The following is a 71,856-nucleotide window of genomic DNA, read 5'->3' as shown; positions in this document are numbered from 1 at the left end:
CAGCTTTATCAACCCCAGGTTTCCCACCCAAAGGTATGGGTAACCTGAGTGTCACTAGTGTCAGAACATCAGTGCATTTGTTTTAGCGAGGTTCCAGCCAGCCTCCGTGCAATCATGGGGTCAGAACTTGGAGGAAGGGACATTTTTAAGTAGGTGGAACAATAGGAGCTATAAAAAAATTTTTTTCTAAAATCTACTTCATTTTGAGTTACAGTTTACCAGAATCACAACCAAGATTTGTGATAGCAAAGGCTTCTTTTCTTTGGGAATCCTTCAACTCCTGCTCTAGATCACCATCTGCTTCCTACCACTGAGGATTAGTTTTGTCTGTAGAAAATCAGGTCTTGTGTCTGGCTTCTTTCAACTGAAGAGCAACAGTGAGTCGTGACCTGCTAGTTGGTGGGTGATGCTCATCTAAACCTGATGGTGAAAGATGGACCTTTCTGGATCCACTCCCTGACACCCTGGACAGGGCCTCCTGGGAACTAGGGGGTGGAGTGGAGCTGTCAGGTTGACCTTAAAAAGACCACACAGGTCAGCCACTCTCTTTTTTGACTTCCACTTTCACCCTGGAGTGCTGGTAGCAATGACAGCATCTTGCCATGTGCTGACCAATCAATTTCTTCTCTCTTTTCTCTCTCTTCTTCCCCCAGTGTAAATCTACTTTGGGGTCTTGTCTTGTGTTCTTAAATACGTGGGTGAGGACTCACAAACCAGGTCATCCCCTTCCCCCCTGGTTTGACCTGACACAATAGGTGTAGGATTCCTCCAAGTGGTTACGTACACTGTTGCTTCCTTTCAGTTGCTGCTGTCTTTGTATTGGACCACTTTGGCATGTTTATCCATTCTTCTGTGCATGGACTTGTGAGTGTCTTGAGCTTGAGACTATTATAACAGCTCTGCACTTTTATTTACAAGTATCTATATGGAAGAAATCTGTATTTTAATAAGTTTTCCACCTGAGTTTTGGGCACATGAATCACTGATTTGTATTCTCTTGTATCATTCTGGTTTTTGTGTGTAGACCAAAAGAACTATATTGCCATGGTTGTGTTTTTGATCTAATATTAAATGCCATTTATTTGGGGTAAATGTGTGTCTCATCATTTATTGAGTATTCTGTGCTAAGAGTTGGGAATATAAAGATTAATTGTACACTTGGGGATTCTGCCCTTTGGGAGGACTTCGTGATTGATTCATTCAGCCTCCGAGTGCTCTGCATATTGTATGGTAGGGACTGTTAGGTGCCAGTGATGGGAGAACACTTTTTCTTAGAACTTGGTTGTGCTTCCAAGAAGCAGAAAAGATCCTGATATTTAATTCCAGGAGCAGCTCAGTCCTTAAATCCTCAGTTTGGACATTACCACCCTACTTCCAAATCAGGTAGCCGTGGTAAGCCACAGTGAGAGAGTTAACACTGATTCCTGTACAGGGGAGAAATGATCACTGGCTGAGTAGCTAAAAAAATAACTACCAATTAAAAGCAGTTATTCTACATTTGTGCATAATTACTGGTGGCTGGAGTGCTGGTGGTTTAGTCATTAGGGAATAGAAGGACGTTTGTGAAAGAACCAAATATATTACTTTAGTACTTGCTCATAGTGTAATTTACCAGGTGACTGCTTTTCCACTGTCAGGCTTATGTTGACTTTGAGGTTGACTGAAATCTTTTTATTTTTTAAGTCCGTGATGGTTTCCTGCTCACTCTAAGGTAGTGATTTTAACTGACTGCAGGGCAGGTTTAGCACAACCAGACATTCAGGCTGCCTGGGCCTATTCGTGGAGTGGGGAGGAGGCAGCAGTATTATTAAAGTTCCTAGATGGGTCCCACGTGGAGTCAGAGTTGAGGACCACTTCTTTGGGGTAGCCTTAATTATTGGTACACTTTTTTGTCCCAGTTGCCCCCTTTATCTGCTAAGTGGAATTTACAGAACTCTCTTCTGACTACAAAAGTTATTCTCTCTTTTTTTTTAAGGTTTATTTATTTATGCATATAAGAACTGGGGTACAGACCAGAGGGTCAGGAGGTAAGAGGATTCACCAGAGACAGAGTGGGGAACAGAACAGGCAGATCAACTGAAATACACTGCTGAGGGGAGCGAGTAGCTGGTGAGTCAGGAGAGGTGTGCTGCGCTATGTGGGATGTGCCCTGGCCGGCCAGGGATCGAACTCATGCTGCAGTGGCTGTAAATAGCTTCATAGGTTGTGATTCCAAGAAGCACACATGCCTTGCGCCACCAGGGAGGCCGTACAAAAGTTATTTCATAGGGCCTCCCCGGTGGCGCAGCGGTTGAGCGCTGGGTTGCGAAGCTGCCCGCAGCCTCTGCAGTGCCGGTTCGATCCCCAGCTGTTCCCTGGCCGCCGGAGGAGGGTCCCATATGGCGCGCAGACCTCTCCTGCTGCCTGCTCTGCTCCCCGCTCTGGTTCTGGTGAATTCTCTCACCCTCCCGTGTTTCTGACTGTACCCAATGCTTGTATAAATAAATAAAAAATAAATCTTAAAAAAAAAGTTATTTTATAGCTTTCAACATGAGAACTTCATCCTGCACTGTCTTCTAACTGTGGAGCAATGTCCTGACCTCTCAATGGAAAGAGCTGAGCAGTGTTAAGGGGGACCCGTTCCTGGATTTGACTTTAATAGTAGGGAAGAACCAGGTGTGGATGTGGACACTCCAGGCTCTTGGGGGAGAAAGGGGGGATATCTTTCATTGTTAAGTAAGCATATTTAGAAAATATATAGGAATAAAAAGAAAATAAGCCAACATTTTGGCAGTATATGCATGTGTCCACACATATACAATATGTTACTAATGTATACTGTTTTTTTCCATTGTTTAAGTTGCCTTTGTTTCAACTAAGTGTCTTGTAAAACATTGGTACCTTCTATTTTTACTGCTGTAGGAACATTTATCATGAGATTTACCCTCTTAAGTCTTTTAAGTGTACAAGCCAGTATTGTTAACTGAAGGCGTGATTTTGCACAGAACTCCAGAATGTTGCATAACAAACTTTATGTCGGTTGAATAGTGACTCCCCACTTCCTCTTCCCCCTGCTCCCTGGCAACTACCATTCTATTTTAGGTACCTCGTTTTCTGGGATCATGTGGCATTTGTCCTTCTGTGATTGGTCTTATTTCACACAGCGTAACGTGCAGTGGTGCCCCTTATCCAGGGGAAACATTCCAAGTCCCCTGTTGGCAGCCTGAAACTGTGGCTAATACTGAGCACTCTATGTGCTATGTGTTTCCCAATGCACATATGCCTGTGATGTTTAACTTGTAAATTAGGCACAGTGAGAGATTTACAACAATAACCAGTAATAAAGTGGAGCACTTACAGCAATGTACGTTAGTAAAAGGCTTGTGAATGTGATTTTTCATTCAAAATACATTCCCGAGACCATCAATGACAGAGACACTTTCTAAGAAATTTGTTAGTAGGTGATTCCTCCCTATGTGAACCTCAAAGTATAATTTCACAGACGCAGATGGGATCTCCTGCTGACCACACACCAAGACTGTATGGCATGGCCTGCTGGGACCACAGCCCAAACATGAGGCCTGTCAGCTGAAATGTCATAAGCCATGAGGGATTGTATCTGATTGTACAAAATACTTTCAGACCCTGGTTGACTGCTAGTAACTGAAACCAGAAAGTGAAACCGTGGCTAAGGCGGGGACTGTCGTACACACTTTTTTCACCAGTTCCTTACATAGTAGAGGGTGAACATGTCTTCCTTTCAAACACTTCCCTCACCTGTCAGTTGAATCATAGCAGTGACATCCTCACCTTGGTTTGTCCCTGACATCAGTGACTGCCGTATCACAGATGTGTTTGCTCTTGGCCGTTAATTTCCTTACCTACTTTGGTGAGTGCATTAAAAATGACTGTAATACTATATCAGGCACTTTTTAAAAAAGATTTATTTATGCATGCATAAAGAACTGGGGTACAGGCCAGATATGTGGAAGGGTGAGAGGATTCACCAGAGACAGAGCGGGGAACAGAACAGGCAGATCTACTGAAAGACACTGCTGAGGGGAGCAGTGGGTGAGACAAGGAGAGGTCTGCTGTGCCATGTGGGAATCTCCCCAGCTGGCGGGGATCGAACCCGCGCTGCATAGTCTGTGGACAGCTTCACAACGCTGCACTCAATCACCTGCGCCACCAAGGAGGCCCTATATCAAACATTTTTTTAAAAGACACTTGGAACACAAATTTTGGGGAGCCCTTACTATATGTGCCAAGTTCAGCACTAGGAGCTCTACTTTTGTAGAGTTAGTATTGAAACAAAAAGCCAGCACGGTCTCTTGCTCTGCAGCTGTCTGGCTAGATAGGCAGATGTTATCTTGCTGTGTTAGGGCCACCTTGGTGGTTCCAGCTGCTCCCATGAAGTGTGTTTGCAATAGTGCTGGTGGGAGTTAGCCCTGTGGAAAGGTGAGGGGAAGGGTGCCTGTGTTTGAAGATCTAAAGGAGGACCTGGCACCTTCAAGAACTGAAAACCGTAACAGCACAGTAAGGACCAGCTTCACGGTGACTGTGCAGCCTCATTAAGGAATTTGGTCTTGTTCTCAGGAGAATTAGGACACATTCCACTTGCCTGATAGCCATAGCCTGCTGGCTGCAGGATGGACAAGTGGCAGAACCACCAAGATGGAATAAGAAATGGGCTGAGAGGCTGTTGTGCTTTTGATGAGCTGATGCGGGCTTGAGTTGCAGGGAGATAGAGGCGGGCAGACTTGGGAGGTCCTGGTCTGAGCGGAATGGGCTTCAGCCCTGGAGAAAGGGGCTCCCTCAAAATCACAAGGAGGGTAAAACCCAGCCAGTGAGATGGGGCCAGTGCTGACAGCTGGGCTGTGTTCACTCTGCTCAGGGAGTTCGGCTGTAAACTGAGCTTTCAAAGGACAGTTTTATGTCTTTCTTGTATAAACAGATGTTGGGGCAGGTGAAAAATACAGATTAAAGCCCGAATCCTGCTCTACTGCTTAAAGCTGCTTATCCTTTGGCAAGTTACTTCTGTGAAGCTCAGTTTTCACTTTTGTGGTGCTAATGTACAAATCAAGTAATATGCTTACGGGGAGAAGAACTGCCTTTGATAGGGTGAGCAGAGAGATGCATCTCGTACACGTAGGCACTTCCCTGGGAAGTGTTACTACTGTCTTGTGTTGTCGTCACCACTTTCATTTCCCCTTGTCATGTGGTCAGGGGCAAGAAAAGAGAGTGGTCTTACTTCTTTGCAGGGGTAGGAAGAAAGGTGATAGGGGGACTGGGTAGGCAAGTTTGCTCCAGTGTCAGATTCCCTGGGAGGGGTTTGCCTTTAGGTTTTTTTTTTTTTTTTTAAAATTTGTTTATTTATTTATTTATTATTATTATTATTTTTTTTTATAGAGGCATTTTTTTTTTATTTATTTGTTTTTTGTTTATACATGCACTGGGTACAGTCAGAAGCGCGGGAGGGTGAGAGAATTCACCAGAGCCAGAGCGGGGAGCAGAGCAGGCAGAAGGACCGAAGTACACTGCTGAGGGGAGCAGCGGGCGGCAGGAGAGGTCTGCGCGCCATGTGGGACCCTCCTCTGGTGGCCGGGGAGCAGCCGGGGATCGAACCGGCGCTGCAGAGGCTGTGGGCAGCTTCGCAACCCAGCGCTCAACCGCTGTGCCACCAGGGAGGCCCCAATTTGTTTATTTTTATACAAGACCTGGGGTACAGGACAGAGGAATGGGAGGGTGAGAGGACTCACTAGAGACAGAGCAGGGAGCAGAACAGGCAGACAACAGAAATACACTGCTGGGCCTCCCCGGTGGCGCAGCGGTTGAGTGCTGGGTTGCGAAGCTGCCCGCAGCCTCTGCAGCGCCGCTTCAATCCCCAGCTGCTCCCCGGCCACCAAAGGAGGGTCGCACATGGCGCGCAGACCTCTCCTGCCGCCCACTGCTCCCCTCAGCAGTGTACTTCGGTCCTTCTGCCTGCTCTGCTCCCCGCTCTGGCTCTGGTGAATTCTCTCACCCTCCCGTGCTTCTGACTGTACCCAGTGCTTGTATAAACAAAAAACAAACAAACAAACAAATAAATAAAACATGCCTCTATTAAAAAAAGAAATACACTGCTGAGGGGAGCAGCGGGTGAGGCAGGAGAGGTCTGCGGCACCATGTGGGTATCTCCCCTGGTCTGCCAGGATCAAACCTGCACTGCCAAGGCTGCGGACAGCTTCACAACACGGCGCTCAACCTTCTGTGCCACCGGGGAGGCCCGGGTTTGCCTTCAGTTTTAACATAAATTCTGACACAGACCCTAAACCCCACTCTGCCTTCCCTGGACCCTGTTTTTGCTGTCTTTTACCTCCTAACCTTGACATTCCCCACTCTGAAGTTCAGACCACATGGACGAAACTCTGATTGCAGGTTGGTGCCTGGTTTCTGGCCTTGAGGCTGTCTTATCTCGGTGGAGTACTTGGCTATGGAATGCTCTATCATTTTCAGGCTTCCGAGGACATGTTCCTGTGTTCAGCATTCACTGTTTTCTCCCATCCTCCTGCCCTCTACTTGTCTGAACTGACAAAGGCTCTGCCATGCTCTGTCTGGAAGTCTTTGTGGGGCATCATGCCTAGCACTTTTTTGGGGCCCATTCTGTCTTGTGCTCACTTGGGTCTGTCTGTTCAGAATGCAAAGGCTGCTGCTCTGTAAGGCTGCCAGAGAGCTGGTGGGTCCCTCCAGTCTAGCTTGTGAATCAGATAAATGTTTAGGGTACAGATAAATGGGGTATAGAGCACGTAACAGAAAGTGGTCTCCCAAGGGGGGGTATTGTCCCCTTTGTTACTGGTGATGGGGGCTGTGGGAGGTCCTGGCTGCTGCAGTGGACCCTATAGGTCTGAAATACCAAGATGAAGTTAATCCAGGAGAGGAAATGTACAGAAATCCTCCCTTTCCTGCAGTCACACTTGCCGCACTTTCAGTTACCTGTGGCCCAACATGGTCTGAAAACACTATGTACAGTAAGAGATTTTAAGAGAGAACATTTGTATAATTTTTATTACAATATATTGTTAGAATTCTATTTGTTGTTCTCTATATGTAATTTATAGATTAAACTTTATTATAGGTATGTATGTGTAGGAAAAAAATCTTTAGGGTTTGGTACTGTTTGCAGTTTCAGGCATCCACTGGGGGTCTTAGGACATATGCCCTGTGGTTGAGGCTGTATTACAATATTCTACATTAAAAAGGCCTATCAATTTTTTATTTTTTTTATTTTTATTTTTTTGGTGGGACCCTCACCGGTGGCCGGGGATTGAACTGGCACTACAGAGGCTGTGGGCAGCCTCGCAAACCCAGTGCTCAACCGCTGCGGCCCCAGGGGAGGCCCAAAAGGCCTATCATTTCTCCTGAGAGTTAATATGGATGATGAATGCAAATGTGGGAGCTCTGCAGACATGCTGATGGTAACGGGGCTGGGTAGAGAGCACAGATACCTCTCAAAGGGACTGTATGGCTCAGTCTTGTAAATCTCTAGCGATGTTTCACTCTTTGTCATATCCTGTTGGGGGGGGGGGAACGGAAGCTCCTGCTGGTTGAGGCAAAAGTCTGTCACGACTTTAAGGTAGATTGTGTTTTTACATATGTCCATTGTCATGCAGTAATACAGATCTTCAGATTTGGGAAGCTGATGACAGACCATGACTGTATAGAAGATTGATGGATTTGATTACATAAAAATGAAAATTCTAAAAGATCATAAAATTCACGAGCAAACAAAATGTGGAGTGAGTTATTTACATCAAATTTAACAAAGAATTAAGAATACTATCCTTTAAAAAATAACATTTGAAAGCATTATAGAAATTAGGCAAAGGGGTGGGATAAGAAGACAAAACCATGAAAGAGTCTGTTATTGCAGACAGACATGAAAAACACATGAATCAACACATCATAAAATCTCTGAAATGATCCGCTGGCACAGATTTATATGAGGACTGTCAGACAGATGAGATGGACAAATTCATTGTTGGTTGGACTGCCAATTGGGGCGAGTCTTCCTGGAAGAGAATTTTGTGTAATGTCTCTAGAGCCTTAGAAACCTCCTAACCCTTTAATTTCTTCAGAGCCGCCACCTCAAGGGATTGATTGTGCAAGGGGTCTGTTCCATGCCACAATTATTTATAATTTTTAAAAAAGAGTTATTTTTATATATGCATACAAGAACTAGGGTGTAGGACAAAGGTATATGTGGGTGAGAGGATTCACAAGAGACAGAGTGGGGAGCAGATCAGGCAGATGTACTGAAATACACTGCTGAGGGGAGCAGCAGGTGACACAGGAGATGTCTGCTATGCCATGTGGGTTAGCTTCCTGGCCCGGGATCAAACTCATGAAGCAGTGGCTGGCAATAGCTTGATAGCCCTGAGACTTTAACTTCTGTGCCACCAGGGAGACCCTATTTATAATTGTTATGCTTATGTTCCCCAAAATGACCATCAGCAGAGTTGTGATGTCTACAGTGGGACTTCATTTCACTACTAAACAGCATGGTTCTGAAGAATCAGGAGATGTGTTACATGATGGCATAACTAATGGTGGGTGTCAAAGAGTGTGTACCACTTGAGATTCTTTGGAGTAGAATTTCAGGGTCTGACTGCTTTCCTCTCAGAATGCTAGAAATGTTTCTGCCGCACCCCCCACCCCCACCCCACCCCCAGCAGTAGATGAGAGGTGGTGTAGGGGTTAAGTCTCAGTGCTATCAAGCTATCACCAGCCACTGCTGGATGAGTTTGATCCCCAGCCAGGGAGCTAACCCACATGATGTAGCAGACCTCTCCTGACACACCCATTACCCTCCTCAGCAGTGTATTTCAGTAGATCCTCCTGTTCTGCTCCCCACTCTATCTCTGGTGAATCCTCTGGCCTACACCCCAGTTATTGTATGCATAAATAAATAAAATCTTAAAAAAAATTCGGTCATTTTACCAGGTTGTGTCAGTGGTGTCTTTTTTCATTATCCCTCCCCCAGCACTTGTTTGAATTTTGTCTTTGGTATAAGGATATTTTTGTCGTTTTCCTTTAACTTGCTGCTACCCATCTGTCCCACCATTGACTACGGAAACCCTCTTATACAGATAGTGGTTCTTCTTGCTCTGACAGCCATTTGTGAAATTACTCCAATTATTTACAAGTTTGGCTCCTAGTCATATGCCTACCAAGAGATTTATTTTGGCAGCCGTGTTTAATTTCCAGGAATGACTTTTAGTTCTTTATAGTTAGTACTTTTGCTTGCATCCCACTGAGGATTTGAATTATAATTACTTAAAAGGTATTCTTCTGATTCTTTCATTGCTTTTGCGTCATTGGGTGTTACCTTCACTCTGACTGCCTGGTTTTGTCTGCCTCTTGCTCATTCTTTCCTTCTGATGTCCACTGCCAACCCCTCTTGTGAGGACTGAATGCCAACTGTTGTTGGCATTAGGCTCAAGGAGGGTGTCTCAACAGTGATTTTTAAAGATGGGACCTTTTTAGTCACAGGCACCTGAATAGCCATCCACGTGTGGCCACATAGCAGATGACCAAACTCTCCTGCCTCTGCCAGCTTTGCTAGGAATTCATTTTTTCATATTGTTGTAAAACACTGTAGGTAAAAATGCAGGGAAATGGTTAATTATAAGTAATTTACATGCACCATCCAAGGCCTTGAGAGCCTTTAGGGTTTCTCTGAGCAATATCCACAGTGTTCTCTCTAAATAATAGTCATCACTTCTGTGCATTGAAACTGTTAGCAAAGCAGGTCCTCCTATCACCTCCAAAAGATAAGAAAAAATACAATGACCCACTTGTTCCTGTTCTTGAAAAGGGAAAATTACTCAAGTCACTGAAGTGCAGTTAGTCCCAGAGACTTGCTCCCTTCCTGGGCCTCACTCTGCCTACTGGTAGGCATGTCCCTGCTTCCCACATGGGCACTCACATCCCTTGGGGCCACGAGCTTGTGCTTGGAAGCCACTTGGTGCTTTGAGAAGTAGGAAATATCTTTAGACCAAGGTTTCTCAGCCTTGGGACTATTGACATTTTGGGTCAGATAATCCTTTATTGTGGAATTGCCCTGTGCCTTGTAGGATGCTTAGCAGCACACCTGGCCTCTGCTTTAGGTACTGGCAGCTCTCCCCAGTTGTGGTGACTGAAGAGGTCTCCAGACAATGCCAGATGTCCCCCAAAAGGAGTATCTCTCCTGGTTGAAAGCACTGTTTTAAACAAACATGGATATGAATTTTTTATGTGTTCCTATATTTTTATTTGCTTTATTTTTAATTTATTATTTTTTTAATTTTTAAACAATATTTGCTTTCCCCCACCCCCTCAGATTGAGTCCCCATAAATTGTCCTTCCCCAAGGCACCCGTGCACAAACATGGATATGATTTGAACAACAATGTAAAATGTACATAAACATTAAAGCCAAAAAAGTAACATCAAAAAATTTTGATGTGTCCGCTTAACTGTTCATGGGGGCAACTTAATGTTCTGACAATTTTTATTTTTTTTTTCTTGCCCTATAAATTTTGTAGAATTCATTTCTCCTGTTTGTTTACATTTGTTTTCCCCTGGCTCATCCAAAGTATTTGCTGAATGGAAAGTGTCCCTAAAAGAATTTCTTTAGCAGGAGTTTTCCTCCTGTGTTTCTAAACTTCTGGTAAATGTGTTGTCACATTTTCAGGACGGCTTGGCTGGTTATTCTTCCTTGGTGGAAAATTAATTGCTGCTAAGATCTGACCTCATTCTCCTCTCTGTGCCAGTGACTGTTCTCTGTCCCTTCTCACCCCTACCTGCTGTGGTATTCTTTTCTTGGTCATAAATATCTAGGCATACCTGGGCATGTTACGCTGTACACGTGCCAGGCTTTGTAGAGATCCTTTGTACCCTCTCAGGCTTTGAAAACAGACTCTCCAATGCTTGTTAATCTCTGGGTGAAACTTTTACTGTCCAAGTCATGCTTCTATTGTTTGAAATTAAGTTTTTAATTCTCTTTTGCATCACCCAAATACAGCAGCAGAGAATTGTTTCAAAAGCTTCTAATTTATGCTTTTAATTTATGGTTAGATATTGTCTTAGCTTGAAGCATTGCACTTGTTAAATGACAGCAGTTTCTCTGAGCGTATAGGATCCATCTTGAGTCTACTAGTATTGATCTTTAGCCACAAGTGGCTAAATTTTAATTAAAACCAGACAATGGTGTACATTTAGTTGCTCCCTTGTACCAGCCACATTTCAAGTGCTCAGTATCTCTGCAGTGCTTGACACTTGGATTGGACAAGGCAGATGTGCAGGACAATTCCACCATCGCTGAAAGTTCTATTGGCTAGTGCTGGGCTATAAGATTTACACCAGAGTGCATGGCAAGGAAATCCCTAGTATTCTTTATCCCAGTATTCTGACATTTTTGATGGTTCCCTTCTCCGGGGGGTGATTCAAATTCAATGAGGAAATGAATCATGATGGGGACTTGAAAGCATAAGTAATGTATTGTAATGTAGTGAGTATAACTCATACTCATAGTATCCCTTAAAGAAGCACCATGATTATGTGCTTGTGCTGTTGGCATCCTTGATGTAACCTGGCTGCTTGCTCTCTCTCTCTCTCTCTCTCTCTCTCTCTCTCTCTCTCTCTCTCTCTCTCTCTCTCCATGTAAGGAGATTTATATATTTAGATTTAGATCTGTAGTTGCTGTTAAAAAATTAAAAGTGCTCCTGAGGGATAGTACATTCAGAATAGGTGAGAAGGAAATCTTAGGAAATGAAAGCAATGAGACATTAAACACTCAGAGGTGGTTTTAATACGGTCACAGCCATTAAGTTGTTTGCTCATGTTCTTCTGTTTCCCATGTGTGCATCCTGGGTTCTTTCCGAAACTTGAGACTGTTAGACAGCAGATATTCTGTCTTCTTGCCATCATAATTTTCCAAGGGCTGAACAGTCACAACCACATCACTAAAAATTCAGGTACCCTCCTAACAATAAAGAAATAAGTGTTTTAGATGGTAGGTAGGTTTTTTATGGTAGGTAGAGCATCTGGATGGGGCCAAAGTTTTATATTCTTTGTTCTGATTCAATTATGAGTCATTATAGAGAAGCCTGAATGCTATAGACTGAATGTTTGTGCCCACCTCCATTTATGCTTTGTCTTTTTCTAGGTGCTAAGAGATGGCACTCGAGGGGTTCACCTCTGTCTGAGAATCCAGCGCTCCGGGCACTGGAAGAGCCATCCCTGATCCTGGGCTCCTCGCTTGAATAAGCCTTCCCTTCCAGCCACTCCGTGCACCTCCACCCACTCACTTTCTCTTAATGATGGGCATTGGTAAGAACACGACATCCAAATCCATGGAGGCTGGAAGTTCAACCGAAGGCAAATATGAAGACGAGGCGAAGCACCCCACCTTCTTTACTCTCCCGGTAATAGCATTGTTTGTTTTCTTTCCTCTTCACTCACTCTCACCTAGTTTCCTAGTTTCTTTCTTAATGAATCAACAGAGGATCAGCTTTAATACTCCTGTTTTCAGTGACGGTTAAGGCTTTTCATGTGAGACAGGCTTTGAGAACGCTGTTGGCTGACTCTGGTTTTGGCCCTGCTCCCTGCCTGTAGTTACCTGATGGGAATAACTCCAGGAGAGAAGCCTTGCTAGGTACCAGGGATGTTTTAAAGCTGGTCTAGTGCTTAGTGTCTTGGGAGGATGTTGAAGGCTTAATTTTATCTCTAGAGATGTGGTCTTATGAAATAACCTGTAACCCAGCTGCAGACTCACATTGCAAGGTCAGAGGTTGGATAAATGACTTACTGTTTGGAACCCAAAGGTTCATTCTTTGTATTATGACGGCAGCATCCAAGATAGAGGTAGTTTTACCTGGCAAGTATTAATTAGTCAGATAAGACTGATTACAAATATCCTTATATTCAAGGCTAGGATTTTTCCAGTTGTAGGGTTTGACTTAGGGTATTAAGTCTTCCAAGTGTTGGTTTAAAAAAGAAAGAAACTCTTTAGGGAGAAGTCCCCTCAAGGTCTTTTCTTCTTAATATTGGAAATGAGGTTAATTGCAAGAATGCTGTGCTAGAATTCTTTAAAACACAATCCTGGAATTTGCCTCACTGCGGCATCACTCGGTAAGAAAGAGGTGCACAGTATTTTAAGTATAGTTCTTTACCTGGCTTGCATTCACATTTTGATTTTTTTACCCTGTTCATTCACAGAGAGGTGCTCCACTGGTTTACAACTGGCATTATAGTTTTCTTCATGTAGAGTAAAATATCAAAATGGACCTTCCTCTTCTAGAGGAAGAGGTGGGTTTTTCAAGTTTAAATTAGATCATTTTTGAAAAGTGATCAGGAGTCTCCCTGATGGCGCAGGGGTTAAGTCTCAGGACTACGAACCTGCCGGCAGCCACTGCAGCATGAGTTTGATCCCCTGCCAGGGAGCTGACCCACATGGCGCAGCAGACCTCTCCTGTCTCACTCGCCACTCCCCTCAGCAGTGTATTTCAGTAGATCTGCCTGTTCTGCCTCCACTCTGTCTCTGGTGAATCCTCTTACCCCCTGCACCTCTGGTCTACACCCCAGTTATTGTATGCATAAGTAAATAAATCCTTAAAAAAAAAGTAATTAGGAAAGTTTTATACCTTGGATTTATCCCTGGGAGGAACAGGGAGCTGATACACCACCCACCTGTCTTGTCAATGTGGCCTAGAGCTTTACTTTAGCATTAAAATTGTGATATTTTACAGTTAGCAGGTAAATTAACAGGCATGCTTATCAGTTTTTGGACTCACTATTTCTGCATTCCTCTTCTTCCCTTGTAGTCACTTTCTTTTATTAAATGCACCGAGGATCCTTGAATGGTTTCTGCCTTTGTATTTTGCTCTCAACCTTCAGTGAATATCTGTGCATTACACACTAGAGCCTCCCAGCCGTCTGTTTCCTTTTATCTGCTTTGTCAGGATTTGGGTATCTTTTTCTAGTGCTACCTTCTAGATGGACTCCCCAGTGTTATTTTCTGATTTACTAATCCTTGTCACTTGTTTATGTTGAATTTTTACTCACTATACTTTACATATAAATTTTATTTCTTATATTTAACATTTCTGTTTGGCTCATTACTGCCCATTTTTTGTTGTTATACAAATATTTGGGGGGGAGATTCTTGCTCTCTCTCTATTCAGTTTGTTTTTCATTATTTCTGACACATGTTGATTTTTAAATGTTTGGTATAAATAATTAAAGACCCTTATGTACTTTTTTTCCTAATTTGTTTTTCCAGTTGTTTAACTGGAGTGAAGTTCTCTTCTGATTGTTTCTTTGGAGATTTTTGTCTTTCTCCCTACAACCTCCTCTATTTCTGTGGGTTGGCATTTTCCTTTTCCAGATCAGTTCACGGCCAAGTCTGAGGGGGAAGCCTTATTCACTGCCCCAGCGTTACAGACCGTAACGTGAGGGGACTTGTCTCCCACACCCCCGGCTTTGAGCTTGGAACTTGGTTTGCTCCCCACTTTGAGTGAGGAACCTCCTAGTACATTTCCCCACTGGAACTGTTGGCAGCCAGAACCTCAGATCCCAATGTCAGTCCAGTCTTGTATATGGAAATCCTTGGCTGGCTTCAGTCTTGCCTGCTTTGTAATTTTTTCCTCTATCATTATTTTTTAAGAGCGGGGTTGGGAAGGAGGGTTCCTCAAAGCATTGATTTCCAGATTCATTTATCGACATGGAAACTGGAAATGTGGGCATTATCTGTAGTTGAATATAATTATAGTATGACTATAAAGTTGATTTAATGCTAGAGCATATACTTTGGGTAGTTAGGGAATTTCTTACACCAGTGTCAGGCTGCAAAAGTATTGAAAAGAAGGAAGAAAAAGAAGAGTAATCGAGGTGGAGTCATGGGCTTGGGCTGCTGGGAGGGGAGATGCTGATGGAGAGGCCCACACAGGGGCTTTAGTATGGCCTGGAGCAAGAATATGGACAGGAGTGTGTTAACACAAGCTCCCCCAGAGCTCATGAAATGGATGGGGAAACAAAAGAAGCCCATCTAAGGATGTTTATAAAGAAATAGTTCATGTGATGAAATTTGGGGTTGTAGAAAGTTTTGTTAGAAAACATCTTGAAATGTAGTAATAATAGGAGCACTCTACTGCCTGTATTTAGTCACTAGAGGAATTGTTTCCCTAAGATAGGAGACCTTTTTGATTGATTTGCTTGTTGGCAGACAGGGGCAAGGTGATCAGGGGTCTCTGTCCATCACCCAACTAATATTATTTTGGTCACTGCCCCTCTGTTCTTAGGACATCTGCCTGTGTCTTCTTCCTCCTCATTGATCTTGGGAGATCTGTTTACTAATTTAATAGAATGACAGCCCTAGAGCTGAAAGTGACTTTAGAACTCTCCTTTCTGATGGTTCTGTGGGGAGGAGAGTTGGGGGCATTTGCCCAAAGTATCCAGCTGTGTCACAGATGTATCACACGACGCCCTTGGGTGCAAAGCTTACTGCTAGGCAATAAGATAACACTGATGACAGGTGGAGTACATAACCTTCTGGCTCTGGCACATATGCTTGGGGATGGTCTTCCAAAGGGGATTGGAGTGGTGGGGATTAGGCCACTGTTGCAGCTGCTCTAGTGGGAACGAGTTAAAAATGGGTCTTGGCCTCTTGTTCCTCTGGCTGCTTGTCAAGTGTGAGCATCTTGCTGAGTTGGAGATTCAGCTTTTTCTTTTTCTTGTTTTGATTACCTTATAACATGGCTTCTCAGTGCATTGAGAAAATGATATTTTGGATTGGAGGGTAGATTCTCCTAGGAGATCAGATAGCTTTAAATATAGATACTTCCGGCTGACTTTAAAACATGTCTCCGTGAAAAATATGATTCCAGGGGAGAAAGAGGAGTGGGCAGAGGCTAGGGGAGTTGAGCTGGGGAGAGGACCATTGGCCAAGCTGGGTCCTGCAGGCATTGGTAGCTGAAATGGGACTTGAGGCTAAAGGAGGCAACATTAGGACATGTTGAAATGGTGTCAAGGAACAGTGCCCAGGAAGGGGTCAGCCTGAGCCAAGTCAGGGGCAGGAGGGTAAAGAAAGATAGGGCTTCAGAATGGATGTTGAGAGCCTAGATTTTGGTCTATCAATAAAAAGCTCTTCAAGGGTTTTGACCAGGGGAATAACCCCATAGGCTGCGCTTAAGGAATATTGAAGCACTATCTGAGAGTACTATAGAGCATGAACTGGAGTGTAGGGCACAATTAGAAGAGGAGAAAAAGAGTGTTAGTCAGCTTGGGCTGCTGTAACAAAACACCGAAGACCGGGGGTCTAAGCCGCAAGCATTTCTCACATTTCTGGAGCCTGGGGAGTTGAACGAAGTTGTTGCAGTTTTGGTTCTTGGTGAGGGTTCTCTTTCTGGCTTGCCGGTGAGCTCACTTTCTCACTGCGTGTTCACAGGGCTGAGAGGGGACGCTCTCTTGTCTCTTCTTCATATAAGGGCACCAGTTCATCATAGGGGCTCTACCCTCACACGTTCATCCAAACCTTTCAAAAGTCCCCACTTCCTACTACCATTGTGTGGGAAGTTTAATGGGGTGTGTGTGGACCCCCACACTGGGAGGGAGCACTGCAGGTTCTTAACATTACATGACTCTGAAGAACACACTCAAGGAGAAGCTGAAACAAGTTATGGATTTGTAGGAACACTGGTGAGTATTTTTCCCATTCTTTAATAAAATCGGACTTAATAAAGCTACCCAACCGACAATAGCCCTGATGGCACCAGACCAAATGATCTGTTCTTGGAACCCAAGAGAAACTTAAAATATTCTCTCAGAGGCTGTTGGAAGCAGCAAAAGACACAAAAACTTAAGCAACCCTAAACACTTTGCCCAGCTCTGAACTTGGCAGTGGGGTGAGCGTGTCCTGGAACAACACTCTGTGTTTGGATGGGCCTTTGCCAATGGTTAGTTCAGGCTATGAACTTGGTTCCCCCTGGATGCCCCTTCAGGAGAGCTACCACATAGGAGAACCGCAGAGCAAACACACCGCCTTTTCCTGGCTGTACTTCCGGCCAGTGTCCTTAGGGCATGGCAGTTCTTCAAGACTTCTGGCTGTGTTTTTCTGGTTCTAATTTCTTGCCATGCAGCGTTTCATTCACCCTTATTACACACCCCAGCTGCCTTTAAAAGCACACAAATTGGCATAACAAAATTCTTGTGGGATAAGGAGGTCTTTTGCTATGTTCCTCTTGTATATTTATTCCTCCTATTTAATAATTCTGATCAGATGATGTAATTTGTGAATCTTAGGGTTTTGCATGTCTCTCCTTATTTATTTACAAACTGTTGTTATTTATTGTACTTATTCTTCCTGTATGTTTGGATTTATTCCTTTTCTCTTTAGGTGTTTTGTTTATGGAAACTGATTTCTTCCCATATGAGATTTTAAAAAATCAGCACTGGTAACATTTTTAGGAAGCATTTTACTGACTTATGATGAGCTCCTTATGCTCCATCTCAGCCGTGAAAAGAAGGCATAAGATTTTTCTTTTTAATTTTTTTTAACTATTTTAGCGCAAATAGTTCTATTTTAAGGACTGAGCAAAGATGCCTAGAACCTGTCCTTAGGATGTTAGTACCAGGTGCTGCACTGTTCCTTCTGCTTTGGTCCTAAATTGAGAGCTTGGAGCCATTAGATCTAAAAGTCCGAAGTCTCGGATGGTAATAATAGTTGCCTTGGAAGATGTTCTCTTTCTTTAAGGATAAATAGATCTTGGGATCAACAATGTGCGATTCTGAGAGGGGTCTGAGGATGAGTGCTTCCTGGAGCCTGCCCAGAGAATTGGTGTAATTCCCCATTTTCTGTAAGATAACAGTTGCAGTCTATTGCATGGTGGCCATGATTTAGGGGAGAGGATGCTCTTGACAGCTTAAGATCGAACAGCCAAGATGAGCAGACTTTTCTGTTAAAAAGTGTGTAAGTTGGCAAAAAATTTTTTGAAAAGGAATATGCCAATATGTGCTTTGATGTAAAAACATTGAAAAGATGGGAGGCAAATGAAGAGTTTTATGTTTATGATGGAATTCTTTTCCTGACCTCTTCTTTTTAGAGTTTTTAATACTCTTAATTTTTCTGCTCTGGTTTTGAGGTTTCAGATAGCTCTTTTTTTTTTTTTTTTTTTTTTTTCCCACATGGCAGCTTACTTTTAGTTTGAATAGTCTCGGTAGTTTTAAATGGGAGATATTAGTAATACAAAATGTCCATCTAATAGTTGAGATGAGCATGATTTGCTACGAATGGTCATAAAATAAGAACTGCTGCAGTTATGTTCTTTTGAGCCGGTTTGCAAAGTCGATCAGCGAGCGTCTTGACTGATTATCTCTTATGTTTGTGTGAGGCCAGACCTATAGAATCTTTGTCGAGGGAAGGGTACAAGAGGATTCCTTCTCCGTTCTGCTCTCAGTAACGTGGAGATTGCGTGGCAGTAATTACCCAGTCATTCTCCCCTCCCTACTTCCCATTTTACATGTTTTAAAGCATCCATATTTCACTGCAGCCTTCATGGTGCAAATGTGTTGTCAGAATGAAATGAAAGTAGTAAGAAAACATTTTGGTGTGTCATACCTGTGATTGACAAATTCTGAATGTTTAGTATATGTTGGATTATACTCAGTTTGATTTCTTTTTCATGGTAGTTTATTTTGAAATTTCAATTAATATCAAAGGTAGGTGGAAAATTTTTATTTTTAGGAAGGGTACTGAGTTAAAGGCTAAGAAACACTAATCTTGAGATCTTTATTCCTTATGTAGACCAGATATGATTAGCAGAGAAAATAATCGAGTGTGTGTATGTAGGAAAGGTAAGAATAGTGTTATCTTTTTATTAAGAGAATACAAAGCCATTAGTTTGGGAAGACTTTATTGCTAACTCTAAAAATGATTGTTTTAGTATACAATAGTTCACTTAGCTAGGAGACACGAAGACAAAGGTGGGTAAATTTTACCAGATCCCAAGAGGTGATAAGTTTTGTTCTGAACTCTGATGAGGACAAAAGGCTTTGCAGATACTTGTGCTCTTTGCTTCCAGGGGTCCATTGTCTGAGTCACTAATTCCTGTTTGAGTAATACACTCATTCAACTGTCAGTTTAAGCAGACATTGATTGCTGTGACATTCAGTTTGACGGTCTGCGGCTGTTACTCCTGCTTGTACATTTGACATCTCAGGATTGCTGTTTAGAAACAAATGCTTAAGCATTACTGTGTTAGTAGAAATAAAACCCTTGAGGAAGGAAGATTATATTTATTGAGCAACAGACACACTCCCTCACCCGAGGGCAGCATGGCCATGCATAATGGAGACAGTCATCTGGATAAATTTAGGCAGACAAAACCTGATTTCAGACCTGATTGAGTGATTGGATAATATTAGTTTAGAGGAAAAAAAAATTTAAGCCATAAGTTTGGTTTCAAGTAGTTTTGGGGGAGAGAAAGGACATTCTGTTCCCAAAAGATTTTAAATAATCTAATATTTTCAGTAAAAACATTATCAAGTTCCTGAGGTAAAAGATGCCACAATTTCCCTCTATGCACGAAGCTGTTAATAACACAAGAGAGAGGGCCTCCCTGGTGATGCAGGCGGTTGAGTGCCACACTGTGAAGCTGTCCACAGCCTCTGCAGTGCTGGTTCGATCCCCGCCAGTCTCAGAGCAACCCACATGGAGAGCAGACCTCTCCTGTCTTGCCCGCTGCTCCCCTCAGCAGTGTGTTTCTTCAGTCTGCCCGTTCTGTTCCCTGCTCTGTCCCGGGTAGTCCTCTCACCCTTCCACGCATCTGGCCTGTACCCTGGTTCTTGTATAAATAAAAATAAATCTTCAAAAAAAAAAAAATAACACAAGAGAACCTGTCTTCATTAAGTTTAGGAAACTTTCCAAGACATTTTTTATTTTCCCAATTGAAATAATAGAGGTTCAAAAATGTGAAGTTTTGATAGTATCAGTAATATTTTTTAGTCTTTTCTCATAAAAAAGGTTAAATGCCTTCGCCAAAGAACTGATTTTAACATTTGATTTTTAAATTAAATTTCATGTTTAGAAAAATAGACCATCAGAATGGCTAATTTAATAAACCAAGGGAAAAATACTAGTTTTTAAAAAAAAATTTCTTAGTGCATACAAGAACTGGGGTACAGGCCAGAGTTATGGGGGCCGAGAGGATTCCCTAGAGACAGAGCCGGGAACAGAACGGGCAGACTGTCTGAAATACACTGCTGAGGGGAGCAGTGGGCAAGTCAGGAGAGGTCTGCTGCGCCATGTGGGTAACTCCCTGGCCGGGGATCGAACTCGTGCTGCAGTGGCTGCAGCTAGCTTCATAGGTTGCATCTTAACCCTTTGTACCACCAGGGAGGCTCAAAAATACTAGTTTTTTTAATAAAAGTAACTTATGTTCTGCTCTTTGGGTGATCACCATAAACACAGCGGAGACACACAGGTCAGAGAGTACTCTCTGTGGTCCTCCCACTCCTGTGACCTTGGCCTCTATGGTGCCAGATTCCTCCTACCTTTCAAGAAAAAAACCCCCAAAACCTCCCACCTTCTAGTCTTGTTCCCACTCCCAGCTGGAACTCTGGTGGGGTGCTGGAGCAAGGGTTTGGAGAGAAGTTGTATGATCTCCTCCCTCTGGGAATGAAGGTGGCACTCACTGACACTGGAATTACAGGTTTTCAGGCCTAGTCTCCCAGCCAGCCCGTGGTGGCCTAGAGGCTGGGACTCAGCGCTGTCACTGCAGCCTGGGATCCATTCCTGGCTAGGAGACTAGGCCTTGGAAACCTACAGTTCCGGTATCAGTCTGTTGTGCTCTCCCCCCTCACCCAGTTTTTTCCCCCTTCCCCTTCTCCCTCCCTTTCCCCTCATAAATCCCTCAGCTCTGTACCATATCATCTTAATCCACTCATCTGTCCTGGGGGGCGGGGTGGGGCTCACTTGGGCTGATTCCATTATCTTGGCTCTTGTAAATAAATGCTGCAATGAACAGAGGAGTGCATGTATCTCTTCTAATTGTTTTTGCATTCTTCGGATAGATACCTAGTAGTGCAATTGCCTGTCTGTGATAGGTCTATTTTTAATATACATATTTTTAATTTATTTATTTATACAAGAACTGGGGTACAGTCAGAGGTACGGGAGGGTGAGAGAATTCATCAGAGACAGAGCAGGGAGCCGAACAGGCAGATGGACTGAAGACACTGCTGAGGGGAGCAGCGGGCGAGACAGGAGAGGTCTGCCATGCCATGTGGGTTTCTCCCTGGCCAGCCGAGAATCGAACCGGCACTGCAGTGGCTGTGGACAGCTTCACGGCGCTGCGCTCAACCTGCTGTGCCAATGGGGAGGCCCTCTATTTTTAATATTTTGAGGACTCTCCATAACAGTCCATAGAGTCTGGACCAGTCCCACCAACAGTGTACCAGGGTCCTGTTTCTCTATACCCTCCCCAGATTTGTTCTTTGAGATCGTCTTTTAAAAATTATTGAAGTAAAAAAAAAAAAAAATTATTGAAGTGAAATTCACACAAGAGGACTAACCATTTGAAAGTAACGATTCAGGACGCTTGGCACATTCACACTGTTTTACAACTTTCACCTACCTCTACCTGGTTCCAAAACATTTTCATCCCTTGAAAAGAAGCCCCGCCCCTAAAAAGCAGTCACTGCAGCAGCCAGAGACAAAGCAAGGCAAGGCTCAGTGTCAGCTAGGACATGCCTTTGAATTGGATCTGTTTTTTTTTTTTTTTTTTTTTTATTTATACAATAGCTGGGGTAAAGGCCAGAATTGTGGGAGGGTGAGAGGATTCACCAGAGACAGAGGGGGGAGCAGAACAGGCAGACTGACGAAATACACTGCTGAGGGGAGCAGCTTGCGAGACAGGAGAGGTCTGCCATGCCATGTGGGACCCTCGCTGGCCGGCTCGGATCGAAACGGCGCTGCAGAGGCTGCAGACAGCTTCACAGCGCGGCGCTCAACCCGGGGAGGCCGGGATCTGGGTTTTTCTGATTTAGTGACTGACATTGTTTTAGCAGGGATTGTTGTGAGTGTGTGTACATTTTGGCTCTTCAGGGGTCAAGTGCTGTGATAATGAGACTTGGGGCCTGGTTCTCATCATAAGTTAGACTTTTGAGTTGCAGACTTGGACTTGACTGGGAACATGTGTCCTGCTGGTACTTTTTTTTTTTTTTTTAAAGATTTATTTATGGGTCTCCCTGCTGTGAAGCTGTCCACAGCCTCTGCAGGGCCGGTTGGATCCCCGCAGGCCACGGAGCAACCCACATGGTGCAGCAGACCTCTCCTGTCATGCCCGCTGCTCCCCTCAGCAGTGTATTTCAGTCAGTTTGCCTGTTCTGTTCCTGGCTCTGTCTCTGGTGAATCCTCTCACCGTCCCACACATCTGGCCTGTACCCCCGTTCCTGTATAAATAAATAAATCTTTTTTAAAAATTTAAAAAAAAAATAAAGATTTATGCTAGCACTGGGGTGCAGGCCAGAGGCGCGGGAGGGTGAGAGAATCCACCAGAGACAGAGCGGGGAGCAGAAAAGGCGGAAGGATCGAAATATTACTACTGAGGGGATCAGTGGGCATGACAGGAGAGGTCTGCTGTGCCATGTGGGAATCTCCATGGCCGGCTGGGATCGAACCTGCACCTCGGAGGCTGCGGACAGCTTCACAGCACTGCACTCAACCCGCTGCACCACCAGGGAGGCCCTGTTTGTTTGTTTTTTTAAAAGATTCATTTATTTATGCATATAAGAACTGGGGTACAGGCCAGAGGTGTGTGGGGTGTGACAGCTTGTTTTGAAGGCAAGCAAAGGCCACAAATCCAGTTGCCTTGCATAAAAAGCTATTGCCTGACTCAGGATCTTTTTATTTATGTATTATTTTTTCATTTATATATATTTTACATCATTGTTCATTTTATTACAGTGTTTGCTTTCTTTTCTCAGGTGTAGTACCCATAGAATTTCTACTACCAGTTCACCTGTGCACCATCACCATAGTCCCTTATACTCTTCCCACCCTTGTTTTGATACCTCTCCCTCCTCTGCAGAATGTCTCTGATTTATAGTTGCCTGTTAATTTTGATTTTTTATTTATTTTTTTTCTTGATCCTTTATTTGGTTCCACTATAGTATGCCTATAAATGAAGCCATCCAATATTTTTCTTTTTCCTCTGACTTATTTCACTGAACACAATCCCTTCCAGCTCCATGCATGTTGCTGTGAATGGCATTAATTTATCTTTTTTGTTTGCTGAATAGTATTTCAAGGATCTTTTTAAAAGCAAATTATTATTTAAAGTGATAGACCAAAAAGTCTGCCCTGTAAGAATTTTGTACTGTTTTGAGGTCTCTGGTATACCTTTAAAACTAGCTTCACAGTTGGGTAATAATCTTTTTGACCTTGAATGAGATTCAAGTTTTTGCTGGCCTGATTTCATCAAGAATAAGCATAAGTGGATTGAAATCTCCCTGGACCTCCTCAATTCAAACTTGTACTGCTTGGATCTTTAGGCTTTTAATGTATTGCCTATCGTAAAATTAGAAAATTACCAAAATATATAAAGGGGAAATGAAGGTAAAATGATCCAGAGATTAAAGACAACCACTGTTAATTCTTTGGTGTCATCTTTATTATCAATTTGAAAAAGCAACACATAATTTACACACAAATAAATATCAGTTATAAAAGATTTAAATGCTAAAGAAGGGTAAGTGTGAGAAGGTGTCCATTTATTGCTTTCCTTGCCCCTTAAGCAAAAAAATACTGGTTTGTGACTCTTCTGGATCCCTTACTAAGTGTAGGGAGGTTATTAAGAATGTATAATTCTTTTTAGGAAACTGGCATACGACTGTCCCCATCAACAGCACACGTGTGGGCAGTGAGGGAGCACGACCTTGGCAGGAGTTTGATATAAGAAAACTTAAAATTTGGTTAATTTAATAGATGAAAAATGCAGTTTTGCCTCTTAGGAGAATTTCTCTTAGGAACAATATCTCCGTATAGCCCAATGTGATGAAACAGCCTCTGAGCAGAGTATTTCTCTTCAGGTGGTGATAAATGGAGGTGCCACGTCCAGCGGCGAACAGGACAATGAAGACACCGAGCTCATGGCAATCTACACGACAGAAAATGGGATCGCAGAAAAGGTACCTCTACCCCCACTTGCTGCTCCTCCCCCACTGCTGCTCTCAGCTCCTGTGCTGGACCAGAGTGCCCTCCCTGGGATCAGTCTCTGCCCTCTGGGTAGGGGTGTAGGTGTGTTCTCTTTATAATGACAATAGAAGGAATTTTTAACTGGTCTCAATGGCAGTTCAGCTGAGGTCCATCTACAAGTGTCCAGACTGGCTGTTAAGAGCCCTCAGCCAGGATGTCAGCCAAGTATCAGGTCTAGGTGTGAACATGACTCAGACCCCATGGGAAGTACTTCATTCTCTGGGCATCTTCCAGTTTCACAGGCCATTTTTCTCATTTTGAGGATAGTGAGAAAAGCTACCGTGTATTTATTGTGCTTACGGTCGAGACCAGTAGCTGGTTGCTTCAAGCAGCCCGTCACATTCAGTCCTCTCAAAAACCTCATTAGAAAGATGTTACTGTTTCCATTTTAGAGGTGAAGAAAATGAAATAGCTTCTCCGCTATCTTGAATTTATGCAAAGAAAAGGTCACTCCAGAGGATGGATGCTGCCCTTTGGGATCTTGCTTTTCAGATGGCATCTTAGAAAAGCTCCCCTGGAACAATGATGAGGAAACTGTGGATGGGATGTTCCAGAAGAGTCAAGGGAACTGGGTGCCCGGGACATGGCCTGATTATATATAGCTAGCTATTTGTTATGATACATCCACTTTATAAAAATCATGACTTCTCTGCTGTCAGATAATGTTCTTAATGGTAACTGCTGGTTAATGTGATGCTAACTACAAGATTCCCATCTTGGAATTCCCTCAAAATATTTTATTCCTGAATGGACCAGAAGGGTAATGTCTGCCATTATCCATAGGATAGCATTGGGACCCTCACCCAATAGCCCCCAGAGCATTTACCTTGGTATCATGGAGATTCTTAAATTAGGAATGTTGAGGGAATTGAACTTCATAGGTATTTGGAACAAAAATGAGTTAAATAAACAAAGTCAAAGGCTTTTATGTTCCTACTGAAATATAAGTATAGATGCCTCATAAAATTGGTTTACACAAGTGTGAAATGGTTGCAATGTACCGCAGCAGACCTGCCATCATAATTTGAACGCAGCAGCTGTTTCTGGTAATGACTGAAAGCAGCTCTGCTCTGTGTGAGGTGCTGTCATGTGGTGGCAGATGCAGCCTTTGGGCACAGCCTGTCTGTTCAGCAACTGGGCAGGTCGCTTACCTATGCAGAGTCTCTAGACCCTTATCTCTCAGTGGGGTCAGGACAGCCTTTCTAACTTCCCAGGGTGATTGTGAGGAACAAATGACAGTGTAAAATTACACAAGGCTTTGGGAGCCAGAGATCCCGAGACACCAAAGCAGTCACAAGTCAGGTTGTGACAGGGTCTCCCCTTGAATTTCCCCTTCTTGCTTAGTCTTTTGCTGCTCATGGTTTCAGCTGTGTAGTTGCAGTTACCATAAAGTTTGTTACCGATACTTCTTTTTTTAATTTTGAAATTTGTATTTTAAGCTAAAGTTGTGTGAATTCTGCAGATTTTCTTTAAGCTACCTTTTATTAAGGCACCAGCGGTGCTTCGTGGTTTTTTTTGTTGTTGTTATAAGTGTGCAGGTTGTATCTTTCCCACTAAGCACCCCTTGGCCTGTAGTCAGTGGATTTTAATATGTAATTTATTATTCCTCTTGTGAATAGTCTGTTTTGGATTGTATTTCCAAAATTTCTCCTCATCCCCTTTGTGCTTCAAGGGAGCATATAAAAATTTCCAGGTGGAGAAGAGTTTGTTATTGATTTTTTAGGTCTATTGCAGTATCATCAGAAAATGTTATCTGTAATGTATGAAGTGTTTTTTTCTTTTTTGATGGAATTTTTGTGACTGTTCTGCTTAATTGAAAAGAAGGAATTGTTAATTTGATCAGCATGTGAACTTTGTGGTTGTTTTCTAAAGTCATTATCAGCTGAAGAGATAAACCTGTTTGTTTATGGACGCATGATCTATTTTGGGGATTTGCTTTAAAATAACCCCCTACCCTGCTCCAGTAAAGTTGAAATGGGGTAGGGACTAATTTATTTTTTTATTTTTTTTTAAAGATTTATTTATTTATTTATACAAGCACTGGGTACAGTCAGAAGCACAGGAGGGTGAGAGAATTCACCAAGCCAGAGTGGGGAGCAGAACAGGCAGAAGGACTGAAGTACACTGCTGAGGGGAGCAGCGGGTGGCAGGAGAGGTCTGGGAGCCTTGTGGGACCCTCCTCCAGTGGCCGGGGAGCAGCCGGGGATCGAACCAGCCCTGCAGAGGCTGCTGGTAGCTTTACAACCCAGCGCTCAACCGCTGCGCCACTGGGGAGGCCCGTAGGGACTAATTTAAACAAGAAAAGAGTATTGATGACACTTGAAGCTGGAGTAGGCATTCAGTATTCTTTCTATCTCTGTATATGCTTGAAAAGTTACATAACACAATTTGAAAAATAATTGAATCACTTGCAGTTGCTGCTCTCCCGTTTTCTGATATTGGATGTAGCTGGAAGAAATCACACCATCTTTTCCCCCCTTTCTTTTGTTTGTTTTGTGGATTCCTTGGCACAGAGTGACTTTGTTGGTAGTGTTTATGATGTTGACCATTCTGAGTCAGCTTTTCTGGCATTTCCAATGTTTACCTTCAAGGCTCATATTACTTTAGAAAAGTTGTCTTGAATTACATCTTCAAATATTAGTTCCAGTCTATTCTTTCATTTGGGTTCTCCAGCTATGCATATTTCAGATTTCTTGCCTTCTCTAGCTATCACTTCTCTCTTCTTTTTCCTCTTAAAGTCCCCATTTCTAACCTGTGACCCTTACTGTTTTTTGTTTCTCTTGTGCTTCTAATTTCCTTTTTCCTTTTACTTTGTTCTAATTCTGTCAATTCATGGTTTGGGATTTTTTTTTCCCCCTTTGGCCTCTCCTTCAATTTCTTTTTTAAGGTCTCCCTCAATAGGGCTGATTGTTTTGAGTTTTCAAAATATTTGAATCTGTTTCATTAATTCACTGACTACTGGGCCGAGTTTTTCTAATTTGTAAACATGTCCTTTTGGCTTCTTGGACATTTCTTATTTCTTTGATTAATGCGTGCATTGTATTTTCTTTATTCTGACTTTTTAAAAGCTGTTATTTCTTGTATGTGTTAATTTGGGGAGATATCTTTGACTTTCAGATCTTTCATTGAAATTTTTTAATTAACACCTTATTTATTTTTTTTACTGTTCTAAACTTTAAAAAATATTATTTGCCTTCCTGTGTTCAAAATATATATTTTGTGTGTAAATACAGGTTTAAAAAACAAGACATTTTCTTCAAACTACATTTATCCTTTCCTGTGTCTCTTTGGTTTTTAATTTTGGAGATGTCCTTTGTTGTTCTCAGGTGAGACAGTTGAAAAGGCGAATGTAGTATTCGTGAGTGAGGAGTGTGTACTGGTGGGTCTAACCAGGGTAACCAGGTGGGGTCTCCACATATCAGTGTCCTATCTTATAGTCTCCTCCCGAGGGTATAAGCCTGGCTTCTGGCATTCTAGACGTAGACAAAGATGCCACCATTCATGCTTTTATAATTAACCTCATGTAATATTGCCAAGTCTGAAGCTTTTCTGGTTTACATCCTTTGAACAATATACTTTCATGTTTTGAAGCTTGGCTGCAGCAGTGAGTAACAGGGTAGCTCATTGGTTTTCAGCATAAAAGTTCATCCTCTCACCATCTCCACTCTTGTCTTGTGCCTCCAAGCAGAGGCCCTTTCTGGACGGTTGCTGGTCAGCTGGCTGTCTCCTTCACACCTTCCCTCTCTGTCTTCCATGGTGGCATTGTCCTTCCCCGTCCAAAATAGATCACAACTCATCCAAGTGCTTTCCATAGTCCAAAAATGTGCTAACCTCATTTCTTTTTCCTGTTCTCTTTATCCTTGTGGATTTGTGTCATATTTATACCTCCTGTGTATTTTTACACATGTAATCAATCTGCCATATGTAATGGGACTGCAAAAGCTGTTACTTTAAAAAGACAGATGAAGTTAATCCTTGGACTGGGTAAAGGACAAAAATGAGACATACACACTAGTAATGTGAAAAGAGAGAAAGGAAATGTAGCAGAGAGTATTAACTCCAATTTATGGTAATTAATTCGAAGCTACAGCAGGGTTGGCAAATGACAGCCTCCAAGCCAAATCTTGTTCAATACCTGCTTTTTAAAACATACGATTTTTTGGAACATGACCACACTCATTCATTTACATATTCTATCTAGCTTATTATAGGAGTTTGCTCGCTGCTACTCTGAAGGAGATTGTTTCTGAAAGGAAAAGGGACTACAGCTGACCAAGTAGTACCAGGCTAGATTAAATAACCAAAGAAGAGATTGGAAATTATTAACCATCTAAAGGCTCCAAGCTTGAAACTGAGTTTTGAGCTCATCAGTCTTTGAAGGACAGATCATTTTCTTCTTCTTTAGATTATTTCAGACCTTAGAATAAGTTGAAAAAGTCTTTCAAAAAATGATGTCATTAAACTATTAACACAGTCATCTTATAAAGAAACCTTGTTCTTGGAGACTTTTTGTTTTCTCAATCTTTTAGAGGGTCATGTTTTTCATGAATTTATAACTGAGTGCAGCAACAGGGTTCACAGGACCCAATAGGTTTCTCCTGGCACAGGGAGGACAGTTCAGCATGATGTGTGGAGCTACTGGCCCCCTTGATGGTAGAGTTACCTGCTCTGTGTCACACTAATACCACAAGCAGAAATTTATATTTTGTGTGTACATACGTGTGCTTAACTGTATCTTAGCATATCCAGGCTTAAAAAAAAAAACCAAACAAATGTAAAGTCTTTTAAGTTCTGTTCATGCATTTGATAGTTAAAACTAGCTATTTTGGGACTGATAGAATAATATTGCTTACAGTAGTAATTGTAGCATTACTCTAATTTCTTACTGTGACTTTGTGAGCAGTAACACTTTCTCCTGTGAGGCCATAGACAAGGTGATGTTGCTTTTCCCTTGTGTAGTAAGTCCAGTTATACATAGTTGCAGCATGTCAATGAATGATCAGCTGAGCTTGGGGAGTCCCAACACCTGTGTTGAGGATTTCCAAATAGAGTTCAGTGATTTGCTAGGGCTTACAGATTCAGAAAAGCTGTTAATACTCGTGGCTGTAGTTTATTTCCGAGAAAGAACACAGATTAAAATCAACAATGGTAAATGGTCCATAGGGCTTGGGCCAGGAGACACCAACGCATGTTTTTAATTGCCCTCCTAGTGGAGTCTTATGGCCCAAACCAGATCATTTCCCAAAAATAATACATGCCAATACTCAGGGTATTGCCAACCAGGGAAACCCACCCAAGTCTTTGTATCCAGGGTTTTTACTGGGAATCGGTCATATAGGAAAGATTGATCTGGTCACATGGCCCAAGGCTGCTACATAAATTGCGTTGCAAGTGTAAACTATTTGGGATCAAGGCTTAACTCAAGGCTTAAGGTGAACAAATACATCTTTAAGAGTAAGGCTGTTCCAAGGGCTAAGAGTTTATGTCCCAGGTATAGGGCAAGAGCCAAACTTTTTTTTTTTTTTTTTTAAATTCGGGGTTGTCTTTACTGCACATCACCACACATCACACTCCTCACACATGTGTGACTTCTCAACCACCTCACCTACAAAATTTTAAACAACACACACCATCTATTTTAACCCATCCAGCAATGCAAATGTGTCAATAACCATTGTTTGAATTGAAGAAAAAGTTCTGTGAAAAAGGTCATATTCAGTCCACATTTGGATTAGATCAAATGTCAGCTCACACCAGACATTTACCTTTAGGCTTTAGAAGGTGAGGTTGAATTGCATCACTTCCTTTGTTCAAAGGTATTTGGCCTCCAGATCCTGGGAAAGCAGATAGCTCCCTGTGCATGGAAATTATGCGACAAACCTTTGGAGTCAGCAGCTTTTGGTGGACCAGACCCAATGTACTAAGGGGCTCAAGTTTGGTTAGATGTGGTCTAGGTCACAATGTCATTTTGACCTGTTTTTGTGGAACATGTTTTAATTTTGTTTCCTGTTCAGCACTTTGTTAGGTTAAAAAAAGATGAGCATCTCAGATTCTGAGAAGGTGTTCATAGGGCTTTTTAACTACCAGAGCAAGGCTACCTGGAAAGCTTGGCGTTGCCTTGAGTTTTCTGTGAGGCCAGATACTGGGCAAGCTCAGAGGTGATGCAGAAGCTGACTGAAGTGTGTGAACTATAAAGTGTCTGGCCATCTTGGAGACCATGGCTGGAAAAAGCGTGCCGCTCTTAATGTTTTGAAAATTCTTCAGTAAACGTGTGACACATACACAATGGACTACTGCGCAGCTCTCAAAAAAAAGATAAGCTCTTGCCATTCATGACAACATGGATGGAGCTGGAAAAGGATAATATTAAGTGAACCCAGCCAGAAGGAGGAAGACAAATACTGACTGATGTCACTTATGTGTGGAATATAGAAAAACAAAACAAGGGGTCAGATAAAGCCAAACATTAAAAAAAAAAACAAAACACAAAAAACAGGCCCTTGAAACCTGTCTGTGGAATGGGGCAACCAGATGGGGAGTGGGAGAGAGAAGAGGAGAAATGAGAACAAGAGGAGAGAGGATAAGGACCTGTGGTGGTGATGGGTGCACTGTGGCTACCATGCCTGAAAAGAGGGGGCTGGAAGTGATCCTCCACTTCTGTTATGTGAACAATGTGAAACAATATTGATTCAATAAAAAAATTTTTGAAAAAAGTAAATACAAATAAAAATTCTTATAATGATTGGGAGGAAATAAAGAAATGTCATCTACACTCAACACATTTTCAGTTTGTTTTTTTAAATTATTTTGTATATGTTTTGCATAATTTTTCATTTTTAACTACCAGAGCAAGGCTACATGGAAAGCTTGGTGTTGCCTTGAGTTTTCTGTGTGGCCAGATACTGGGCAAGCTCAGAGGTGACGCAGTCTGCATACAATGTATGCATTTTCATCTTGGTTATGGTCCCTATAAAATTCCATTCACCCGTGAACTATCAGCATGATCCCTTGTGCTCTTCCCACCCTTGTTTTGATCTTACTCCCTCTCCCCTCCCCTCCCATAGTAGTATGTCTCTGATTTATAGTTGCTTGTTGATTTTGATTTTTACTTTATTATAATTAGTTTTTTTTTCCTGATCGATCATTTATTTGGATCCTCCACTTAGGATTTCCTCCTTCTCAGTCACCACCACTGTGTTTGAGCTGCAGTGTTTGGTAGGAGATCTCAGGGCTGTATTCTGACATACAAAGCGAAAGCAGGGCCTGGATGGGGTGGGAAGGGCTGGTTAGTACTCCTTTAGAAAGTGGTTTGCATAAATAAATAAATCTTTTTTTTTTAAAGTTGTTTGCATTTTATAACATTTCTTCATCCAGGGATGCATCCAAGGGTATCACTGTGTGTTCTCTACCTAGGAATCTCTCTCCACACAGGAGGTCCCCATCTTGGGGAGAAGCTTTGAGAAAGTTGGATGCTTTGGGGGCTGAATTGATGCCAAGGGTTACTGATTCCCAAACTCTGATGGTAGACTGGCCCAGGAACAAGTGTGCTGAGCATTACCTCTTAGGTAGCCAGGGCTTACTTTTACACAAGAGTGGAAGCTGCTTTATGAAGTCCTTTTTTTAGTAACAGTGGCCTGAACTCAGCTGAGTTAACTTCAGTTCTTGCTTTAATTACATTCTCCCTTTCCCATCTCTCACTTGTAGAGCTCTCTGGCAGAGACCTTGGACAGCACTGGCAGTCTGGACCCCCAGAGGTCTGACATGATTTACACCATAGAGGATGTGCCTCCCTGGTACCTGTGCATATTCCTGGGGTTGCAGGTAAGATGGTTCCTTTATGGTATAACCACCAGCAGATGCTTGAATTGCCTGTTATCAGGACTTTTAAAAACATACAACTTCAATTTTTATTGACAACTATATAAGTTGTCAATAAAAATTATAAGTTGCTCTTTAAGAATGATGAGTGGGAATTGTTGACATCAGCTTCAAAATAGTGCAAGGATGTGAAGAACAGGAGAAACAGGTTAACCAGAGAATAGAGCGAAGATGTTCGGGGAACAAGCAAGTAACTCAAAGTAGAAAATTTAGAAGAGACACAGAAAAAAGTATAGAGGAAGGAGAAAATTAGAAAAGAAGAATTAGTTTTCATCTCCCATTTCTGGACAGCCATAAGTGTGGTCAACTCCGCTATGAAATAGGAGTGACCTGAGAAAGTGCCATGTTGGTTTCAGTCTTATTTTTAAAGGAAGAGAAACTTGACAATGGTAGCTGCTTTTCCTGTTGCAGATTCTGGCAGAGGCAGACTAGGGAAGATTTGTCGGGGGGTGGTTGGGGGACAATGTGGGAGGACAAGTGGAATCTTGGGTTCTTGCCCATCCTCTATATCCCCCCACCCCAGTTACAGCTTGAAATGAGGTTTGTGGAGAAGGGGGACAAGGCATGAGGTTCTTTTCCCCAGACACACCTCCCTGGCCTATGTCTGCTCTGGTGGTTTTAGTTCAGACTCTGTCCCCAAGTTTAAGTGATCAGCCCAACCCGAGGTGTTTCAGATGCGAAGAGAATTCGTCTCATTGCCCAGACAGGTTATTCACTTGAGGCCATGCTGTATCTGTCGACCTTTTGTGCAGACTAGAGTAATAAATAACAATACAAGTGAGTGAGAATGTAGTAGGAAGGAGAAATGCTGAAAAAGAAATAAGGTTTGGCCTAAGATATGAGTGTGCACCTTAAAAAACAAAGCAAGTCTTCATGTGGATTATTTAAAAATGAAAACCCACAGGGACAGAGTTAGGCTAGCTTCAGAAGCAGCTGAGGAGGGGCTTACGGTTTCTGTCCATCTCGCCTGTCGCCCGCAGCACTACCTGACCTGCTTCAGCGGCACGATCGCCGTGCCCTTCCTGCTGGCAGACGCCATGTGTGTGGGGTTCGACCAGTGGGCCACCAGCCAGCTCATTGGGACCATTTTCTTCTGCGTGGGAATCACAACTTTGCTGCAGACAACGTTTGGGTGCAGGTGAGACTGGGTGCTAAGTTGGGAAGCTGAGTTGAGTGGCCCACAAGGCATGGAGCCAGCCGTTCATTGAGGGCTGCTTGGAAGGTCCGACTCCTGGCCTGGGGAGGAGATGGGGGGAGCATTTCAGTGGCTCTAGAAGAAACCCCTTGTTTTCCCTCTCTTGGTGGACGGCACCAAGTCACTTGGTTGTCCAACCTGGGAACTCAGACTCCCTCTCAGTTCCTTCCATCCCACCCCGGGCAGGTCAGCCTGGCTCCAGCACCCTCTCCCTGCCCTCATTACTTTAGTTCAGGCCAGGACTAGGTTCCCGCTGGTTTCCCAGCCGCCCATGTTACTATCTTCACCAGACTCCCCTGTGCTGTTTTTCTAGCATTTGCAGCTTCCTCCTTGGTGCTCAGCTTCACGCTCTGTTAAAAACCAGGATGTGCCAGTCTGTAGGCTTGCTGTCTGTGCCCCTGCCTTCCAGCCCTACCTCTCTGCCTTGCCACCCACTTCCCAAACTCACCCTGGCGTGAGCTGCCTCCTGAGCTGGCCCTGCTGTTTTCCCTGCCTGTGCTTGTGCCCCCAGTAACCTGTATGCACTGCGCATCCTCCCAGTCCCTGCTTGTTCCTCCTCTGTGGGGAGCCCCCAGCTCCCCGAAGCCTGCGTTCTCTCCTCCGAGTTCCCGCCCCTGCGTCTGTGTACGTTCTTCTAATGTGGCTTTGATTCGACTTTGTCCTTTTTTGTTTTTGTGTCTTTCCCCACTGGATGGTGCATCCCTCCTTGTTGCTGAGGCTCTGATTGGCTCCCCTCTGCCTCCCCACCCCTCAGCTTACATGGGCCTGGAGCTGGTCCAGGAAGGAAGAGATCTGTCCCCTCCTGCCTTCTCCTGCAGGCTGGCTTCGTCCTCTCCTGTCCCTTCTTCTGCCCTCTTCACTGCGCAGCCTCTTCCCTTACCCCAGCTCTCTGCTCAAGGAGTGGAATCTTCTGGGAGAGGATTGTTCTCAGGGGGAGGAGCAGCCGTATTCCTTTGCTCTTTGAAGACAATCTGAGGAAAACCTTTGCCTTTCCTGCAGGGGAGCGAGAGGGAACCGGCACAGAAGGCAACTTGGGAATTGTGGACTTGTCCAGTGAGTCAGGATTCTCTTGGACCTGGAGTTTTCCCCTTAGGTAGGGGGCAGGAGAATATTGGGACAGCAGTGAGCAGTGTCGGGTGTTGGATTGGCACCTCAGGCAGCGTCCCAGGGAGGGAAATAGCCGCTCCTTGCAGATAGAATGAAGCCATATGCGCTATGGGCTGCAGGGCCAGCCTTGGCAGGGCCGCCCGCAGTCACCTTGCTGAGCAGGTCCCTTACCTGAAGGGGGCTCTGCGAGGGTGGGGCTCGGTAGCTTCACCTGCCTAGGGAAGGAGGAGTGTTCCTGGATATCAGGGAGGCTGTGGTTCCTTTCTTAGAACCAGACAGTTAATTTGACTGGCGGTATCTTCTTCTTCTTCTTCTTCTTCTTCTTCTTTTTTGTACATTTTAAAAGGAGAGGTTTATTAGGAAAAGGAGAGAAAGAGAGGCACCTGCACAGTCACAGGTGGGCAGGAGAGCTGCCATCTTCATTTTTTTGATTCAGGTTTCTGCATTTCAAGGCCAGGGTGGATTAAGCTGCTTCTTTTGGCTGACTCGGGAGCCCTACCTGTACCCAGGCACTAGTTCTCTGGGGAAATGTTCTGTTCTGTAAACAGCTGACTCATCGGGGAGCTGGTCGCACAAACCATCTGTAAATTTGGGCTGTGCCTGTGGTTGGGAAGTATTAGTTGATCTGAAGGGGGCACGAGCGATGTGTTTATGTACAGCCACGCACTGTGTGTGGCTCGGTCTGGTCTCATGCCAAGGATATGGTCCTGACCAGTCGCCCAGCTGGTCCTGGTGGCACAGTGGCCTACTGGCAACACCGCAGGGAGGGCTGGGGGACTGTTAGATAAGTACTCTCACTTGGGGGTCGGGGTACCCATTCAGGACCGTCTTGCCCATTGTTGGGGCACAGGACCTAAACAGAACCTCTTGGATCATTGCAGTTAACCCTGCACCCCACCCAAGTGGTGGTTGTACTGAGAAAGCAGGGGAGGGACCTGACACAATTGGGGATCCCCCAGGGACAGAAAGTAGAGCAGCGGCGTGTGCGCTGGCACTCGCTCACGCGGGCTCACAAAGGTGCGTGTGTCTGTGCTCGTGCCCAGGGGCTCAGGGAGAGCAGCTTCCCTGGCTGTTCATGGGAAGCGCCAGGGAAGCCCCGCCCTTACCTATGGGCACTGTAAGATGCAGTGGTCCCCCTTAGCTTAGTTGTAGATGGGGAAGTGCTTCTCACTCAGTAACCACATCAGCGACTGTGTGCTGTTTGGGGGTGGGTTGGCGTGTGGAGGGGCACTGGTATGGCTTTGTCTTAGGTCATGGGTTTCCTGTGGCTGTCGAAGTATGGGGTGGTGCCCACACTCTGATTCAGGGAAAAGAGGAAAAGCACCAACTCAGTCCCCTGTTGCTTTGGGAACCACATTTGCCTAAGGTGCTGGGTAACTGGACTGGCCATGGCTTGTTGAAGTGAGTCTAGACCCGGCAGCGGAAAGGAAGCTTGGGGGTTTGCAGCAGTGTCCTGTGGGGACTTGAAGGTCTCTGTTTGCAAGAAGCAGGACTGAAGGCCTTTTCCTATTACTCATACTCTACAAAATCCCAGACATATTTTAGGACATCTGTAATATTGACTAGACTACAGAAACACAAAAGGTGCTCTAGAATAAAGGCAGAACATCACCCCTAGGACACTCCCTTTGTAAATACAGATCTGTGTCCCTGTTGGCACCCAGCAGGAGCACACTGGGGGTGTGGGAGGGACCCAGAGGGAAAGACTGATGTAGCCACCACTGGGAGTTAACTTCCAGCTTGACAGTCGCGGGGTTTAGGTGGCCTGGGCCGGTAGGTGGGTTGGCTTCATGGCTCAGTACCTACTTGCTCAGGCTTAGAGCAGCAGAAGGAAAAGTTTGACTTGTTCACCTGTCACACTTTCTAAGACAGATCTTCAGACTCGTCCAGGTTGAGTGTTTCCCTGTGTTGTCTGAAGCTCTGCATGTCTCCTTGTGCATTTGCCTCTTACTGAGGGCCTGATACCCCATCACTCTGGATGCAGGGGGTGTGCGAGGCCAGAGACCAGCGTGGGCCATGCTGTTGGCCACGGGCTTTTTCTTTTGAGGAGCTAAGACAACTGCAGGTCTGGTGCAGAGGTAGGAGACCGTGTAAGCTCCCACCTGAGCCTGTGGCCAGGCTGTCTCTGCTCCTCCTGTCATCACACAGCCGGAGAAGAGAGGCGTGCTGTTCCTGGCAGCCTGCGTCCTTCCATAAAAATAACCCAAATTGATAGGGAAACAGAGAAGGACATGCCTTTGCAAACTTGAGTGTGAGGTCCACAAGCCAGCTTTCAGGGCCACCAGGCAATGTGTGTGTTTGCAGCAGGCTGTGCTGGATAAGGCCACACAGTGTGATGCGGTGCGTGTTGCATACCCTCTCTCTTCCTCGTGTAGCCTCCTGGCCTGAGAGTGGCCACGGGACCATGACCTGTTCCGCAGTGGAGGATGTGGTCTTCAGCTCCAGTGGTTGTGAGTTCTGTGACTGCAGTGTTTCCCAGAGCGGGGAGGGATGCAGTTTTCTGATGTGGCTGCTGCTTCTGTCTCCCGCCTCCCCCCTTGACCTTGATTAATTCCCCCAGCTTTTTGCTTTCATCTAGGGCTTCATTGCCGAGTTCCCTTGAGTGAGGTTTCGACAGTTTTCATTCTGGTTGATGTGTGATCTCAAGCCAAGCTGCCCCTCGGGCCCCTTGGCCTTGTTCCAGGAATTAGTACAAAGTCTTGAAAATCCCAGGAGATCAGTGCAGGGTGTTCAGCCAGCCTGCAGTCATCCTGCTTCCCTGCGGAAGTCTGCTGGTGCCTTGGCTGCCACTGCCTTCTCCAGTAGACTTGGTTTTGGTAGCAGCTCTGAGCTTCCCAGAGTCCAAACCCCAGGCTCCCAGTGTCAGTGCAGAGCTGAGGGTGAGGGAGGGTCCTCTAGGACCCTGTCCCTTCCTCACCATTGCTGGCCTTCCCTGACTTTGAGGTGTGGCAGGAAGACAAGTCCTGCTCTCATAGGGGGTACCACCAGCCTTTTGCACCAGGTGTACCCCGGACACCTCACTTGGAGCTCTGCGGCACAAGAAAAGCCTGCAGGTGGGGTGGCTCCCAGAGCAGCTTGTGCAGGCCATCGCACACCTGCTGCAAACACACAGAACCTTCCTTGGCTGAGTCGTGGTGGCTGGTTCAACAGCCTGGTCTCTAACCAGTTTGCCTGCCCTGAAGCCAGAGCTTTGTCTCCACCTCCCTGAGGTCGTTGGGAGCTGTGCATAAACGTGCTCCCTGAGCTGGGGCAGCTTCATGACCTCTGGAAGTCTCAAGTCAGGGCTTTGAGCCCTGAACTGTTGATACAAGTTAAGGAGAATGGAAGGCTGAAGTGATGACATTAGGGAGACTGAGATTTTCTCCTGCATTTTCTTTCTGTATTTGTGTGTGGGGGGAGTAAAGGTGCAGTTTTTGGAACCATTCGAATGTGAAGTTGCAGAAAGCACGCCAACTCACCCCGAGCACGGCTCGGACGGAGGACCCCTGTGTGTCCATTTACCACACCTGAGCAAATTAGCAGTCATTCCCTGCCATCTAATATTCAGCCCACATTTATTTAATTTCCCAAGTTATCCCTAAAATATCCTTTACAGCTCTGCCTTCATCTCTGTGATTCTGGATCCAATCAAGTTCATTTGGTGTGTTTGTTTGTTGTGTCTCTTTGGTCTCTTAATAACGGTCCTCTCCTTTTTCCTTCATATCATCTCTTTCAAAGAGTCCAGGCTGGTTGTCTTGTCAGTCGTCACGTGGTTGGTCTGAATATGTTTGCGTGTGTCCTCCTGGGTGGTATTTGATTTATTCCACAATTCCCCCATATTTGTTATAACCTGGAAGATGGGACCAGAGGCATGGTTGATTCAGGGTGAACATTTTTGCCAAAATAACTAACAGAGGTGAGAGTGAGCTCTTTGTGTTCTGTCATGTTAAACAGACACATGATAGCAGGTCCTAGGGTTCCCCCCTCAAATAAAAAAATTTACTCACAGGATGTAGGAAGTGTGTTAAAATGGAAGGGCAGTGGATGATGACCTTGGGGGAGGGAGCTTTGCCCCTCTTTCCCCTAAGTACCATGCAAGGGAACTTCGGCCTAGGAGGTGTCATTGTTCTTGTATCATTTTCTAACCATGTGACTTTGGCCAAACTGCCTGGTTTCTTAAAGCCCCTTTTGCCTATCTGTAAAATGGTAATAAAGGTAAAATTGTTAATGAGCATCAAAGGAGAGGATGATTGATACCTGTTCTCACATTCCCGCTGGCTGTTTGTGCTGGGCCTTCTGGAAGGGAAGGAGGCAGGTAGGTGTAGGTGAAGGCAGAGGGCTACAGTGGCCAGCACTGGGCTGCCTCATGAAGCAGTATGTCCTTGGTGAGTCCTTGAGTATGCTCCCTAGGCACACTGCCAGCACTCCCTGACAGCACCCTCACCCCTATCACAGAGACCATCAGGAAGCAGTGTTGGGGGGCATTTCTCCCACCCTTCTTAGGCCAGAGCACTCCCTCTTCTCATTGGGGCTGTTCAGTTTTGCTCCTTCAGCTCCAGCTTTTCTCTGTGATCTCCCCCAGATATACCCTGTTTCTATGCCTGCTAATATTTTGGTTGCTGCAGGGGACCAGGACTGATGCAGTATATGTGGAGCTAGTGAATTTATTTCTCTATGATCTTTAAACTGAATTTGTGGCAACACTGCTTTGAGCAAACCTGACAGTGCCATTTTTCCAGTGTGTACACAGGTACAATTAATTGAGGGGTCCACAGTGTTTTATACATAGTGCTACCATATACTTTATAGATGACAGTGCATGTAGCATAAACACAAATTTCACATGCATTGGAAATAAACAAAAAAAAGTCATGTGGCACTTTATTGAGGTGGTCTGAACCTGAACCCTCAGTACCTCCAAGGTGTGCCCCTCTCAGGTAGGTAGGCAGGCAGGTAGGTAGATAGATAAGAAATAAGTTAAAAATTAATTATATTGGGCCTCCCTGGTGGCACAGGTGGTTGAGCGCCAAGCTGTGAAGCTGTCCACAGCCTCTGCAGCGTGGGTTTGATCCCGGCTGGCCGGTGAGGGTCCCACATGGTGCAGCAGACCTCTCCTGTCTCACCCGCTGCTCCCCTCAGCAGTGTATTTCGTCAGTCTGCCTGTTCTGTTCCCCACTTTGTCTCTGTTGAATCCTCTCACTCTCTTGCACATCTGGCCGGTACCCCAGTTCTTGTGTAAATGAATAAATAAATCTTAAAAAAAATTAATTATATTGGATCACTATAGTGGGTAAATGGGAATGTGGCGGGGGGCAAGGAAGGGAGTGAGATTTTCCTGGTATATTTCTTGACATGTATTCATTTTTTTTCTCTGAATGTACGAATGTCCAATATACAAAATAATTTAAAACTAAATGCTAGAATTGACACAGAAATAAGTGAACCTAACTGACTATATGTCAAATTGCTAGCCATATGGAGAAAAGAACTTATTCACAGTCTTAGAACAGAGTGTTTTGCATGTCCTGCATGGGTTATGTTCTCAGGACAAAACAGAAGTAATCTTAAACTTGGTAGTCTTGTTTGTGATGACATTAGCGTCATTCTGGAATTGAGCTGTCCGACGTTATGGAACAAATTAATAGGTTTATTTAATTTTGAAATCAGGACACTTAATGTAGAAGGAGAGATACAAATATGGAAAGAAGGTAACCCAGGGACACTGGGTTGACCTGATCATTATGACCCCGTGATTAAAAAGTATCTCTTCATAAATGTCCCCTGTACCAGGGAAATACTAGTATTCAGATCTTACTCTCTAAATACGCTCTCCACGAAAATGAACCAGGGTTCCTGGGAACGAGCTTGACTGCAGGGCTGGGACTGAGAAAGCACAAGTTGAACCTGGGACATCTGCCAGAAAGCGGAGAACTGCTCATGGAATGAGGGCACCCAGGGGCAGTTTTGTCAAAAAGAATGGGATCCTGCCTGGACAGGCTGCTTCGCACACACTTGGAACACTTTAATTATTAAAAAGAACAGTCACAGGAGTGAATTATAAAACTGAAGGAAAAAAGGGATCTATGAGTCAGGAATCTGAGTCTACAGTGTGATGTTCAAAAAAGGGAAAAGAGCTGGATGAAAGGACACCAATAAAATATGGATGGAATGATAAAATTGGAAAGTGGAAATATAATATTCACATAGTCTGAGAATAACTCTGCAGGTCATATAATCATTACAGAAAGGGAAAGGAACTTGTGAAGTTCCAGCAGTCACTGCCCAGCCGCGCACCCCACCTCTTGGGGCATCTGGACATGACAGGCTTATATTGATGCCAAACTCAATATAGGAACTCTGGTTGGATTGGGGGGTGGGGAGGGGCATGGGAGGAGTAGGCAGCAATGAGCACTAAGTACTGTTCATAAACAATTAGAGAAATTGAAGTATGGCCTGAATAGTTAATTGCATTATTAAATTACTGTCACCTTTCTTGGGTGTGACAAGTGGGAGGAGATGATATAGGAGAATATGCTTAGTCTTAGGAGATGCCTGCTGAAATGTTTGGTATGAAAGCTAATTTCCAACAAATTCAGCTGATAGATGCATACAAATAAATAATAGGAAATGTTACCAATTGAGAAAAGAGTTTTCTTCCAGACTTGTGTGTTCTGCTCTTATTTAAAGGCACTTGGGACACACATTCCTGATCACAGATTCAATTATGAGATTATAGCTCTTGAAAACCATGCCTGTTTTATGTTTCTTAGAGATGGTTTTCAACTTGCGCTGCAGTTTAGGCTGACAAAAATGTCTGTTTAGCAGTGGATGGTTTTGTACCCACTAGATTATTTTCTTATAAAAGGCAAGGAAACCAGGCACAGAATACAGTCTTCCATGTTGATGCGGCCTGTATTTGTTTTATTCCTTTTCTTTTTTTTTTTTAATAGAGGCATGTTTTTTATTTATTTATTTGTTTGTTTGTTTTGTTTATACATGCACTGGGTACAGTCAGAAGCGCGGGAGGGCGAGAGAATTCACCAGAGCCAGAGCGGGGAGCAGAGCAGGCAGAAGGACCGAAGTACACTGCTGAGGGGAGCAGCGGGCGGCAGGAGAGGTCTGCGCGCCATGTGGGACCCTCCTCCGGCGGCCGGGGAGCAGCCGGGGATCGAACCGGCGCCTCCGAGGCCGCGGGCAGCTTCGCAACCCAGCGCTCAACCGCTGTGCCACCGGGGAGGCCCCTGTTTCATTCCTTTTCATTAAAAGATATGAGCAAATATATTTTGCTCATGGTGTTGCTTGCAGACCATCCCTTTTAAGCTTTTTAAGCCCTTTCAATATCTTTCCCCGAGGGCACCAGAAGAAGACTAAACCCCTGGGACCTAGGGAAGTTACCTTGAAAATCCATGCACATTTTATTCTTTACTAAAAAAAAAAAAAAAAAAAAAAAAAACAACCAAAAGCCTTTCCCACATTTGCAGTTGAAATCAGCATGACAAAAATTATTTCTAGTCTAATAAAATTCCTTGGAAAGAATATTTTTAAATAGCATCTTCAATTAACTAATTGAAATTTGGTGCTTGGGTTATAGTGGTGGATGAAATGGGCTCAATTCCTGCTGTCAGGGCGATTTCAGCCCCCTGGTGAGGTGGGCAGGCCAGCATGCAGGTAGCTCATCAGCACAGACAGCTTCAATGTTGAGAAGGGGCAGGTGCATGTGGACACCCCCTGGGCTGGCAGGTCACCCCACCACAGGATGAGAGGGGTCCTCAAAGCAGACTGAAAGGGAGCCAGTCGGAATAACACCTGAGAAAGTTCTGTGGTTAAGGCTGCATTTCTCAGTTGCCCCTAAGTGGTCCTTTCAGAGGAGGGACCCTGGTGCTTTTCCTTGTCCCTACAGGAAGAATGCAGAGCATTTGCCTCCTGGGACCCTCTACCGCCCCCACCTGCAGTGAAGGTTCTCAGTTCTCCAGGCTTGCTCGGCCCATTGGTGGTTTTACTTAGCAGCCACTCTTCTCTCTGCCTGGATGACTCATATCTGTGCAGACGTGGTGATGTGCTTCTCATCCTTAACCCAAGTGCCCGCTCCTGAGAGCCCCCCCCACACACACACAGCATCACACACTGTTCACATTCTGCCCTTCATGTTTGGCCATGATCAGTGTTGCCTTTTCAGAAACCCCTCAAGTGCCCGGAAGTGGTTTTTTTTCCATCATCATATCTGCTTATAATGGGATCTGTTCCAAGCAGATACCCAAGAAATGTTCACGAAGTGACCAAAATGACAGATCTCTTCATCTGGCCCTGGGATTGGCAGTCTTTGTGGTACTTCGTGCCCCAGCCTTACTTATCTCAGCCTTACCTTGCACTACATTGTTCAAAATGTAGATTTGAGGACTCCAGCCAAGTCTGAATAACCAGTAATGGGTGAAATGTGCAAATCCCCATTTTTAACAAGCACCCCCAGGGATTTGTGAGGCAGCCTTCTGGGAACATGGGTGTGGAGAGACTTGCAGAAATCATGGCCAAGCTGTTCTGGGTTGTAGGAGAACACTGCATAAATCCTAAGGAGAGCCTGGAGTATTTCCTAGAAGAGGTGGTATTTTCTCTGTGCCTCAAAAGATGAATAAAATTGAATGTTAGAAGAGATAAACAAAGGCTCAGAGACAAGAACCTGGACCGTTGGAGCAGAATGCAGGCATGTGAAGGGCCTGTGACGAGAGGAGGCCAGGAAATGGCTCAGGTCACCTCGGTGCCCAGGAGGAAGCCAGTGTCTCCACAGCAGGATTTTGAGCAAGTAAGGGCTTGTCTGGGGCTGCTTAGGGTCTTCCACCATCCTGGGTCTAGAGCCTGCGTGGGCTGTGTCATAACAACATCTAGTAACACTGCTAACTTTAAAAACCGTCATCTGCAAAAAACCTCATTCTTCCATATTTATAATGTGCTTGTCCCTGTTGACAATTTTTTTTTGCTGACCGGCTTCATGCTGAGGAAGCACCCAGAAAAGCAGCTCTGTCAGGCGAGGTGTCTCGTGCTTTATCAGCCGCAGTCTTTTTTCGCTGACGTGATCTAGGGGAGCTCCTGTTTCACGTGGTCCCATGCACTTCTTGTGGCTTTTTCAAAGGCTTATTTCAGCAAGTCACCGAGGGAGTCCACATGACTGTGCTCCTTCCTGCAAAGTGGCTGCTTGTCCTCCAGCCAGTGCTGCGGATAGCCGGGGGTGTGCCTGCTGAAGGGTGAACATGGAAGCTGCCACATGCAGCCTTCCCCAGGTGGGAGACTTTGGGGCAGCACCTATAGGGATTTTCTGTTCACATCCATGTTCAGAGGAACACTAGTTGCTTGGAAGTGAGTGAGCTTCATTGGAACTATTCTCTTGGGGCATTTGGTTGTGGTTTAACCATAAGATGCTTGTCCTGAGAAGTTCCTAGGCTACAGTCAGGTTGAGACCAACCTGACTGTATCATTAGGCGTGGAACCCAGAGCCACATCCAGTGAGTCACCAGGGCAGCACTGACCACAGTGTTCCTAAGGGCACGACCTTGAGATGCCATTCACACAACATTGTCCTAGGATGTGTTGCTTGAACTCTGAAATAATAAAACAGATGCCCTTTCGCATATGTAAGATGGCATCTATTTCTGGTAAGAAGCTGACCTTCCTGTTCTTCCAGCGCATTTCTGAAAAATTGTGCTTAAAGAATTTTTGTAGATTGGTGTTTTCCCCTTGGATGTACATTCCTACTTTTCACTTTCAGTCTTGACAGGCACTATGCTCTGGGCCCCTCCGGCAGGTAATTATAAGTGAACGGCTGGTGGAGGACACGCCCGGGTAAAGAGCTATGGGCCAGGCATCTGCTCTGTACTGTGGAGCCTGCCCCTAAGCCTGAGCCAGCATCCTGCCTCATCATCATGAGTTCACTACATGATTAAAAATGGCCAGGAGACCAAAAGGATCTTGACCCTCATCTGGCTCAGGAGGGTGTGTGCTGGCTCTGGATGCGGACAGCAATTGCTTGTCCATTAGCCAGAGTCACACTGTTTCTCAGACCAGTTCCTGTTTCACCTGGGGTAGGACTTAACACAACCAGACAGCTCAGGGAAGGCTGCTGAGTCCCCATCCCATTGATAGAAGGCTGGTTGGGGGTTTTTAAGAAGGATCTAGATTTCTAGGACTTCCCAACCCTGGGAACAGGAGTCAGTTTTATATTTAGTACCCCCGCCACCAAAGCAATGTTGAGACAGTGATTAAATTCTCACATTAGCTCCAGAAGCCACCTCCATATACAGCGATAGCCAAAAACCTGTAATTCCAATAGAAAATTGCAAAAAATCTTTTGAATTTGGGTTGTTGGAATTATTTATAATATCAGCATGAACTATCTAAAATGGAATGGAATGGTGGAATTCAAGGATTTCTGCTTTTAGTGTGAGGGTGCAGGCAGAAATTTCAGAAAGAACGCACACTCTGGGTCCTTTAAGAAGGGGGTAGAACACAGTTATTTTTTATTAAGCAAAGTATGTCTACTGTTGATTTCTAACTCACAGCTTTCCTTTTCCACAATAGGTCTAGATCACTAACATGATTTTAAAGCCTGTCCTTTGATTTAAAGCAGTTTTTCACTTATAAAGTGGGACAGCAGAGGAAGATATTTCCCCCTATGATATCTATATAGTAAGAATTGGAAGGGCGGCGGAGGGGTGGGGAGCAGAGGATGCACCCTCATGCTTAATAAGGAGCTCACAGCTCTGCAGGAGAGCGATGCCCACATGCCTGACGTCTCCCACCCTGAGGGGAAAGGTGGCTTTGGCAGGGGCTGGTGTTGGGGTGCTGGTGCTGACCACAAGATGCACCCCGGGTCTGTTTGGGGGGAGAGCAGCAGGATGGGAGGATGGACAGTCCAGCCTTTGTGGCACCAGAGATCTTTGCAGACTGGGGCTCTTTCTTCCAGGTGTGCCTGCATTTTCTCATGTGCTGTTTGTCTATGGAAAAGACTGTTAAGCTGTCAAATAGTGAACTACCTCGGTAGTTCCTGATGCCGTGATCATGGTTTTGGTCTCGTTTCTTTTAGGTTACCCCTGTTTCAGGCCAGTGCTTTTGCATTTCTGGCCCCTGCTCGAGCCATCCTGTCTTTAGATAAATGGAAATGTAACACCACAGGTAATTGCAGTTATTTCCACATATGTCATTGGGGTCCTTTAAAGCAGGTGATATAGAAGGGAGGCCTGGTTGTGCTGCCCTTTGCAGCATTAAGTCCTTTCTGGAATCAGGCAGGGAACACACAAACCAACAAACAGCCTAGAATGCTCCAATCTGTGGATTGTGTTTCTGTCTCTCTCTCTCTATCCACTCGTTCATCCCTCACCCCAGAGCAAGGAAAGACCAGAAACAATCTCATTTCTCTATGCTAATGATATTTATAAATATGGGAATGGAATAGAAGAAAATTTGTGCTATTTTTCTGCCTCTTTCTTTCAGTGGATTTTATAAACCACCAGTAATCACTCTCTTGCTGCGTGAGCATACCTTCTCTGAAACATCTCTGCTTTTTACGGATCTGGCTGCTTTGGTTTTCTGCAAATGACTTTCACCTCCCTCCCCTTAGTGATGGCAAAGATCCTTAAGTAACCCTGTAAGGTCAGGAAAAGATCAGATACGTGATTGGAGAAAATCAGTCAGACCTGTTATCCCTACTCTCAAAAAACTGTCACCTTTTTAGGTTCTAGGAGCAAAGTTTTCCAGCCTTCATTTCCTCCCTTGCTCCTAGGAATTAACTTGTGGCCACTGATTTCCTTTAGGGACTGGGAAAGGCCCTGTGTTTTATCTAAGTTTTTAAAACCTTAGTCAGGCAGCCTTGCTATTGGGCGTTCAGTTAGCTCCTCGCCAGGCTTGGTCTTTGTGTGAGGCTGGCACTAGTGATGTGCCCCACCAAGTCACTCAGCTTATGACAAGCCAGGAGCTCTCAGCCGATGAGTAAATTTGGTTAAATTAGTGCTGGGGAATACACCTTTCAGTATGGTAAGCCCTGCTGTTGCATTTTAGTGATGGGTAGTTATTCAATATACTTAAAACAGGGAGGGAATTCTTAAGAGTAACGTGATTCTTGCCTGTGAAATACATCAGTGTTACGCCAAGAAAAATTTTGTCTTTGTTTTTGTTTTCAAGATGTTTCAGTTGTGAACGGGACGGCAGAGCTGCTGCATACAGAGCACATCTGGTACCCCCGGATCCGCGAGGTAATGATGAATGCCGTCTGCTTGCGGCTTCTTTGTGCCTCTTCTGCTTCAGGGCAGGTGGTACTCAAGTGGTTGCTATCACTGGCACTCAGTCTTTCTTTTGTCGTCAGCTACTGGCATGCTTATTTCTATCATTAAACTAAATTTTGAGGACGTCATTATAAAATAAATTGCACAGAAATGCTCTGTGCAGTCAGTGTTGGCCTGTCCCCTCCTTCCCGCCCACTTGGCTGCACCCTTTGGTGTAACCAGCCCAGGTATGTGGCTCTCCCAGAAGGAGCCATCGAACTGCATGTCGATGTGCAGCAGAACTCCTCATCCTGACCTCAGTGTTCACCCGCATCCATGGGAAGAATTGGACACTTGTCTGTGACAGGGCACTTGAATGGAACGGGTGTGGAAATTTTTTGTCAATGACATTGTCTTTTAAATGTCATGCAGGGGCTCACTTTTAAAGTCAAGAATCTTTGTACTACAGTGTTTCTCTGAGGCTGGGTTTGCATGCTGTGTGACTTAAATGGGAACTATCGGTGTAAATGATGTCTATCTTATTTATCAGTGGAAAAGGCCAGTTGGCTTTGTGCCCAGGGTCTATTATATTAGTCATGTGATACTTAGGTTTGCTAGGCTCTAGTCACCCCCCCACAGGCTGCTTTTGGGGTCCCTGGAATTTTCTAGCTATGTCATGCCTGTTATAGAGTGATTTGTTGTTTTGCAGGATTATGAGCTTGGGTGCAGGTGACATTAGTAGTGTGTGATGTGTGAGCAGCTTGCTCTCATGTCTCTGCTCTCTCTTGTTCCAGATCCAGGGGGCCATCATCATGTCCTCATTGATAGAGGTGGTCATTGGCCTCCTCGGCCTTCCTGGAGCACTGCTGAAATACATTGGGCCCCTCACCATCACACCCACAGTGGCCCTCATCGGCCTCTCTGGTTTCCAAGCAGCAGGAGAGAGAGCGGGGAAGCACTGGGGCATCGCCATGCTGTAAGTGTTTCCAGACCATTCAGGAGTGGACAGCCACTCCCCCCACCACTGAGGAAAGCCTCTTGGAATGTTAACATTTATACAGACTTATAGGAGGTTTCTTTTTGCTATTTTTTTTTTTTTAAATAAGAGTCTGATAGTTTGTTTCTGTATTTTAGCTGTTGTAAATACTGCTGCTATGAACACAGGAGTGCAGGTTTCCTTTTGAATTAATGTTTTTGCATCCTTTGGGTAGATTCCTAGGAGTGGAATTGCTAGGTCATATGGTAGATCCATTTTTAGTAACAGTGTTCCATAGTGGTTAGACCAGTTTGCATTCCCAACAGCAATGTAAAAGGGCTCCTTTTTCTCCATGTCAGGGAATTATTGAAGGGTTTTGGACCTAGAGGTTGGGAAGTGGCCTGAAATTAAGGTTGCAAAAGCAGATTTGGCAACAATGTACAGAGAAAAGGTTGTAAGGGCTAAGCTTTGGGAAGGTTAGGATAAGGTGATGGCACCATTAGCTCTTGATTTTAGAAGTCTGCCAAGTGTCATGTGCATGAACTGAAAAACAGAAAAGACACATCCTTCTTGTGAAGGAAGCAGAATACTTCCAGAGTAGCTGGAGACAGACATGCTGCAGAAAGGCTCTGTTGGTGTAGAAGGGCAGAGCTCTGCCCTCCTGCTGGGAGGCTCCTTCCAGAGTCTGCTGTCAGTGGCAGAACTTCACGTTCATTAAAGATGTCACTTACCCCTTAAAGTACTATCAATAAAGATATCTAATACTTTGATAAATAACACTTAACCCTGCCTCTCTCTGATGGAATGTGGTATGCATCAATAATCTTTGCATAATTTAATCCATATATCACTACAAATTAAGGTATGTGAAAATGTCAGGATCATTTTTAATTTTCTCATTCACTGAAGCTTGGTCAGTATTTTCTCCACATCACAGTGCTTGTGTATGTAGCATATAAAAACGTTCACTCAATGAAATGCAGTAAGTTCCAAGGAGGAAAAATTATACTTGTCTCCATACCGTAAAATTAGAAACCAATAACAAAAGGGTGAACAAAACCCCCAAACCGCTTCAAGCTAAAAAAAAAAAAAAAAAAAAGCCAGTTATAAATAACTTGTAGTCAGAGAGGAAATTGAAACTTCTAAATTGCTGATGATTTAGAAAATGATGATGACACCAGCACTAATCACGCTTGCAGAGCAGTCAGTTGGTCTCGAGAAGATTTCTAACCTAAAAGTTAAAACAAAACATGGACTCAGAGCTTATTTCCAGAAACTAGAAAAACAGGATTGAAAAAACACTCAATGAAAGTAGGAATTTTAATAAAACAAAGAGTAGGAGCAGCTAGGAGTTTTAATCCTAAAGCCGGCCCTTTGGAAAGTAATACGTTGACAAACTTCTGGCAAAGCTAATTAAGATGAGAAGGGAATATGTGGACATGTAAAGGGGTAAAACCACATATCTGGGGGATGTCAAATCTGTGCTCCCTAGCCCCACGTTAAAAGAAATTTCAGGGCCTCCCCGGTGGCGCAGCAGTTGAGCACTGGGTTGCAAAGCTGCCCGCACGCAGCCTCTGCAGCGCTGGTTCGATCCCCGGCTGCTCCCTGGCCACCGGAGGAGGGTCCCACATGGCGCGCAGACCTCTCCTGCCGCCCGCTGCTCCCCTCAGCAGTGTACTTTGGTCCTTCTGCCTGCTCTGCTCCCCGCTCTGGCTCTGGTGAATTCTCTCACCCTCCCGCGCTTCTGACTATACCCAGTGCTTGTATAAATAAATAAATAAAAATGAACAATGATGTAAAAAATGTATAAATAAAATATTACAAAAAATTCACAAAATGGGTGGTTTTCCAGAAAAGCATAAATAACCAAAATTACTCCACCTCTCCCTGATCTCTCAATGTTCAAACTCCTCAGAATTTCATCCTGGGCCACCAGGTCTCCTTGCTTCCCCCCCAGAGATGTCCTCTAGTCCACAGCATCTCCCAAAACCTGTTCTGCGGGCAGCTTCCTCATAAGCCTTAGCCCAGATCTCTGAGCTTCAACTTGCAGATCCAGTGCCTGCCTTCCTCTCCATTTGCTGTTACCCAAGGAACCTCAAACTTTAAAGGAAGAAAACTTCAGACTTTTGACCTCCTTTGACCCCCCCAGATCAGTTCCTTTCCCTGTCATCCTCCTGGCAGTCCCTGGCTTGACTACACACCCAGTTGCCTAAGCTGGAAACCCTGGAGTCATCTTTGATTCTTCACACCCTCATTCCCTTCCTGCAGCCCGTCTTCTGCATCACCTCCAGCCCAAGTGCTGTCTGTCCCAGGGTCTTCACTGCCGTCTTCCTCAACAAGCTCAGGCATTCAGGAGAAATGATCCTGAATTATTCATGGCTGTCGTCTTCCCTTCCGTTCGAATCCTTATCTTTCAGGAACTTCTAGACTCTCAGACCTCCTGAATTCTTCCTCTGCCTTTTCTCATTTTCACCTTTTTCTCCATTCATGGGAAGATTCCTCAACTTTTTAATGACCCCTGCTGCTGATCATTTCTGCTCTCATGAGTTTTAGTTTCCGAGAACTCTTCTTTTGTCCTTGGGATGTTGACTCCTGGCAGGCCGCCTTGACACCTCTTTAGCTGGCTCAGTCTGTTACAGGGCAGGTGCCCAACAGTGCCTGTGAGAAAGTGGGGTAGGTTGGGGGCATTATCACACCTTTAGCCAAGGTGGGAAGGTGAAGGAAGGACTATTACTGTTCAAAGGAGCACTGGGGCCCAGTAGTCAGATAGTGAGTGTGTTATATCTTCAAGGAAAAGTAAATTCCTGCAGTGTTTAAACTGTTCTGGAGCTTTCAGATGGAAGGATGATGACCCAGTTAATTTTATCCAGAGGACAAATCCTGACAGAGCTAATACAACAGGGACTATCTGCACAGACACTTTTTTACCTGCTGTTATGTAAATACCTGAGCTGCCAGGTGAATGTTGGGCTCAAGTCAGTTAAATTTGGGTAGTAGCATGCTGAAGCTCATTGTCTTTCTCTACGGTCAGGATCCTTGCGATCCTTTAAAATGCAAGTGTGGAGAAGACTTCAGAAAACCTTACTATAGTAGCCATCTCTGCACATCTTTGTGTGTGTGTGCATCTGTGTGCGCGTGTGTATATGTTTATGCTATAAACATACCTTGGGAAAATGTTCCTTGGAACATATTTTAGGAAAATGCTGCTACAGATAATACAACAACAAAATAAAACAACAATGCATGGTGTTACTTCAGGAGCCCATGGAGAAGTAAATATTAGAAAATTTATTAATAAAACCCATCATGGGTTCATGATACATTTTATTAATAATAACCATGGTGACCAAAAAAACCTCAATCCTGTATCCCTGCTATTAACTGTTGGCAATGTGGAGTAGAAGAGTCTTTCATGAACAAGATTTGAAAATGCCTTATAATTTAATGGTGAAAGACGAATAAGACCTGTCTAATAAAATTAGAAATGAATATAAGTATGTTTGCTATTACAGCAATATTTAAAGTTCTGGATGTTGTGTGTGTGCTAGTAGTTGTATTGACAGTATAAAATAACATGAATCAGTAATGAAAAGGTCAGGAGATGGGGGAATAGTGATTTGCCCTTACAAGAATTGATACATTCCAAAGCTTAATACCAGTACAGTATCTTCCTCCTCCACCTAGTCATGCTTTCTATGAGTCCATTACCTGCAGTCAACCATTATCCAAGAATATTTTATACAATAAGATATATTGAGACAGTACATAATTCATGTAACTTTTATTATAATATTTTGTTGTAGTTGCTCTGTTTTATAGTTGGTTATTATTAATCTCTTAGTGTGCTTAATTTATAAAGTAAGCTTCATAGGTATGTACAGGAAAAAACAGTACAGATAGGGTATATATGCAGTTTCAGGCTTCCACTGTGGATCTTGGGGGAGGTGTCCCCCTCAAATAAGGGGGGGACTCTACTGTGGTCCTGGGACAAGAACAGACATTGGTAGAGCAGAACAGGAGGAACAGAAATAGAACCAAGAAGAAAAGTAATATATTGTACAGGATGACAGTCATATTTGAAACAACTGGGGAATGGAAGAATTGTATAGGCAATATTAGATAATTATTTGGAAAAAGTTAGATTTATATCAAATTACAACTTATATAAATACCTAATCATAAGACAAGAAAGATCTTGAAGTAAATATTGAAAAGAAAATAGGTGAATTTTACCACTGATACATTTAAAATTCTTTAAAATCACTGACATTACATTATAAATGAATATGTGACACATAAATGTCCTAATTCAGAGTTTCTCTAAAGGAGAGAGAGTTCTGGTGGGGTAATAAAGGACATGAACAGTCACTTACCCCCCCCAAAAAAAGAAATGTAGTCTATTCATATAGTAAAAGAATTGTTTACATAATATTTGTAAAGATAAAAAACCAAGTTCGGCAAGCAAGCAAAATGTATACAGGGGATAGAAGCTTCCAGGTGTAGTGGGTGGCACCCTGGCCTGGATCTGGAGCTCAGGTTCCTGTTCCTTCTCTGCTTGGCTGGGAAGGTGTGTAAGTTCAGGCGGGTGGGCCCCCACCCCAAGCCTCTGTTCCTGTCTCTCTCTAATGGGGTTGCCACCTGCTCCACAGGTGTATTGGAGATAAAAGAAAAGTAGTATTTACCTGCCCTGTTCATTCTTAATTTCAGTTGCCAGATTTGGGACCTAGACCTGGTTCCATGTCCTCTGCTTTAAATGTGCTTTGAAAAGTGAGCACCACAATTGATGTCTGTCAGGTGGGGCATCCCTGAAATAATGACAGTCAGAACATATGTAGGGCCTTTTAGTACAGGACATTTTTTTAAAGCGTGAAAATTTTAGGGCCTCCCCTAGTGGCGCAGGCGGTTGAGCGCAGCGCTGTGAAGCTGTCCGCAGCCTCGGCAGCACCGGTTTGATCCTGGCTGGCCAGAGAATCACAGATTCTCCCACATGGCGTGGCAGACCTCTCCTGTCTTGCCCGCTGCCCCCCTCAGCAGTATATTTTGTCAGTCTGCCTGTTCTTTTCCCCGCTCTATCTCTGGCGAATCCTCTCACCCTCCCACGCATCTGGCCTGTACCCCGGTTCTTGTATAAAAATAAATAAATCTTTAAAAAAAAAACACACTTTAAAAAAAAAAAAAATGAAAATTTTATCTGGGCCTAAGTTTAAAACACACCAATTTTGGTATCACTCATCACCCTATCAGGTTTTGCTAAACTTCACTACTCCAGGGAAACTGGAACAACTTGGGCACCAGGTATGTTGTCAACCTTGAGCTGGTACTGACTGTAATAGGACAGGCACCCAGTTATCAGGTCAGCGAAGCCCCTGAGTAGGTGGGAAGACGGGCCAGCAGCACAGCCTCTTCCCCTGCCAGCTGCAGTCGGCACCTCATTAGGAGTGTGACTCTAAAGCTGCCCTTGACTGGCCATCAATGGAGCTGATAATTCCATCTGAGCAATTGGAACTGTGCCTGGGAGCAATTAAGCTTAGCTTTGACAGAGAACTCAACCTTCCTGCCAACTCTACCTCGGGTTGTATGTAAGTGAAAGAGCAAGTCTGTATGGGTGATGAGACACAGCCTTCTGCGGTATGTTGTTGCAGTGATGAGAAGCCCCCTGCACCACTGGCCACCTGGGGTGGGGGCCGCCCGCATGGCACTCAGTGCATCTGAGTCAGTGGGACGCCTGAGCCAGCCTAGGCATCCCTTCCAGCCAGCGTGCAAGGCAGCTGAGCACCCCTGCCACAGAGCTAGGCCCTGCCCACCACACTCCCACCCCAACCCCAAGATCTTGGACCGCTGGTGTGTCTCTATAAAGCGGGTGTCAGAGGAACCTCAGCAGAAGGTGGGGATGCTGGACTGGGGGTCCTTCACACACGTTGACACACAGAAACCTCAGAAATCTTATTCATACTGAATTCTGTATGTATTTGCTTTGGATATTGAAGCTTTGCTTTTTTAAAATTATGCTCACTGTAAGTTAGAAAGTCCAGAAAAGTAGGGGAAAATAGTCAAAACTGTTGCATGAAGCCAAACCCTAAGCATTTTGATCCCAACCTTTTCACATATTGTGTGCGCATGTGTGGGTGTGCACACTTATGTAATTGCTTGGTTTTTGAACGAATTGATGGTTGTAGTTATCCTGTGTAGTGTGTGTATCTGGTATCTTTTTCCCCATCAGTACACGTATACATTCTTTGGGTTTTCTTATTCTGCTTAGGAAAATGTAACCAAAGCACGTGCATTGCAATTTAATTTCAGTGTCAAGAAACGCCAAGAAAAGGAGGTCTAATATCTCTCTGAAAAGGGCATTTCCAAAAGAATAGTTAACAGGAGTTTTTTAGATAAATGAATCAAACACATGGTCAATTTTGCCATTGAAGCTTTGAGTATTATTTAAATACAGACATACAGCCTCCCTAATCTTTTTATTTTCATTATCTCCTTAGGACAATTTTCCTGGTACTATTGTTTTCTCAGTATGCAAGAAATGTTAAATTTCCTCTCCCAATTTACAAATCCAAGAAGGGATGGACTGCGTATAAGTTACAACTTTTCAAAATGTTTCCTGTGAGTAGTCACATTTTATTCTCATCCTGACAATTTTGCCTTTGGTTCATGTATAAAATGTTTATGTAAAAGGAGGTTGGAAACAGATTCTCCTCGGGGAAACTTGTTTGTGTGGTGACATCGGAGGGGGGTACTAAGTCATTACCCAGTTCATCAAGGAATTAAAGTTTAAAAGCCGTGGAAGGTTTCGCCATGGAGGATGACGCTGGGGAGAATCTGGCTACACAGCCCTCTGCAGGCTGAGTGTCCATTCTTACTCTGTCAGCCAGACTCAAGGTTAACGTAACATTAGCTGTGTAAGACTGCTCTCTCTACATGTGATTCCAATGAAGGGCTGGGTTATCGGTGGATCTGTTACATGCTTTTTTTGTGTGGGTGCATAGAACTGGTGGTGGTGGGCTCTGGGGTTGGTGTTTAGACTTTAGGAGGGCATGCAATTTGCCAGTAGCCAACCTCTGCAGGTCTGACGGCATACTCCTTCGATCACTTCAGATCATCCTGGCTATCCTTGTGTCCTGGCTGCTCTGCTTCATCTTCACCGTGACAGATGTCTTTCCTCCTGACAGCACAAAGTATGGCTTCTACGCTCGGACAGATGCCAGGCAAGGGGTGCTTCTGGTGGCACCGTGGTTTAAGGTCCCATACCCATGTAAGTATTCTAGAGGCCAAGAGGGGTCAGGAGCCCATGAGGGCCCAAGTTACAGGAGTTGGAAGTTAGCAGAAGGGTCTGAAGTATGGAAAACTTCCTTTGTCCTAAAATGTGCCCTGAAGAGCTCACTGCTCTGGTCATGAGAGGATTTGACAGCAAAGCAGGGAGGCCCTGCTTCAGCAGTCCCATATTTCTCACACGGGGTAACTAGCTCCCTTTTCAGATTAGCCAGTTGGTTCTTTAGGTCCCACTAAGATGAAGGGGCACCACTTGGATGACGGTTCTCTTGCCAGGTTTGAGGTCTGTGGGTGAGGATTTGAGAGCAACTGCTTAGAAAGGCAAGTGTATAGCCACCTAGAACCTAGCTGCCAAAATGAGCAGACTTGAGTGAGAGGGACCCAAAGCAAGCAAGGTGCCCAAGCATGATGAAATTTATATAATCGTTTAATGGCTAGCTATAGTCTGTCTTTTTTCCTTAATTTGATCACATTATCTGGTAAATTGATAGTCACATATGAGTGGAAGGGGAATCTTAAATAACTTGTGTTAAGTAACTCTTGGCAAGGTGTTGGGGGGGTGGGGGTGGGTATTAAAGGGGGGGTTGGGATGAGAGCCCCACCTGAGGTTTCCACTGGGTTCACATTTAACACTTTCTAGACCCACCCCGCCTCTGCCCCCAAGTGACTACTGTGAATCCAGGGGTTATTACATGTTTCTATTGTGAAGAATCTTTTCTTGGTACTTGGGTTTCTATTAGAATTAAAACTTGAGCTTAGTCACTTTTTAGTCCCCTGTTTAGCTGTCATATTTTGTAATCATGAGGAGGAAAAGGCAAGAATATTAAGATGGGCCAAAAGCAACTGTTCTGAGCATGTTAAATGATAGCATCTTTGACAGTTGTTCTTTCTGTTCTTGACACATTTACAAACGCTTTAAAAAACCTAGTCTTTCTGAACTAACATTCTCATCAGATCCTGTGCTATAAGCATGTACTTATGTACCTATTCTTTTGCCAAAAAAGAACATGCATGGTTTATGAACATAAAAGTCAATTGGTAAGGCAGTCAGAGGAGTTGTGGGAGGGCAGGTACACCCCTGTGCCACATGTGGGGTGGATGGGGTGTCCTCTGCTTGTGCAGGGCAGCTCCCAAGACATGCACAAATAGGAATGCATGGCGGCTTCTCCTGAGAAGCAGCTGTGTGTGAGCTAAGAGGCCAGAAGGATTCCTCCAGGGTCTGTCACAGGGTCCGTGTACATGAGGCATGGCGGGTGGACTGGGCACTGAGCATCTGGAAAGTAGTGAGCACTGCCAGGCTGCTCTTAAGATGGCCTGTAATGCCACAGCCCCTTCATTGCCAAAGCCCTCCCTAGATAAAAAGCCACCCCAGCAAACCAAAAGCATAAGGCCTTATGCGCTCTGTGGTGATATAGAGGTAGGTTTTTACATATCCAGAGCAGTGGTTCTTAGGCTTCAGTATTTTAAGAATAAATTGGATTGGTTGATACAATAGATTTCTGGCCTAAAATGTCCACAGTGCTGAGGTTGCGAAGCCCTGCTGTGAAGTAACAAGGGTTCTGGTTAAGAGGAGAGATGAAATAACAGATTTAACTAGAAGCCTGGAAAAAACCAAATTTTAAAATTTTCAAAATATGTATATAAGAAATTAAGATTACACATTTAAAACGTGGAGGTAGATGAATAAAGTTTTTTAAAATCAAAATTAAGGCCTTCAGACAAAAGGGGTAAAGAATAAGAAAAGCACTAACAGTCAAGAGAGAAAATTGGCAGTTTCTGAAAATAAGACTCCCACAAAATGATGACCCTAAAATGAAACCACGAGGGGCTACATCAGCAAAGGTAGCTGTTATGAAAGTTTCTTTAGAAAATACAAATGCTTTCCATTTTCACCTGGTGCTGAGCTGTGGACCAAGCCTGAGGCTGGTGGCCATGCCACCGCCCAAGGACATGCACCCTGACCCTCTGCTCTCAGGGGTAAAGAAGTCCTAGAGCATCTGTCCTCACATACAGTCCAGGCAGAGTCTGTACTTCTTTGACTTCACCTTCCTCTTCTCAAACCCAGTGCTGCTCCTTAAGAACAGAGGCCACGCCTCTCTGGGTAGCTTGTCAGCCCTTCCAGAACCTGCTTGCCCTAGGCCACACTTCCTCTGCTGGACTCCAGCCTGTTCCTGACACCTTCTGCCCACCTGCTGATGCTCAGGCACTGCCCACCCAGATAAGCCTCTCCACTGTCTCCCGCTTTCCAGACTTCCTGAACGGGCACTGCGCCTGTTCCTGGCTTCCTCACACTCCTTGTGACCTGGTTTGGGTTGTCTGCATTTGAAGTCTGACCATTATACAGCCCCTGTATCTCCCACGTCCCATTCCCAGGGACGGGACAAAGTCCCTGCACAAAGACTTTACCCGTTTTTTAAATTTTTTCCCCACTGTGCTTTATACTTAATGGCTGTATTGTAATTAACGTGTTGTTCAAGGAGAGGCAGCCTAGATACTTGATCAAGGAAGTCTATTTATCTGAACAGTGAAAGTTTTTCATGCTATTTTTATTTAAAAAGGTCTATGGCTTTCAATTCCCAAGTAGATATAGCTTTGAAAGGAAAAAGGGGAAAAAAAATCTAATGAGGAATTATTAAATCCAGACACAAAAAATGAAGCTATCTGGGGACTGACTTACAGGAAATTATTTAGTTTTCCATAATATGGTTTACTTTAAAAAAAAAAAAATGCTGCAATTACCCAAGACAAAAGTTATCTCTTCGGAGTGCCATGCTTTCCTGTTGGGATTTAAATTTAACTGGTGACTTTTGGCTGCTTATTCATCTGATGCCACCCACGGGACAAGAGCACCATTATTTTGTACCATGCTAAAAATCCTTCCCCTATAAATTTCTATCCCAGCACAGCAGGCTGTCTATGCTAAACTGTAATTTAGTTGATACCAAGTGTGGCTTTGAAGCGGGAAGAACACCAGCCTCTTCCAGCCAGTTTCTTTTAAATAAAGATGTCGCGCAGACCAGTCCCGGTTACGGCCATCTTCAGCCAACGCCTTACCAGACATCTAGTGCTTTGGTTACTTGGGGTTGAAAACAGTTGTTTCCAAGAGCTTCAAAATTGGAGTGGATCTCATACTGAGTGACCCTGTCCTGACTTTTCCTGCCCCTCTAGGGAAGCATGAGGATTTCATGCTTGTTTTCCTTCCTTAGTTCAGTGGGGACTGCCCACCGTCTCTGCGGCCGGTGTCATCGGCATGCTGAGCGCAGTGGTCGCCAGCATCATCGAGTCCATCGGGGACTACTACGCATGTGCACGGCTGTCCTGCGCCCCGCCACCTCCCATTCACGCAATCAACAGGTGAGTCCCTGTGAAGCCAGGTCTTTCGCGGGCCAGCGCTTATGCTTTACTGTTTGGATCAGATCAGCTGGGGAAGAAACCGAGAGTGCCATCCTAAATGGAGCCCGTTTTGCTCACCTATTCCAGTCAGATAAGATGTTGTCTGTGAGACCTTAAGGTCACCAACACAGATGCCAGATGCTGCCACTGTTTTTTGCTTGTTTTTGGGTCATGTTTGTCCCTTTTGATGTCTTGTTTTCCCAACCTTTCTTAGGAGCAGGCACCATGTTATCTGTTCACAATTATAATTCATTTAAATAGCAAGAGCAGGGCCTCCCTGGTGGCGCAAGGGGTTAAGCAATGCACTATGAAGCAGTCCGCAGCCTCTGCAACATGAATTCAATCCCCGGCCGGCCAGGGAGCAACCCACATGGTGCCGCAGATCTCTCCTGTCTTGCCCGCTGCTCCCCTCAGCAGTGTCTTTCAGTCAGTCTGCCTGTTCTGTCCCCAGTCTGTCTCTGGTGAATCCTCACCCCCCGCAACTCTGGCCTGTACCCCAGCTCTTGTATGCATAAATAAATAAATCTTAAAAAAAAAATAGCAAGAGCAGGACTAAGCGAAGTCTACAGAGTATAGAGAAGTTCATGAGCCATGGGGGTTATGTTCTCGACACACCTGGTCTTTAGCTTCTGGATGCTGGTAGCAAATGGGACTCCATGGAGGCTGCAGAGAAGAGAAAGTAGCCCAGGTCATCATTCCCCGTTTCAAGCCCACCAGCTGCCACCGCTGAGGAGATGCTTGTGTGATGCGGTCCAGTGGGCTGGGGTCTTAGCATCCCTGCATTGGTTCTGTTACGGTTTACAGATCTGGTTTCTCTGTCTCTCGCTAATGGGGTTATTGCACAAGGTTATATTAACAGTGTGTTCTTTTTAAAAAATGTTCTTTTAAAAGTTTCAATGTTTGTAAAATAACAGAGCATTTCCTTCTTGATGAAACGATAATAGTAAAGGCATCAAATCAGTGGATGTCTTGTTTCTCTTGGATCCCAACATACGGTTCTGTTATGAGGACAATCCTTTACTTTGGAATGATTTTTGGATACCCATGTCAATGTGTGGTTTAGAGAGGTGCTTCTCAGCATCAAATGGGCACTAAGGAGGTCCTGTTCAAGTGCAGGTTCTGTTGCAGTTTGTCTGGAGTGAGGCCTGGGAGTCTGCACTTCTAATCCTCCCCGGGAGTACCAGGCTACAGGTCCACAGACTCCTCCTTCGGATTGTAGCCATTTAGAGTGTATTTGGGAGTGTTTTCCACATTGAGTGAACGCTTCTTTTTTCCCCCACTCCTTTCCATTTCAGAGGGATCTTTGTGGAGGGCGTCTCGTGCGTTCTGGATGGCGTATTTGGTACTGGGAATGGCTCTACTTCATCCAGTCCCAACATTGGAGTTCTGGGAATCACTAAGGTATAAATATTGTGTGTGAGTGTTGAAGTGTTGATCCCTTTCATTAATTTGCTGCCATGAGTCACAGAAGGCAGGCCTTGGATTCCGTCCCCTTTTTTTTCCATTAATGGGTGTTTGGAATGCCTGTGACGGGCTATCCCTCCTTGGCTGCCAGGTGGGCACTAAGGCACTTTCATGTATTCTACAATTTTTGTTAAGTACCAGCCCTTTGCTATGTTGCTGTTCTAAACACTTGGGATGCATCAGTAAATAAAAAAGACAAATATCCCCATCCTCATGGAGTTTTCATTCTAGCAGGGAAGACAACAGAGAGTAAGCATGGCCATTCTGACAGAAACATGGCAGGGTGGGGGGTTAGGGGTGAGGGTGGGTGAGTGTTAAATAGATCGGTCACACTGAGCCTCATCAAAGTGACTTTGAGCAAAGACTGATGGAGGCAAGGGAGGGAACTGTGCAGCTACAGGGTAGGGAAAGGGAATTGGGGGCACGGGGGTGGGGGAGAAGCAGGAGCAAAGCCCTGTTGCAGGAGCAGGGCTTGGGTAAGAGATCAGTAAGGAGGCCAGTGGGGCAGGAGCGGGGCTTGGGTAAGAGAAGATGAGAACTCCTGCTAGCAGAGGACCGGGTCGCGCGGGTTCTGCAGGCCACCAGTGGAAAGGGGTGCCCCAGGGAGTGACTACCTGTGTGTTTTTTTGTTTTAGGGCCGCTCTGGCTGCTGTGATGAGAGTAGATCACGGTGGGTGGGGGAGACCACTTAAGAGACAGCACTAGATCTAGATCTCACGGTTTTCAAGCCATGGCAGTGGCATCCTTCTCTTTCAGGTGAAGTCTGTGGTGGAGCGAGTGGATGAGACAAACCACAGCCAGTCAGTCAGGTTGAAGCAGGGTGTGGGTCTGAGGTCCTACCTTCCTGCCCTACTCCAAACACAAGACTCCACAATCCAGCCTTCTTGGCCTTCCAAATTTAGTCCTTGTAAATAAACTCCATATCACAGTTGCCTCCGGCCAAAGCATGCTGTTTGCTGAGTGCTGAGGCCTGCAGCTCAGCCTCCGCCACCCTATGCCGTGCAGCTTTCTAGCTGATTCATCAGCTGGAGTGGCCTGCATGAGTCACAGATCTCCCTCACCTGAGTCCTTTATCTTGAGAACTTTTGGGGTGAACAGGAACCTTCTAGAACTGTTTGACCACTATAAAATTAGAAATCCTCCCCCAGCTCCCTGTAAGGTGAAGAGACACCAAATACTGAATTTGGTTTATTGTAACTGCAAAGCCAGTGAGTGGGAGCAAGGCATGTTCAGTGCACGCATGGCTTGTTGATGGGTTCTCTTGTAAGTTGGCTGGGCCTGTTGCAGAGCTCAGCCTCATGTGCTGGTAGCCCCACCTGCTGCCTCTTGATCCTGAACATTGTGTGGGAGGGCTGCCCCAGAGGTTGCTTCCTCCAGGATCCTTGGAGGGTCCTATCACTGCCCTTGGTGAGAAGCAGATGCTTCTCACATGAAGCTAAGGGAAATGTAAGTCTTTTGCTCGTTAGCCAGTTTTTTGCTATGAACCTGTAGACATACAACTGCTGCAAAATAACTGAGTAGCAAAGATGTTGGAGATGGAGGGACTCTTAGGGGAAAGCAGTTCAAGAAGTCTGCTCCCTTTCTGTACCCTTTGAAAGACATCCTCTTATGACTTAGCAAGGTCTAATGGTGCACCTCCTCCATTTCCCTCTAAAACAGGACTGGGGGGTTGTGGAATAATTATCTTTATTGCAATTTGAATGATGCCAACTTCTGAAAAGGCACCCTGCCAGCACTTTTTAGTGAACTAATTGATTTTCCCTCTGAATCCCTTTGGACCTCATCCCCAGGTACATGCAACGTCCCTTCAAGGGCACTGTCAGCCCTGGGGTCTGTTTTCATTGCCCAGATCCACAAGGGGGCACAATGGAACCACCTATACAGGTGCCTTTGGGTGGAGAAGTGTGACTTGCAGCAGAAATTTTTTTGAGGCATAAGCCAGGCTGATGGGAGATTCCAGGCCAGGCAAGAGGAAGCACAGTTCTAGGCTGTATTTTGCCCCTTGACCAGCTGAAGGACATGGCACAAGTCAAATTCCCGAATAGAGCTCAGGTCTGAAATCTGCTGAGTCTTGATCTGTATTGTCCAGCACTGTAGTCAGTAGCACTGACTGTGTTAAGTTTAGTAGAACTAGAAAAATCCAGTTCTTCTCCTGCAATGGCCATATTCAAGAGCTCAGTGATCACCTGGTGCTGGTAGTCACCAAAGACAACCCCTATAGAACATATCTGTCACTCTAGAAAGTTCTGCTGGGCAGTACTGCTCTGGGCTGTTGTGTTAGATTTCCAGTCCCTGAGAGCATGATCTGCGGCTCTTCCAGAGAGCTTGCTTCCATCTCCTGAAAACTCAAGTAGTTGCTCTTCTTTATTCAGTCCATGTGCAGATAAGGACACTCTGAACTATTTGATCAGGAGTTAAGGCTGCACACCCCGCTGTGTGTGCTGAAGTGCTGAGGGCTTGGATTCCACATGTAGCTTGTCTCTGCTGAGTGTGTCCCAACATCTGGAAAGGTGATGGGAATATTTTTACTGTGGTTGTCTTCATAGTAGTCATGAACTGAGATCACTCTGCATTGTGAACTAAGACTGATCGCTCTTAGCTGAAAGTTTTAAGAGTCATCTAAATTTTGCCTGAGGGTATTGTCCTGTTTGTCTCTGGGGTACCTGGGTGGAAATGCATGTTGCCGGAGGGCTTCAAAGTGAACGAACATGTCTTTGTCCTTTGGTGTGTCCTGCAGGTAGGCAGTCGCCGGGTGATCCAGTATGGGGCGGCCCTCATGCTCGGATTGGGCATGATTGGGAAGTTCAGCGCCCTCTTTGCCTCCCTCCCGGATCCTGTGCTGGGCGCCCTCTTCTGCACTCTCTTTGGTAAAATTCCATTTCTTTGATAGCCAGCTTCCCTCCTAGGCGCTTTCTTTCTTCACATTTATTAACTACTCCCTCCAGTAAGATTAAGTACCTTCAAAACATAAAACACCTACCCTTTGAGTTGAATTTATGTTAAAGGTAGAAGAAATTAAGGTCGGATAATTGAGCTAAGAAAATTAAGATGAATTATAATTGGTATTTCTGACCAATTTAATGCAATTATCTTCCCTGTAAATGGGCTATTTAGAACTGTCTTTTTATAATGGGATGTGGTTTGATCTCTGTGCCACTCAGGTATAGTAATCAGGGACCAGATATTTGGGTTTCCCAATTTAATCAAGATGTTTACACTGAGGTTTAAGGGGTGGGTGGGGGGGGTATGATGTCTTAGTTTTCTGTTTGGCCTAAAGAAACAATGATGTTTATGCCTCTGAATAAGCCCAAAGAGTGCTTAGACCAAGGGCCATGTGGACAGAGACCCGGGCGGTCACATCCTGACCCCCTCCTGTGACTACACTGGTCTCCTGACTTGTTTCTGATGCACAGAGAAAGACCATGGTTGGGATCTGCCCCACACTTCCTGTCCCTGTCCTCCAGGCAGCAGGCAAGTTCGGAGGCCTCCCTTTGACCCTACTTCTCTCTCCAGGGATGATCACAGCCGTTGGACTCTCGAACCTGCAGTTCATTGACTTAAATTCTTCCCGGAACCTCTTTGTGCTTGGATTTTCCATCTTCTTTGGGCTTGTCCTTCCAAGTTACCTCAGGCAGAACCCTCTCGTCACAGGTAGGGAAAAAAGGCCTTGAATATTGGGGGGAAGTTGAAACCACAGACTCCAGGTCACACATAGTTCATTGGGAGTGGGGGAAGCTTTGAACTTCAAGTAATTGTTCTGGGGAACATTTATCTATGGATTTCACTTAAAACTCACTTGGCCTGAGTTTATTTGGAAGCCCTTTGCTCGTCCCACATGAGCTGGCACGTGCACATAGTTGATTTGATATGCATATTAAGGCCTTTCTTTTTTAATGTTTTTTCCAGCTCCCTCTTTAGGGGGAGAATGCCTTTGGTTTTTTGGGGGGTTTTTTTGCCTTTTTTTTTTTAAAGATTTATTTTTTATTTATACAATAGCTGGGGTACAGGCCAGAGGTGTGGGAGGGTGAGAGGATTCACCAGAGGCAGAGCGGGGAGCAGAACAGGCAGGCAGACTGAAAGCACTGCTAAGGGGTGCAGTGGGCACGACAGGAGAGGTCTGCCATGCCATGTGGGAATCTCCCTGGACAGCTGGGATTCGAACCCACGCTGCAGAGGCTGTGAACAGCTTCGCAGTGCTGTGCTCAACCCTCTGTGCCACTGGGGAGACCCGGGAGAATACCTTTGTAAAGTCTTGATTTCTCAGATTAATGCTACATTAAAATGTGTAATTTCTTGACTTTGAAATATGTGTTTTCTACTAGCTGCTTTGAATTAAAGATTAGGCTTTTAATCCATTTGTTTTCATGCTCCAATGTCATGTAGAACAAGGGGGAACCATCTAAAATAATTTAATTGCTGACATTTTATGCAGAATTCACATACCATAAGATCTAACCATTTTTAAGTGAACAGTTCAATGACATTTTAATACATTACAATGCTGTGTGACTGTCACCTCTATCTAGTGTCCAAAACATTCTCATCATCCCAGAACAAACTCCATACCTATTAAGCAGTTAATCCCCATGTTTCCTTTTCTCCTGGTCTTTGGCACCATCTATCTGCTTTCCGTTTCTGTGGTTTTATCTGGATGTTTCCTATAAATGGAATCATACAATATCTGACTTTAGTGTGTAGCTTCTTTCACTTAGCATGTTTTTGAGATTTAAACATGTTATAGCATATATATATTCCCTCCCTTTTTATGGCTTAGTAATATTCCATTACATGTATGTACTATAATCTGTCTATCCACTCATCATTGATGGATATTTGTTTTTACCTTTTGGCTATGGTGACTAATGCTGTCATGAACCTTGGTGTACAAGTGCAGTCAGTCCTCATTCATGAAATCATGTTCTATAAAGTCACCATGAACCTGGACTTAGCACATGCTGGATGATTGCTCCTAGAGGTACCACCAACAGTACTGTAACTCATGCCTAAATGAAGCTCATCTAACACATTATTTTCTCCGTAAAACACACCATAGCCTCTTTGTAGTTAGGAACAACAGATGGCACTTTAGCACAAAAGTTAGAGCCTATCTTACCTATTTGTAGCATTGGGAACCATTTTAAATAGTGAAATCACCAATAAAAAAGTACAGAAATACAATGAAGCAGTAAGATGGATGCTAAAAGGCTCTTGTTTAAAAGGCTCACGGGAGCATGTGTTGGACAAACCAGATTTTTCGCTCTTTGCGCGTCCATGAGTGTCTGTAAATGTCTACAAGTTTTCATCTTGGGTTTACAGATATATATTAGTGTGTAGGTGAATTCACAAATGAAGAATCTGCCAATAACAAGAATCAGGTATTTGTTGGAGTACTTGTTTTCAGCTCTTTAGGGCATATCCCTAGGAGTAGAATTCTCTGGGTCATGTGGTGATTCAGTTTAACTTTTTGAGGATCTACCGATGTGTTTTCCGAAGCTGGTGAACCAGCTTACATTCTGCCAGCCATCTGTGAGGGTTTCATTTTTCCGCATTCTCACAACAGTTGTTACTTTCTGTTGGGAATCTTTTTTAAATATAGAAAGTGTGTGAACTTTAACAACAAGGAGATTCTTGCAGCTTTTTATACTATCATGAATTCATATGGGGACAGCATTATAAGTCCAGTTGTTGTTAATTAAAAGTAGTTAACCACTAATTAGTAGCCAGAATTCTGCATTTTTATTTGATTGCAGATACCACAAATATTTTTGTGGTCTTACTCACTTTAAAATTTTTTCAGCCTTACAATAAACATCTTTTATATTGCTCTGTTTATAATTTTTAAATCTGCAACACCCTGAATGTCTTGATAGTTCAGGGCAAATGTAACTCCATTAGACTTAAATTCTCTGCACCATTGTTCTCTGCAATTTTCCTTGTAGAGATGCCTTTTGACTATTGTTGGAGTATTCATAGGAGTTTAAAACACGACTGGCAAGATTTATTTGCAACTACCCAATGAAATATACATGTTCATGCACTGGGTTGAATGGTGATTAGTGAGCAGCCCAAGGCTCTTCAAGGCAGGCTGTCCTGGTTGTGCGGTGACCCTGTCACTCTGTTCTGTTTCTAGGAATAACCGGAATCGATCAAGTGTTGAATGTTCTTCTCACAACTGCTATGTTCGTAGGAGGCTGTGTGGCTTTTATTCTGGATAACACCATCCCAGGTATGTGGTGTCTATCAGTCAGCCTGAGCACATACCTGAGTTACTGTTTTTGCTGAATAAATATGACAAGTAGGTGGAGTGAAGCAGGTCAGAGCTATCACCGATTACAACAGCCTTTTCTAATAGTTAAGATGACGTCTCCTTTTATGTGCATTAGTTTTCTGCTAGTGAGCTTATCCTTTTTCCTCCTCACTGAGTTACACTAATCTCCCCCTTATTCACAAAGGATGCATTCCAAGATCCCCAGTGGGTACTGCCAACTGCAAATTGTACTCAAATCTGTATATACTATTTTTCTCCTATATAGACATGCATATACGTAACTAAACTTTAACTTATAAATTAGGGACAGTAAGAGATGAACAATAATAACTCATACTAAAATAGACAATTTTAACAAGAAAGTGCAATAAAGCTTATGTGAATGTGGTCTCTCTGAATAACAGTGTTTATATTATATTCGGACCATAGTTGACTGTGGATAACTGAAGCCGCACAAAGCAAAACCATGGACAAGGGGGTGACTGCTGTACTTTAGGGAAAGCAGGTGAATTCTTGCACGAGGTGATAGAGCAGTGGGCGTCTGGGCCATACTCCAGGCTGCCTACTCTCCCCACATAGCTGTGCTTAATGCCCTGCAGTTCGGTTTTCATCGACTTGCTCACACAGTCCTGAGCCAACAGTGATGGCCCCCGGCACTTCTCTCCTTTAAATGAATCGTCCCTAAGGCAGGCCCCCAGCCAACTAAGACCCCAAGACCCCAAGTGCGGTAGGCGGAGGCTGCTGCAGAATCGGTGACACAGATGTGTCTCTCCAACACCCATAACTCTGTTTCTCGGCCGGGTGCCTATGTGCTAAGTGCTGGGTGATGGGCCATGTGGTGATTGGAGACCTGTCTTGTGGCCTTCCTAGCTTCCTTGGGAGGATGTGTCAGTGTAAGATGCTGCCGCAGACACTGGTAGATTCATCAGATGTCATGGAAGGGTGAGGCTTATTGTTTGGGTTGAAGGTTTTTTTTTTTAAGATTTATTTATTTTTATACAAGAACTGGGGTACAGGCCCAGAGGCACAGGAGGGTGAGAGGATTCACCAGAGACAAAGCGGCGAACAGAACAGGCGGACAGACTGAATTACACTGCTGAGGGGAGCAGCGGGCAAGACAGGAGAGGTCTGCCATGCCATGTGGGTTTCTCCCTGGCGGGTGGGAATAGAACCCATGCTACAGAGGCTGCGGACAGCTTCACAGCACTGTGCTCAACCCGCTTCACTACCGGGGAGGCCCTGGTTTGAAGGTTTTGTTGAGATTTGCCTCTTAAAACAACCCATTTCCAAAAAGCCTCATTCAAGAAGTAGTTGCTGGGGAGGCCAGGAGTGAATACATCAGGCAGAAGGAATCACATGCATAGATGGGTGGAAGGTGTTAGTTACTGACCTTTATAGATCTAACATCCTGTTTCTCTCCTTAGTCAAATAGAGATGCAGTGAGACGGATGGGAATTCAAGCTGGTGTGATTACTGAGTCCATGGGAGGGCATATCTTAGTGTAAGGGAGCAATGAGGTTCCTACAAGTATTGCACCTAGACTCTAGCTCATCACCCAGGCCCTGGGAGTAAAGTATATTGCTAGGCATCCCAGGAGCGAGAGCAAGTGCCAGAGCATCTCTGCACCAGGATGCTTTGTGAACAGAAGTCTGGGGTGTCAAGCACTGTGGGTCCATCCAGATCTTTCCCCAAGACTCCTATGTCAGGATACAAAATTGCCAGGTGTGTTAGACTAGTGGAAACTTTCCAAGAGTACAAGTGGGTAATATGTTACAAATGTGCACAGCACTCCTTGCCCCCCCAGTGGATGCATGTACCCATGCACGCACGTACACACGTAGAACACTAATACTTGTGTGTCCAAATGGGGGGTGGCATGCAGTGACCAGTTGGTAAAGGCATTGTATATGGTGTGATAAAGACACTGGGCCTTTTCCAAAATCTGATTTGCTTTTTAGAGCGCTTTAGAAGGGATTCTTATGGGAAGTGGGGAGGGGGGGTGTTAGTGAGTCTAGATTGCTGTTTTGGGCATCCACCACTCCTCGTGTGCTTTTTTGGTGTCATGCCAGCATGTTTGATCTATGGGACATGTTGGAGCATCTCAGTTCTTGGCAGGACGGTTTAACAAAAATGTCCTTTTGTTTTGTGATGTGTGTGCTCCGCAGGTACTCCAGAGGAAAGAGGAATCAGGAAATGGAAGAAGGGTGTGAGCAAAGGGAGCAAATCTCTCGATGGCATGGAATCCTATGACTTGCCATTTGGCATGAACATTATTAAAAAATACAAATGCTTCAGCTACTTACCCATCAGCCCAACCTTTGTGGGCTACACTTGGAAAGGCCTTGGGAAGAGTGCTAATAGCCGGAGCTCAGAAGAAGACTCGCAGGCCACAGTATAGCTGGAGCTCTCCATGAATCTGTAGGTCCTTGCTGAGTAACAAGCAGTAACATATATGTTTGTATATCTGCATTTACATCCTGCATCCCAGAGCTAAGACAGGTTACAAATAGCTATTTTTTTGTTGTGGGTGGTGATCGTGTCTGATACCGTGTCTCGCCTATCTCCTTATTTAAGCCCTTAACCCTTGAGAGCGTCCATTGCCAGCTGTGGTCACTGAACTTGAAATTTTTGTTGTCCTCCTGTGGGAGTGGATGTTTGAAATCCACAGTGATTCCTTGTTTTCAGTCCCCTTGTACCACCCCATGCTTATAAGCCACCTCCAGGATCCAGGGCCTTCTGTCCCAGCTTTTTTTAAAATTTGACTTCACACTGCACCCACAGAGACCTCCTCTGGTCAGGGGGCAGCAGTATCCTCGCATTGTCACAACTGACTGGTCAGATGTGATTCTGTGTCCCCGCAGGCCCCGGAGGAGGAGGCTGTTGACTTGACCGAGAGCAGAGATGGTTCCCCCATGGTGAGGTCTGTGCGTGGTAAGGTGTTATTACAGATCTCACCAGAATAGAAATCTGTGGGCTTGGAGTCAATAGCTGACTCTCAGTTACTCTTTCTCAGTGCCGCTCTGGTCCAGGCTGGGCCAACACCTTTTATACTGACCTCTTCTTCACTGGTTGCTGAGACACTATCTGGCATTTATCACTTCTGGATGGTGTGATGGGTATAGAGTGCCACACAAGGGCACTCAGCAGATATTTATGGGAGTCTTCGCTCTACTGTCATGTGGATGTCAGTTATTGTCGCGTGTGTCTATAATTACAAGATTTTACTCCTATTTAATATTATTGACTATAGCAGATTTTTGAAATCAGTGTTTTTCCATGTGACCCGCTTACCCTGCATCCCTATTTCATGTCCCCCAACCCCTACCCTCCATTAAGAAAAGAACCAGCATTTGTAAAGCTGTGGACACCATCAGGGAAGCTTGTTATAATGGCTTTTGAAGGCCAGTAACCATTATTGTGGTTGTGTTTTTGTATTGCTTGATACCACGAAAGTGTAAATACTGTAATGCCTAATCTATTTATCAAAACTGACTACTTTACCAGAGCCCAGAAACCATGGGTTAAGTTATTCGTGAATTTGTTTTGTGAAGAAGGGGAGCTGGGGCAGGGATCCAACAGAGCCGCCATATTGAATGGTCCTGCATTTTGGTAAATTCATCACTGCTGTTCTGTTGTCCTTTCTGGTAGTTAAGGCTTAAGGAGACTTTTCTGCATATCCACTGGGTCTTGATTTTGCAGATGAGAAGATTAGATTCCCTGGCCAAATGCTGCCTTTTTTAAGTTGCTGCAGAAAGTGGTTAAATTAAGCAGCCAGCGCGCCCCTCTTTTGAGTTCTAATGAATAACACTAAATGTTTTTTTGTTTTTTTTTTTTAAATAACCTCTATTGAATTTGGCTTGAAATTTTTCAGCCAAAGAAACAGCCCTGGAATATAATAAGGTAGTGACCTGCTTCTTATGGATCATTGCATTGACCTTCTTGGGCCTCAGGAGGCCATGGGCATTCCTGTCTCCTTGTGTCCACACGGAGCATTTCCTAACCCTGCAGCTGGCCTTGCTTTACCACATTGGGATGTCTTTGGCAGCATTATTGTGTCACTACAGTGTCCTTGACTCCTGGAAAGTAAACTTCAAGGCTTATTCTGGCAAGAACTCTTGACAGCCGTTGCATTGTTTTGCAAAGATCTCATTGTAGATTGAGTAATGAACTTGGACCTAAATTATATTTAATTTTGTATGTTACCTTTTTTGGGAAGTGTTTTTGAAGCATAGTTTTGCTAGAAGCACACTGGTTAATGATTTTCATCCCTCCCCCTGGTGAGCCCCTGAGGCTGTCAGCCCCGACTTGCTCTCAGTTCCGTCTATTTGTATTTAATTGCTCAACAACTCCAATTTCGGTTTTGAAAAAATGGGAAAAACTATCAAACATCCCAGAGATTTGCTGTATTCTAGTTCTCTAGGTGAGCAGAAAGACCAAATAGTCAAGTAAAAGCCTCTGAACCATTGGTAATTCAGGAATTTGTTTCCTTCAACTTAACTTTGGGAATCCTCTTTGCCACTGGGTAACACTCAGGATATGTGCTTCAGGCATCCAGAAACCCTACCCTTCTGAAACCCATCCTTCAGGTTGAATTGGTTTGTTGTTGTTGTTTTTTTTTTTTATCTCTGATCTGAGAAATGACTTATGCAAGCCTTCAAATGAGGAGAAAAGTTCTATACTCACATCTCCTATTTTAAAAGGGTTTTCACCCTTCTCGTTCATTGGGGTCAATTTAGATTCTCTGACTAGGAGAGAGAAGGGGAGAGGTGAGGAGAAGAAAGAGGGCCCCTGCCTAGAGACCCCATTAAGTCTGGTACTTTCTGCACACCCTGGGAAACTCGCCTTGGCTTGAGTGACTGGTGTCCTGTGATGACTAGTAAATCCCACACATGCAACACACCAGCTCCTCCAGGGAATAGGCCTCCTGGGAGCAAGTGAGCCTTGGTACGAGTCTGTCATAAGGAGAAAAGAAGTGTGGAGTCATCGGCTTCTTGAGCTTGAGCACATACCTGAAGAGGGGCTCTAGGGGAACTCAGTGGCCTTGCATGTCCCATCTATGTTGGGGGCCTGCATAGCTGAGGCTGCATAGCCGCCTCAAGTATTTCAAGTATTTTGGATGTAAATGTTCTCAGGTGGGGCAGTCTGCAATTTTACAGTGACTTTCCACCTCCACATTTATGTTGGGGAGCCTGATGTGGAAATTAGGATATTTGTAAGGATAGTAGATGCTGCCCACTCATAGTGGGACAAGGGAGATCCCACCACTATTTTGAATAAAATCTTAGTCTCACATGGTTCACTGAATAATGGGAGATGGCTCCAGTCTCTGTCCACAATTTTCATTCTCATTCTCAACTAGATAATTAAACTTAGATCCATTACTTTTAGTAAATTTCTTATGGCTGATCAAGGCAAGGAAGTGGCTTAATCAGGCCAGCTAGAATGAAGCATCATGGGTTCTGATGGTTTCCCATTTTCATGGTAACAAATTCACACACAGGATTTGCTTTATACTGTAGAATACTGACTTTCATGACGACAACTTGGTTTATGCATGAATATTGCAGTATTTCCATATAGTAAAATAACATTTCTACCCAGGATAATAGTCACAGTTTTCCAGGGAGGGAATGATATAATTTTCATGACAATGTCATGTGATGATAGAATTTCTCCATTGATGAATCTCTAGTATGTGTGTATACTTTATTTACCCATGAGTTTATTTTATGACCATGAGCTAAGTTGTTATTTCTTTAATTCACGTCCCTACTGAAATATTGGTATTAGCAATTTAGACTTGAAGTTGGCAACTATAATCTTCTATAAT

General features: G+C 44.4%; 1 protein-coding gene across 2 annotated transcripts; it reads left to right on the top strand.

The window, feature by feature from the left end:
- Positions 1–12,313: 12,313 nt before the first annotated feature.
- On the top strand, positions 12,314–68,424 carry SLC23A2 (solute carrier family 23 member 2; the record flags this gene model as incomplete). Of its 2 annotated transcripts, none has more annotated exons than XM_084247565.1 (15): positions 12,314–12,421; positions 24,081–24,179; positions 31,951–32,067; positions 33,105–33,262; positions 45,477–45,565; positions 46,571–46,641; positions 47,445–47,626; positions 54,115–54,235; positions 54,728–54,884; positions 58,108–58,255; positions 59,590–59,695; positions 62,496–62,625; positions 63,272–63,409; positions 65,889–65,984; positions 68,192–68,424. In XM_084247565.1, the coding sequence occupies 15 exons, from the start codon at positions 12,314–12,316 to the stop codon at positions 68,422–68,424; spliced, it is 1,953 nt and encodes a 650-aa protein (XP_084103691.1). The 2 variants fall into 2 exon arrangements, with proteins under 2 accessions (XP_084103691.1, XP_084103692.1); XM_084247566.1 differs by having other exon boundaries at positions 12,317–12,421; positions 24,084–24,179.
- Between the last annotated feature and the right edge of the window lie 3,432 nt (positions 68,425–71,856).

This window comes from Talpa europaea, assembly GCF_964194135.1.
Source record: "Talpa europaea genome assembly, chromosome: 11".
NCBI classification, from domain to species: domain Eukaryota; kingdom Metazoa; phylum Chordata; class Mammalia; order Eulipotyphla; family Talpidae; genus Talpa; species Talpa europaea.
This window is presented reverse-complemented; position numbering and strand designations above follow the sequence as displayed.